The sequence below is a fragment of the Vipera ursinii genome (assembly GCF_947247035.1).
Source record: "Vipera ursinii genome assembly, chromosome: Z".
NCBI lineage: Eukaryota > Metazoa > Chordata > Lepidosauria > Squamata > Viperidae > Vipera > Vipera ursinii.
This window is the reverse complement of record NC_139517.1, coordinates 69011891-69083979: the sequence shown is the minus strand read 5'-3', so window position 1 is coordinate 69083979 and position 72089 is coordinate 69011891. Positions and strand designations below refer to the sequence as shown.

General features: G+C 39.3%; 3 protein-coding genes and 1 long non-coding RNA gene across 5 annotated transcripts in view; 2 read left to right on the top strand and 2 right to left on the bottom strand.

Moving 5' to 3' along the window:
• NME8 (NME/NM23 family member 8) overlaps positions 1-1931 on the top strand; it is a 36616-nt gene extending 34685 nt beyond the window's left edge. The window contains exon 13 of the mRNA XM_083377581.1: positions 1655-1931. Within this exon, the coding sequence (XP_083233707.1) occupies positions 1655-1904 (250 nt within the window). The 3' untranslated portion in view covers positions 1905-1931. The remainder of the gene's footprint in view (positions 1-1654) is intronic.
• Positions 1932-12200: 10269 nt separating this feature from the next.
• SFRP4 (secreted frizzled related protein 4) lies at positions 12201-22897 on the bottom strand (the record flags this gene model as incomplete). The annotated part of the gene is made up of 6 exons (XM_083379004.1): positions 12201-12389; positions 13822-13885; positions 18214-18412; positions 21340-21405; positions 21541-21618; positions 22444-22897. The coding sequence occupies 6 exons, from the start codon at positions 22895-22897 to the stop codon at positions 12201-12203; spliced, it is 1050 nt and encodes a 349-aa protein (XP_083235130.1).
• A 5102-nt stretch (positions 22898-27999) lies between these two features.
• Positions 28000-44518, top strand: EPDR1 (ependymin related 1). 2 transcript variants are annotated; one of them, XM_083377948.1, is made up of 4 exons: positions 28249-28909; positions 36144-36352; positions 37337-37556; positions 42580-44518. In XM_083377948.1, exons 1-3 carry the CDS (start codon positions 28659-28661, stop codon positions 37525-37527), a joined length of 651 nt encoding a protein of 216 aa, XP_083234074.1. In that variant the 5' UTR covers positions 28249-28658; the 3' UTR covers positions 37528-37556; positions 42580-44518. The 2 variants fall into 2 exon arrangements, with proteins under 2 accessions (XP_083234073.1, XP_083234074.1); XM_083377947.1 differs by having other exon boundaries at positions 28000-28909; positions 37337-44518.
• Positions 31295-50834, bottom strand: LOC310649488. The gene is made up of 3 exons (XR_014494243.1): positions 50740-50834; positions 34378-34484; positions 31295-32591 (listed from the first exon to the last, which is right to left on the bottom strand). It is a non-coding gene; the product is annotated as an uncharacterized lncRNA (long non-coding RNA).
• Between the last annotated feature and the right edge of the window lie 21255 nt (positions 50835-72089).

The following is a 72089-nucleotide window of genomic DNA, read 5'->3' as shown; positions in this document are numbered from 1 at the left end:
AAGAAAGGCCGAGGGCCAAAGAATTGAGGCCTTTGAGCTATGGTGCTGGAGAAGACTCCTGCAAGTCCCTTGGACTGCAAGGCGATCAAACCAGTCAGTCCTAGAGGAAATCAACCCTGACTGCTTTTTAGAAGGCCAGATCCTGAAGTTGAAACTCAAATACTTTGGCCACCTAATGAGAATGAAGGACTCACTGGAGAAGAGCCTAATGGTGGGAAAGATTGAGGGCAAGAGAAGAAAGGGACGACAGAGAATGAGGTGGCTGGATGGAGTCACTGAAGCAGTAGGTGTGAGCTTAAATGGACTCCAGAAGATGGTAGAGGACAGGAAGGCCTGGAGGAACATTGTCCATTGGGTCACGATGGGTCAGACATGACTGCAGCTAACAACAAATAAATGATAAAATTTTATGGAACTTGGGAAAGGGGTCATTTCTCCCTCAATGAAAACTCTTGTTTTATTCTGCCTCTCAGGGCCTGAGTTTCAATTGCCAATGAGAATTCAGGCTTGACACTATTGCATCACCTACTTAATTGCCCAGCAAAAGTAAACAAGCATGAAATTGTTGACATTTTCAGTAGGGGAAGGAGCCATATACAAACCATCAGGTGTCTGATTCTTTTTCTCTTTCTTGGGGAGGAGATATTTGTTTTTACAGAACTTGTGGCAGCTGGGTGGGACAATGTTTTTCATGCGTTATTCTCAGTACTGTTCAGTAAGTAACAATTATAGACAATATAGAAATGTCTGATTTCAGCCCTATCCAGAAATTCACTTTTTAATTTTGTAGCTACTTCTTTCCTGGAATCATGAAAACCAGAATCTGGTTGATAAGTCTTAGGTGCTTCTGCCCTGTAGGATATTCTTCTATTTTATAGCAAATACCAAGTTCCAGTACCATGAAAGTTTTGTAAGATGATTAAAAATTCTGGATATTATTCTCTGATTGATTTCTGTCATGTCTCTGGCATCTCTGTAGATCCCACTTCCAACATTTTGTCAGCTGTAGCAGTCCACATTACCTGCTTGCCTTCAAATAGTTTTGGTGCAGAGATTTCGAAACCCAATTGCCCAATTGCAATTTTTGTTGTTTGACAAAAGAACATTACTGAAGATAAATTGTATTAACTGAATTTAATTGTGTGATGTAATATGATGTGGTGATGTGCTGTGATGTGAGCAATTTTGTTTTTGCTCTGGCAACAATAACTTTTTGAAGAATGCTATCTAACATTCTCTTTTGAAGAACAGAAAAAGAGAACTTCTTTTACCTATGGAGCATCTTCATATAATTGAATGTTCGGAGGGAAGGAAAGTCAGCAAAAATGGGACTTCTATTTCTTGCACATGATATGACGTGATATCATAGTTTTTTATATACATGCAGTACAGGCAGACTGACATACAGCAAAGCACAAATGCAAGCAGAGATGGACTATTAAAGAAGTCATATACTGTTACATAATGTATGTTTCATAAGCCTTGGCTTCTGTAACATAAACCTCTGACACTGTGAAATAATCAGATAGACAATGTACCCCAAATGGACTAGATTTGTTTATATCATGCAGCATTAGTTATGTCAACTTAATGTTTTCATTGCAAAATCAGATTGTGAGCATCTCATACATTGTTGGTTGTATTGCTTTTCTAGAGGCCCATCAATGGTTATGGTTCTAACTAAAGAAAATGCTGTGGAGGAATGGCGACAATTAATGGGACCAACAGATCCAATGAAAGCAAAAGAAACACATCCTAATTCAATACGTGCTAAATTTGCAACTGATATTATGCAGAATGCTGTTCATGGGTCCTCAAATGAGGAACATGCTAAAAAAAGCATTAACTTTATCTTTGGAGATATTGATTTAGAGAGCCTAAAGTACAAATACATTTATATGTAAATTTCAGAGATGACCTGTTATCAACAATAAATGATCTGTACAAATTAATAAATTTACATATATCTTTATTAAATATCATGTTACTAATTAGAAATTCATAAGATCCCTTCAAATTAAGAGTACTTCCTCCATTAAGAGTACAATTTTAACATATCATCAATTTCATACAGAATATAAATTGGTGGCAGCATATTAATACCTGTAATAATATTGTTAATAATTGGCACTAAATCCCAATACAAGGAAGGCAATCACAAATATTCAAACTTCTCTTGAAGAACTGGGAAATAGAAGAGGTGATGATGTGAAAGAGCCTCAAATCAGGATACGGAATCAATGGATCCTAGTCACTTGGCCTATTGGTTAGAACAGAGAGGGTCAGATGAGAAAAAAGAATGTGAGGTGGAGTTTTATAGACCATTTAGCCCTTATTGACTATTTCATCCTTACAAAAGTGCAAGTAGGTTTTTTCATTATTTACTTATTTATTTATTTGACTTGTGTGCTGACCATCTTTCCTAGAAGTGACAGGATGACCTACAAAAGCCAGTAAAACATTAGAAAATAATGAAGAAGCTAAAGTTCCCTGGGGTTTTAGAATTCAGACAGACAGGCATCTGCCACATAACACCCCAAACTTAATAATTGTTGATAAGAAAGACAAAAAATTCTTGATAGTGGATATGGCAGTACCTGGAGACAACCTGGAGATAGATAACAAATACAAAGGCCTACAAATAGAAATAGAAAAACTATGACAAAAAACCCAAAGGTGGTAGTAGTAGTAGTAGTAGTAGTAGTAGTAGTAGTAGTAGTAGTAGTAGTAGTAGTAGTAATAGGAGTCTTGGGTATGTTCCAAAAATTATTGGAGCATCACTTGAACACCATTGGCCTTGACAAAATCACCATCACACCAATTGGAAAAGCAACTTTATTCAGAACAGCTTACATTCTGTGTCAATATCTTTAACACAATTAACCATTCACATCTTCCTATCCCAGATCCTTGGAAAGGACTTAATAGATCAATAAAAATGCCAAATCCAGTCTGAATATCTGGCTGACTATGTGATGAAGTATAAATTACAATTAAAATATGGGGAGTAAGGGAGCAAGATGCTTACAGAGGAAGTTGTCTTATTTGGTTAACTACCTCCAGAGTGATGAACCCCTGTTGGTGCTGTAGACCAACTGCCACAGCCAGGTTTTCAGGACATTATGAAAGTCAGAAGGGTGGAAGTAAATCTCACCTTGGGGAAGGTATGATGTTCCAAAAGGCAGGAGCCCCAAAATTCCTTAAGTGATGGGGTCTGCAGCATGTCCATTCTGCTGGCACTAGTGGGGTGGATCAATCCTATTATCTTGGGCCCATGCCACAAAGTAAATCAGCAACCAGTGCAACTCACAGAACAAGTGTGTAATATGAGCCACCCTAGGGTCCCAAGAGCTGCCCATGCAGCCACATACTGTACCAGTTGTAGCTTATAAAGACTCTTCAAAAGTAGCCCCATGTGGAGTGCACCGCAATAATCCAAGTATGAGATAACCATCAGAGACTCCTGATCCAGGAAAGAGCATAACTAGCATACGACATGAAGTTGAAGTTTTCTTAGCCACAACTGCCACCTGCTCTTCAAGCAGTCATGAGTCCAGGAGAAATCCCCCCCAAAGTTGCAGCATCTCTGGGGTAGTGCAACCCTATCCACAGCTAAAGATCTTGAAGCTCCACGCGCTCAAAGCCATTTGGTCTCACTCAAAGTTTGTTGTCTCCCATCCAGACCCCTATAACTTCCAGTCACACAGAAATTTCATATAGATCTTAAAAAGGAGTAGAGAGAGTACTGGGCCCTGTGGTATACCACAAAGCTGTGGACTGGATCTCTCACTCACTGTCAGCACCAATTGGGACTGGCCTTGTAGAAAGAAGCCAAACCAGTGCAAGAATGCGCCACCCAGCTCCAAAATTACAGCTGGCTAAAAGGATATCATGACTGATGGTACTGAAGGCTGCTGGGAGAGCAAAGATGGTTGCATTACCTCCATTCCCCTCTTACCAGATATCATCAACAAGTGTGATCAGTGCCACTTCCATACCATAACAGAGCCTGAATCTTGACTGGAAGAGGTCAACATAATCTGTTTCATCCAGGACCAAGCAGCCACCTTTTCTACCAACTTCCTTCTTGGAGGCTTTTACAGACATGAAGGAGAGGGATCTAATAGGTAGGTGGTTGCATTGACAGCATCAAGGATCCTGTCCACTTCATCAAGTCCAACAGGATCAAACTTTTCCCAGATAACTGGGCAAGACCTTTCCCCAGGCATCTCACCTAGCTTTCACAAAGGCTTTTCTATGTTCTTTTTTATATAAATATTTTATTAATTTTCTAGTTTTACATCAAATACTTAATAAATAATGTGTTTTCAGGGTCCATTAGTAATTCAGTGGTATATATTAACTTCTTCAGTCTAGATCAAATATTACACCATCAAATGTTACCCATCTTCTTCTGGTCGTACCTGTTTTCTCACACTAGGCAAATACAATTCTTATTATTAATAAATATACAATTGAATATCAACATCTTTGTTACATTTTTCTCATAATATCAATAATGTCAGTTTTAGATAACTTTTCTAACAAAACATATCTTAATTGCATTTGCACTTAATATCCATATGTTCAATCAATATCCTGTTTTTACTTTTTAATTTTTTTTTATTTCCCATCAGCGTTCAAAATGTCTCCATTGTTTATGATTTCAAAGTAAGTTATATTTGGGTAACCAAAAGCTTCCTTTATTCAAATTTCTTAGCATTTTCCTATTTCCCTTCTCATACCAAAATCTAATATTCTAATTACAAATCTTATCTTTCTAGTTATGATAATACTTCTATTTCTACCAATTATCTATGCACCATATTCAAAAATCTAGTTAATAATATAATATCCCATCTAATGGATCAAAATCTCTATTTTCAGTCTTACTCTAGCTTTCTTCCTTTTCCAACTAACTTTCCAAGTCAATGCATTTGAATCATCAAATAATTTTTCCTCTGTTTTTGTGTATATTGTTTGGACTAAGAAAGACCATTTAATTGAAGTATTTTGGAAGAATGAAACCATTGATATTCATTGAACAGCCTCCATCCTTCTCCAATTCCCCACAGTTCTCCGAACAGCTCTATCTTCTATTCAATCAGTTCTTCTTCCTTTTCCTCAAATGTGTTCTAAATTCTTGTTTGGTAAAATGTTTTTTCCATTTCTGATATTATCACTCCATTTCTAGTTCTTCAGTTTTCTGAATCTGTCAATTAGTTCCTTCCTTTAGGTCCTCCATCTTTCGATCTGCTTCCTCTAGTTTTCCTTCTATTTTCTGGGTTACTAGTTCCTTCTTTGTAGTCATGTTCTGAGTTTGTAGATTTAGATTAGAAAATTGTTCTTTTATCTCCTTTGTGTTATTGTGTCTCATCACAAGCTAAAGCAAGAGTCTCTTGTATTGATTTCAACATGGAGAGAATTTCTTTCTGATCTTCATATTTTCTTGGTGATATATCAAACTGAAGACTTTGCGGACAGTATTAGAAATACCATTTAAAGCTGAGATTGGACCATCCATTTCATTTTTTGCAGGTGGCCTTTATAATAAAAATTGTTCATCAATCAAAGATTTGTAATCCAAAATATTCCATCATCTCAAGCAATGATGTATGTTTCTCCTGCAGGGAAATAGCTCCACAATACAGCTCTGAAAGTCAGTTAATATTTATATTCATAAATATAAATATTTGGAACCGTTTACCGGTTGAGCTCTGGATGGGTCCTGACCTTTGCTCCTTCCGCCGTGACCTAAAAACTTACTTATTTGAACAAGCCGGCCTGCTCTGATGGGTTTTGGGGTGTTTTAATATTAATTTTATTATTTTTATTGTAATTGGGCTACAATGTTTAATTCTTTCTTAACTTTTGTACATTGTATTTCTATTGTATTTATTGCCCTGTACACCGCCCTGAGTCCTTCGGGAGAAGGGCAGTATAGAAATTAAATTATTATTATTATTATTATTATTATTATTATTATTATTATTATTATTATTATTATTATTATTATTATTATTATTATTATAGTTCAGGCAGGCCAGTTTCAAAATAGTTCATTGTCTCTGCCACACCAATAAGCAGCCCAAAAGGCATAACAAATTGTAGTGCCATAATTCACCACTAGATGTCATTAGTACCGTTTTCCAGCTTTTAAAATCCAAACTTATAAGCTTTTCAAATCTCTCTTTTTTTTAAAGAAAAATCTCAAAAGCACTTTTAGGCCCCAAATTTCGAAGTCATATGAGTGTATTAATTCCAAATTAATCTTGTAATTTTCTCTGTTTCCCCCAAGTAATTAGTTCACCGCTTTTCTTTTCCTGAGGGAATAGGGTGGAAATTCCCCTTCCTCTCTCATCAGGGAGGGTGCTTTGGGCATTTTTTTTCTAGGAAGAAGTCTTAGAGTCATAAAGGGAGGATAGGGTCTCACCCAGTTTCATCCATGTTGCTGAAAAATTGCTTGTTGGTGCTTATTTTCTTCCATTGTCAGCAGCTTCTGACTGGCTCCACAGAAGGGCCGCCACACTCCCACAATCAACAAGGGTTCCCTTCTTGCTTGTCACCTCTACAGGGTGACTTTCGACCCTTTCCAGGGTCCCTAGTGGGGCAAAATTAAATGTTAAAGATGGAGCAACGTCTTCCTGCACCGATCTTGCTGCAACATCAAACCATGCTTTTCTATGTTCTTAAAGATAATTTATATCAACAACCTAAGATATGCAGGTGATACCACTCTAATGGCACAAAGTGAAGAGGAACTAAAGAGCTTCTTGTTGCGGGTGAAGAAGGAGAGTGCAAATGTTGGGTTGAAACTTTCTTAACAGTAAGAAAACCAAGATCATGGCATCTGGCCCTCTTAATTCCTGGTAAATAGATGGGGAAGAAATGGAGGTAGTGACAGATTTTATTTTTCTAGGCTCCAAGATCACCGCAGACAGGGACTGCAGCCAAGAAATTAAAAGACGCTTGCTCCTGGGGAGGAAAGCCATGACAAATCTAGACAGCACACTAAAAAGCAGAGACATTACCCTGCCAACAAAAGTCCATATAGTTAAAGCTATGGTCATCCCAGTTGCAATGTATGGCTGTGAAAGTTGGACCATAAGAAAGGCTGAGTGCCAAAGAATTGAGGCCTTTGAACTATAGTGCTGGAGAAGACTCCCTCAAGTCCCTTGGACTGCAAGGTGATCAAACCGGTCAGTCCTGGAGGAGATCAACCCTGACTGTTCTTTAGAAGGCCAGATCCTGAAGCTAAAACTCAAATACTTTGGCCACCTAATGAGAAGGAAGGACTTACTGGAGAAGAGCCTAATGCTGGGAAAGATTGAGGGCAAGAGAAGAAGGGGACGACAAAGAATGAGGTTGCTGGATGGAGTCACTGAAGGAGTAGCTGTGAGCCTAAATGGACTCCAGAAGATGGTAGAGGACAGGAAGGCCTCGAGGAACATTGTCCATGGGGTCACGATGGGTTGGACATGACTTTGCAACTAACAACAACAACAAAGATAATGTTTGTAGCAGTAGTTTTATTCATCTTCTGTTAAAAATGTCTGGATATTTGATATGATTTTTTTTCAAGGCCTGCAGTGGTGGAGAAAAACAGACCACATAAAACTGATGTTAATCTGTTTGAATGGAGATTTTCTGTTCAGCCAAGAAGTTGTCTTGGATAAGTCTACTTTCCCTCAAGATTAAACTAATTTCCAAGAGATGATGTGATGAGCTAATTCCAGACTAGTTCCCTGGAATATATTAATATATAAAAGTAGGGTGCTTTGTCTGACATGATTTATGATGAATATTTTCTCTCTTACCAGTCAGGATCAGAATCTTAAAAAGATAAAATATATGCATGGATCTGTCTTGGCTGATGTCAGTCAGCTAAGTTTATGAAAATCAATAGAGAACCTTTAGTTTTCATTAACCTAGGAGCTAGAACAGAGAATGCCTGGCGTAAAAGTAATTATTATTGGAGGAGCTGTATTTCCAGAGCTTCATGCAGAGCAGTTAAAGTCAACTGAAGCTCATGAAGTCAAGATGTATCTTATCCAGAAAGATAACATATTTTAGAACTTGAGGCAGAATGAATGAATGAACCTTTGGCTAAGCCTCCCTTCATGCCCCACCACCACAACTCACAATAACAAACTCACCATCTTGTTACACCATGTGAGCTAATTGCACAATGTGCCAGCCCCACAAGTCTATCATACATAGAGTTATTTCCCATTCAGGAGCCTGACAGCCCATGGATAGAAGCTGTTCTTCAGCCTGTTGGTGTGGCTGGCTATACTTCTATATCTCCTACCCAATGGTAGGAGAGAAGGTGTGAGTCATCCCTGAGAATTTTCCTCACTATTCCAAGGCACCAGGCCCTGACAATGTCATTCAGTGGTATCAGGGTACAGCCCACGATGTTTTGTGCTGTGCTCACCACCCTCTGTAGTATCATCTATATGCAGCTGTCAAGCCAGCGTACCAAACCACAATACAGTGTGAGAGGACGCTTTCTTTAGTAGACCGGTAAAAGAAGGTCATCAGTCATTGGTCTACCCTGTGCTTCCACAAGACCCTGAGGAAGTGGAGTCTCTGTTGGGCCTTTCTGGCCACCTGAGTTGTATTGATTTTCCAGGTAAGATCTTCGCAGAGGTAGACTCCCAGGAATTTAAAGGAGGAAAATCTCTCCACACACACCCCCCAGGGCAGGTTCCTCTCTTTTCTTCCAGAAGTCTAGCACCATCTTCATTGTCTTGCCGATGTTCAGGTGCGAGTTGTTCTCTAGACACCATGAAGATAGTTTTTGTACCTCCCCCGTATGCTGTTTCATCTCCATCTGTAATAAGACCCACTGTGATGGTATTATCTGAGAACTTAATGATCGCAGTGGATGGGTCAGATGATACACAATCATATGTGTACAGTGAATGCCATGAGAGGTTCTTCTAAGCCCTACCAGTAGAAAATCAGTGCTGCTTTTTTTGGGTGGTGGTGGTACTATACCAAATCTGATACATGAAATAACCTCACTGCCCAACAGAAGTACTAATCAATGCTTTTCTGAGATATTTTGGAAGACTTCTTCTAAGATAAATATGTTGAATACATGATCTGTGCTGGTCTTATATCATAAATATATAGAGCCTTGGTGGAGCAGTGGGCTGATGCCTCCTTAAGTAACACCAGCTGCCTGCAATTAGTGCAGGTTCGCATCCCACCAGGCTCAAGGTTGACTCAGCCTTCCATCCTTCCGAGGTAGGTAAAATGAGGACCCAGATTGTTGGGGGCAATTAAGCTGACTTTGTAATAATGCCGCTTGGGGGGTGTATGAAAGCCCTAATAAGCAGGCATATACATAGAATGAAGGCTACTGCTAAGCTTGTAAGCCACCCTGAGTCTTCGGAGAAGGGCGGGATATAAATGGAATTAAAATAAAAAATAAAAATAATAATAATAAATTGGACATATCTTGCAATGTGTATAAGGTTTACTTGTATGGTGTTTGAAAAAAAGACTTACACATCAAAAATGACTAAAAATGACATTTCTACACAAATGTATATTTCAGTGTGCTGTATTCTCTTTAAGAGTGTATTTCTGTATATATAATAGTGATAATTTGTGTGTGAATATGAATACATACACACAAAACACAGAGAGAGAGAGAGAGAGAGAAAGAACTATAAAAAAGTTTCATTTTCCCTCAAGCTAAATTTTTTTAATTTGCTATGTGAACATTTAAAATCTGAAAATAAATAAAAATATGATTATAAAATTGAGTATGTAGTGACATGTCAGTCATGGTTGCTTATGTGTGAAACAATAGTCTGAATTCTATGATGGCAATCATGTGGTTTCCTCTAATTTTAAACACATGATTTCATTTTAGAAATAAACTATCAGAAATAGTGGTGCTCTAATCATTGGAGCACTTCAGACAAACCATTAACTTATTAGAAAGAAATACAGTATAGTAACATTTATTAAAACAGAAATAAACTGTTCAGATGATTATCTTACTTTTCCCCAACTAGATTCAACAGACTTTCAACAAAGTATATTACAATGCTTAAGAAACATATGTCATTGCATGAACTCAGGTCTTATCTCAGATATTTAGCAAGGAAGAAAAAGGTTTGGACATTTGGAGCAGAGCAAGGAGGCATAATACTTGCTGCTTTAATTACTATTAACATTATTTGCTTCCTTTCCCCAAAGCAGTTTAAACATTAATTTTTCTTTAAAGCAGAAAGATGATGCCATATTCTCATTTCTTTCTTTTTGAGGCAACAGAAAATGCTAACTAAAAGAAGTCAACACTTATCAGCTCGTGTAGTGCATTCCCCACTTCCAGCCAATTAATATCACACACAACATAAAGAATTGTCAAATCAACAAAGATGAAAGCTAGGTTTATCTTATCAGTAAAAAAGACACATTGTGGCAGTTGCTTATAGTCTTTATACATTATTTATAGATAAATGTGTTCAATAACAGACAACAAACAAAATACCTGCCCTAGATGTATTCTACCATTGCAAAGATTGAAGGTTATTTTGACAAAGACACTCTAAACCTAATTCTTCAAAATTCCAATGCATATTTATGCACAGCTAAACAATTTATTCAAATTTATTGTCCAGGATTTTCAATAAAGGAAAGTCCATTTCTTAACTTGCCAGCACTCCAGTTATGTATTCCTAATTGTCATTCTTCTATGAAGCACATGTATTACAATCTCAACAAAAACTCAGATGTATGCAAGTGAGTCACTTTGAATTTCACCCTTACTGTGGTACCAAAAAATATACTAAATATGTGGCTATATTTTAGAAAACTATTTATACAGCAGAAGGCATGGGAAGCAAAGGTCCTTCACGTATGCCATTCTTCAATTAATATTAAGACTCTGATTGTGTGATTCTTAGCAATTAAATCATAATTCTTCAATAGGCAGAGTTGCATTCAAATACTATTACCACAGATAAGTTTGAAGGTAATTAGTATCAGCTTCAGGTATACTACAATGGGTATTCAAAAACATCCTATATTGTAGATATTACTGCATGCTTTTTTACACTGCAGTCAATTGGCTTAATCCAGTTTAATTTAGGAGATGGAAATTTGGGAGATGAAAATATTTCCTCCATTTTTAAAGTTTCATCTTGTTCACCTGAAAAATCCATTCCATATACAAGACAGAACATGGTTGCTAAAAAAAAGTGCTTCCCAGTAAAATGAATGGGATATCCCAAACATGGAAAAGAATCCATACCTACATTTTATTGTGAGACCTGTAAAAGAGGGTAAATTAAGATAAATTTAATATAATTCACTTCTGCTAAATTCATTTCCCATTTTTATAAAAAATATTGAGACATACAGTAGTTGTGAATTTGCCTCTATGTTTTTAGTTAGCAAAGTGTTTGTTTTAATACTCATTTCTAATAAATCTACATGTGACAAGTAAGTTCAAGTTTTCAGTTTGGTAATAGTAGATTTTTGAACCAATGGCTTTTTATAAATGTGAAAGTATAACAATGTACAGTATAACATTGAATACTTATAAACAAAAACAGTTGAAGTAAAAAAAATAGAGCATGCTTTATAAAAACAAGCTCCCTTACACTAGTATGCCTTATTCCTTTGTAAGTGTATTTTGGTTAGCAGCCTTATATACTTTTGCCCCAGAAATCTGCATACAATACAATGACCTAGTGATATTGTTTATGCATGTTTGACAATAAAGCCACTATATTGTATTTTTCTTGTGCAAAGAAGATAGGATGAAGCACAAGAGCAGTACATGGCATCTCATTCCTACACTCAGCAAATTTCTTCAAGATACTAGGCAAAGACTCTTTTTTTGCTAGCATTATGCTAAAATACTAGATAAATGCCAAAACAACATACTGCTCTTCTGCTATGGGAGCTATGTAACACTATTCTTAGAACTGGAAGCACATTGGCATACTAAATTCAAAGAGCTACTAACTCAGAGCCTTGTTGATCAACTATGACTTGCAATGCTAAATGTAGGCTGTAACATCAACTCTCTCAGTTATGTGCTTTTATTTATTTTACAAATAAACTACTGCAAATAATTTGCAGCATGAAATGTTTAGGTTATGGAGTTCAGCAATTCATGTGCTTTTCAGGCCAGCTTGTTGGCTTTGCTCCAAGAAAAAAAAAGGTGGAACTCATATTTTCTTAGAATTAATTTCTTTCTGGTGATTTCTGAGCTTATTGGTCTTCTTGGAACTGGTGAGCACAGGACCACTTTTCTTTAAGTTTTGTTTTGGTGTCCCAACATGACCAGCAGTTCTGGAATTCAGGTTTCTATTAGAGGTTGCTTGTAGTTTCTGTTCTTGAAGTCTCTGTTCCCATCGCTAGGAAACATAATGTAAAATAATGTTAGCATTCAGAAAACTTTGGTAGTACTGGAAGCCATTCTTTCTTCTAATCATGGATATTCACTATCAATGAAGCACTGAGAATAGCCCTATTACTTATTAGAAAAAAAGTAAATGAATTTAATTTCAAACTATAAAACAAAATAATTTGCACTTTCCTATCCTTACAGAAATGCCTAACTTAGCAGCATTTGGCAGCACTGATCCTTTGTAAAATCATGCATCCATAAGAATAGATGGTCTCCTTGTGCATTTCTGAGACCCAGTTCTTGTAGTTGGTTGGACAAAAGGGAAAGCAGAGAGCCAATCCTATCAGACAGGAATGAGCAACTTTTTCCTCTTGGCTGAAGGCAGGACAATGGCACGTAGGTGAAGGATGATTTACAAGGCATCTTGATGCATTTCTTTCCCTATAGCATGGGTGTCAAACTCGCCATGTCATGTGTCATGTTGTGATGTATCATGACTTTTTTTTACATTGCTGGGGCTGGGGTGGGCACGGCCTCTGTATGATGAGCCAGCAGTTTGGGCCAGCAGTTTGACACCTCTGTGCTACAGAGATACATCAGGCTCTGAGTCGGAGGACAATTTGCTCTATATTCAAGTGTTCTAACCTGTGTTATAAAAACCCTGCCACACAAATCTATTCTAGTGCACTATGTGTTATTCTTTCACTTATCCAATTTTTCTTTTAAAATAATATTTTATATCAGTGATCAAATCTAGCTAACACTTCTATATATGTATTTTAAATACTCCATTTGTTCTTTCAATTCATGAAAATCTTAGTATATGGGCTGGAGTAGGGGTGACATTATGACTTAGGGCTAAAACACTGTTAAATAGTTCTTTCCAAAAATATGTTCCTCAGTGGGGGTAAAAATGGCTTTTAAAACTTTTATTTTTCTGCTAATATATATGCAAAGTGGTTTTGGAGAAAAATTCCAGAAATATAAATAATTAAATACAAAAGGGAAAAAAATTCCCTAGAACACTTGGAAAAAGAATTGGATCAGCGTGCTAAGGAAGTGGTCATTACAATACCTCACCCTGAAATCCTGTGGTGCAGAACGATAAACTTCAGTATTCTGTTCATAACAATAATAGCTGATTTGTATACTAACAGGACTTATGCAAATATGCTCCTAATATGGTTTTTGTAGACATGCGCTTAATTAACTAAGCATAACAATAACAGTATCCAGTGTTGAAAATGCTGATTCATCATTCCAGAATTCTATCTATATTTCTAATTATGTAACATCACATACGAATGATTTTTTTAAAAATGCCATGAGAATTTGTATTTCTTTATTCTTGCTTACTTTGATCCTGGGATATAGGTTAGCATAATTCTTGCTGTTATGCATCCCATCCGTTCTATATGCTTACAAGAATATGTTCTTACCTGAAACCTTTTGCTTAATGGAACCTTCCACTTTTCCACTGAGCACTCATCAAGAAGCATCAATCTAAAACAATTGCATAACTAAGAAGATCAGAATAGAAATGCATATAATCTTCATCCCATTTTAGTCATGAGATTTATTACCAACAGTTTAGATAGCTTTAAAATGTACAGGTACTCCTCAAATTAAGATCACAATTAAGCCCAAAATTTATGCTGCTAAGCAAGACATTTGTTAAATGAGTTTTGCCCCATTTTACAACCTTTCTTGCCACAGATGTTAAGTGAAATCACTGCTTGTTAAGTTAGTAACATAGTTATTTAATGAATCTGGCTTCCCCATTGACTTCCTTGTCAAAAGGTCACAAAAGGTGATCATATGACCCCAGGACACTGCAACCATCATAAATATGGGTCAGTTGCCACAAGTCCGAATTTTGAACACATGATCACAGGGATGCTACAATGGTTGTGTGAAAAACGGTCATTAGCACTTTTTTCAGTGTTGTTGTAACTTTGAATAATCACTAAATAAACTGTTGAAAGTTAAGAACTACCTGTACTGGCCAACTTCATAAGGGGTCAGTTACCATTGGCTGGCTGCTTATGAATGAATGAATGAATGAACCTTTATTGTCAAAGTACAACCATGTATACATTGAGATTGGCTGGGCCTCCCTTTGTGCCCCCACCCCCAACTTACAGTGACACAAACCCTCCATCTTATAACACCATGTGAGCTAATTGCACAACGCACTGGCCTCGCAAGTCGATTATGCATAAAGTTTATAAAATTATTTTCCATTCAAAAGCCTAACAGCCCATGGATAAAAGTTGCTCTTCAGCCTGTTGGTGTGGCTGGCTATACTCCTATATCTCCTACCCGATGGTAGGAGAGTAAAGAGATACCATCCAGGGTGTGAGTCATCCCTGAGAATCTTCCTCACTCTTCCAAGGCAGCGAGCCCTGGTGATGTCATCCAGTGGTGTCAGGGGACAGCCCACAATGTCTTGTGCTGTGCTCACCACCCTCTGTAATACTTTCCTATCTGTGGCTGTCAGACCAGCATACCAAACCACAATACCATACAAGAAGACACTCTCTACAGTAGACCGGTAAAAGAGGGTCATTAGCCGTTGTTCTACCCTGTTCTTCCACAAGACCCTGAGAAAGTGAAGTCTCTGTTGGGCTTTTCTGGCCACCTGGGTTGTATTAACTTTCCAGGTCAGATCTTCGCAGAGGTAGACTCCCGGAAATTTAAAGGAGGAAACTCTCTCCACACAGTCCTCCCTGATGTAAAGTGGGGCAGGTTCCTCCTTTTTCCTCTGGAAGTCTAGCACCATCTCTTTCGTCTTGCCGATGTTCAGGTGCAAGTTGTTGTTACAACCCCATATGGATAGTTTTTGTACCTCTGCCCTGTATGCTGTCTCATCCCCACGAACGTAATTATCACAGTAGATGGGTCGGATGATAACAGAGTCATATGAATACAAAGAGTACAGGTAGGGGCTAAGCACGCAGCCCTGTGGCGAGCCGGTGCAAAGCTTCAGGGGGGTGGACAAAGCAGACCCAACCCTTACTGTTTGTAACCGGTCCCTGAGAAAGTCTTAAATCCAATCGCAGATGGCAGGGGAGAATTTCAAGTCAGTCAACTTCTCAATGAGAGTGCTCAGCAAAATGGTGTTGAAAGCTGAGCTATAATCAACAAAAAGCATCCTGACATAGCTTTCCTTACATATGAATATTATCTTATAGCTTAATGTGTTTAATACCAGTTGTTATGGAACAGAAGAAAGAAAATGTTCCTGCACCAAACTTGTAAGGTTCCTGTATTTCAGGGGTTCCCAATCTCTGGACTATAGCCTACTACCAAACTATGGCCTATTTACAACTGGGCCATGCAAGTGGCTGGGCTGTAACACACACATATAGCTCAATTTGGCCAAGTGGCGAGTTGGCTGTATGCATTTGTGCACAAAGCAAGTTGTGCAAGTTGAGCTGCATGCACATGTGTGTGTACACTGGCCTACTGCTCACCCAAGTTGAGCTGCAACCCGGTTCCCCCTCTCCTTGACTCCCCCCGCCCGGCCAGGCCACCAAGCTGCAAAGATTGGGGACCACCGCTGTATTTGGTTATCACATACATAACCCAGAAAACTGGGCTAAATGGTTTTTTAACCTGATTTATCAGGACTCTTCATCTATTACTTTGTATGACCTTTGATTTCAATGCCAAAGGAGTGAATGGCAGGCATGGTGGTTTATAGCTAGAAGAATTAAAGAACTGTCCCTTTTTTAATGCTTTAACACTAATGTTAATAGCGGAAAGCATTAATCATGCCACCTATTGAGTAATGTGGTTTCTGTCCTTATAATGGGAAATGAGAGCGCTTTAGAACCTGAAGATCCAAGGTCTCAATTGATATGAGCGTGGTCTATGTATGTTTTGCTTTTAATGCCAGGTAATCAGCAGTGCGTTAAAAAAAATGGTAAGAGTTTTCACCAATGCAACAATAAAAGACCTTCAGAGCATCACTTTCACCACCCTTGGGCTACTTTCTCTACAATGAAGAGAAGTGAGAAATCTATATTTTTTTTAAGGTTTGGTTATTGTCACTGGGACTTACCCTTTTAATTTCTCTTTAGCAGTTTTCATTAGTAAATTGAGCTTGGTGAAATAAAAAGAATATTTATATACTGCATTGTGGAAAGATATTAGCCTTTCTCCCAAAACAATTTACAAAAAGTACTTCTGGGATGATGAAAGCAATTATCAATAAAAATCATCAGTTATATGCAGTTTTATATTGTATTAAATTTTTTAATAATATAGAATATATATAGTATAGACCAATGATATATAGAATTATTTAAAATGCATTAGTTTGCTTCATAGATGGATACCTTTCTACTGGAAATTGATTCCAGAAATCATTTAGAGTGAATTGGTTAGTTTATCAGGTACCTATTGGGATCCAAAACATTGAGGCTGGATTAGATTCTAGTTCAAAGTTATAAAATAGTATAACATAATATTATTTGGGGATTGGTTCCTTTGATCCAATAGATATTTGGAATCAGGTTTGATACAAATCTCCCCAAAGCAGTGAAAGCTCAAGGCTTGTATAACATATTTCATCATCACTGTTTTGCCTTGAGCAAATTCTTTTTTTTAATTCTAAGTTGCTGGGGTGTTACACAATCCTAAAAGAGTTGCTGCAGCCTTGTTTATTTAACAAAGTGAAACACAGGCCAGAAACTATCAAGGAATGTTTTTCATCTTTCTCAACCTATTGTACCCAGTTCCTAGTTAGGGAACATAGTTGGAGAATGCCATCTTGGGAAAGACCAATGGGCTTGCATATATCCTATTCAGTTGACTCACGATTGGATAACTCAACCTGAATCTATATGTGCATCTGGGTAATATGCTGATTTGCTTGTGCAGTTATTGAAAACATTTTTAAAAAGTTTCTATCTTACAACACAAGCAACAGGCAACCCAAATCCTGCTCCAATGGCTCTAGTTCAACTTAAGGTTTCCACATCCTTTAATCCCAGACCAAGACCCACAATGTAATCACAAAAGGAGAAATTGTGATAGAAACAAGAATGTGGTATTTTCTTCAGCACTTTTCCAAGTAAGTGACCGTTACTTCTGACATTTTTAAAAGCCACTGTAACTCAACCTCTGTTTATATATGGCTGAGTTCAATGGGAAACTCAGTGTTTTGTTTTTACTGTTTTTTTTTTCCAAATCTTTTGACAAAACACATAAAATTAAAACCTCAAAGACCTTTGGAAACATCACTGGCAAGTTTGTTTCATGTAATGTAGAACTCTTTCTAATCCATTTCCATTCCTGACCTTAATTTTGAAAACATTCACCCTTTTGTATTGATATTCTAAAATGTCTCAAGATTAACCAATATTGTGCTTATTACTTTACAATCCCTCACCCATTTTCCCTCCCACTTCTTTCAGAATCTAAACTCAGAAGTTTAACCTTTTCTTAATTTTTCAAAATACATCTTTTTTATTGTTTCTTACCTTCATCTTTTTTAAAGCACTAATGCACTCACACCTATGGATGTGGTATTTGCATCATAATTCCTCATGCTAGAGACTGCTGCTCAGGGCTTATGATAAGGCATTGTTACCAAAATGATCTGCTGAACATTATAGTTGAAAAAAGTTTTGAATCTAGGTCTCAAGTCCAGCTTTGTAGTTTCTACAGTATGTAGGTTTTCTGGTACATATACGTATTGTCTCCAAAGTTATGTGCATTCATTTTGCTAAAAGTAACGAGTACAGTTTGCTGTGCACCATCAGTATAAAATAGTGGTGCTATAAATCTTAATATGGCTTCCTTGTTGTTTTATCACCACTTACCTGGTGTGCCATTCATAGCACATAATGAGTACAACTTGATTTGGCAGAAGAGGTGGACACTGGCAAGAAGAATTAGTATATAGAGGAATTAGAGCACGAGGAACTGGAGTCAAAGATTTCAAAACATTTTTCACATCAACCATTGTGGTTATTTCATTGCAACTTCTTCTCTCGACACTCTTTATTTTAGCATGAATAACTGCAAGAAGCAAAATAATGGAAAATAAGTACAGAGAAACATACTGAAACCTGCATCCGAGAAACACATACAAAGGTTCTCTACCCAATACATTTACCGGAGTGATTGTTCTGCTGAACTCTGGTGCTTTTGTGAGCCGATCAGGATGCCCTCTTTTTTCTTTTTTCTACTATGTTCAAGCAGGCAGGCAAGCCATTAAAATACTGTACATCTCCTCTGTACTAAACAAAACTAATCTTTATGTATAATGTGAAACTGTTGCTCAGTTCAACAAAGGATAAGCATTTTTGAAAACAAATGAGATTTCCAGAAGCCACATGTAGGAGCTGTTTTTCTAGTCATAAAAAAGTATAACATGTAATATGTTTGGGCAAAGGCTCCAACTGAAAGTTGTTATAAATAGCATAAACATTTCCTTAGACTACTAATATTTAAAAGATAAGCATATGAATTTATTTCTTTGCTAACACTTCCCTATAAGCCAAACTATTAACCAGACAGTTGTTTGTACTAGCAAAAATTGGAAATTTTTAAAGCAGTTTGAGGACCAAATGCAAGACAATGGTGATCAGCTTTAAAAGTACTTCGACATTTTTAGTCTGGAATATGTGTCCCAACTGATGTTGTGGCAACTGTTGATGCCACTGCTTAAGACATAGGAAAGTGATCATTTGCAAAACAGGGCTTTCTCAGAAATGACTACAGCTTGTGGAATGACCTCAGTTGGAAAATGCATCAAGCCTACACTTTTGGCTCTTTGAGAAGAGCAACTGACAAGAAATTAACTATCTGCTTGGTAAATCAGGTATCTTTCTTCATGGAGAGGGGAGAGTGATTGAAATTGACATATAGAATGAATCTGGGAAATAAGCAACAACTCCAGTTCAGCCTCCTCACCTTGTTTCCTTGACATAAAGGTAAAGGTAAAGTTTCCCCCGCACATGCGTGCTAGTCGTTTTCGACTCTAGGGGCCGGTGCTCATCTCCGTTTCAAAGCCGAAGAGCCAGCGCTTGTCCGAGGACATCTCCATGGTCATGTGGCCGGCATGACTAGACGCCAAAGGCGCACAGAACGCTGTTACCTTCCCACCGTAGTGGCCCCTATTTTTCTACTTGCATTTTTACGTGCTTTCGAACTGCTAGGTTGGCAGAAGCTGGGACGAGTAACAGGCGCTCACTCTGTTACGCGGCACTCGGGATTCGACCCGCCAAACTGCCGACCTTCCGATCGACAAGCTCAGCGTCCTAACCCACTGAGCCACCGCGTCCCTTTCCTTGACATAGTGATAAGGAAAACTAGAGGCTTTACATCAGACATGTCAAACACAAGGCCCGGGGCCAGATCCGGCCCACGAAGTGGTTTCATGTGGCCCGCGAAGCCATCTTGGAAACAGTGAGGGAACGGCCCCCAGTGCCTTGGCCCTGGCCCAGAGACCCTCCTTCTGCCAGAGACCCTCAGATCTGTCCCACTCCTGCCCAGGCCCCCATAGGCACCCTTGATGCGAACGATGTAGAGCTGGCCACACCCACCCAGTAGGCCATACGCACTTTAGCCATGCCCACCCAGTAGGCCACGCCCACCCAGGCCATACCCACCCGGCTCCCTGAGGGCAACCGTAATGCTGATGCGGCCCTCAATGAAATTGAGTTTGACACCCCTGCTTTACATTAAAGATAACTAGATAACCTGTGACTTGTTGGGTCACTTTTCCCCCCAGAGACTTACCAAAACAGATCAACAGAATTATCATGGGAGTGCAAAAAATGCAGCGGGAATGGGAATGATTGCTGACTTCCTATCAGCTTTCCCACTGACTCTCCTTGTAGGAATCATTCAGGGAGCATTGGAAATGATAATCACATGACCATGGCTGAACTGAAACAGCTACAACTTTGCAAAATTTTAGCTGCGTGGCAGCTTATGAATCCCAGATTTTGGACACATTCTGTATGTTGGTCCATTTAGTGCACACCAATTTAAAAATAGCTCTCCTGATGATGATGATGATGATGATGATGATGATGCAGTTTCACCCAACTGAAGATTATAAGCAATCAGATAGACATGTTTTGGAAGGATATAGAAATATTTCATAGAATAGTATAAAAGCACAGAGGGTCAACACCTCATTTTCTTTTTTTAAATAAAGTGGTAGATCTCTGCTTTGATATATCTTATTGTAAGCTTATTGCTATCAAGCAGGGGGGGGGCGGGAAAGGTGACAGGCATGTAAAGAACCCAAGATACACGTTGGAGAGAAATGGTTGCAAAGTGGGCTGGTTAGTGATCAGGAGAAAAGAAATTTATCTCTTTTCTATCTTCCCAGAATGCACTTCTGGGCACAGGAGCAGCAGATCAACTGACCTTAGCTCTGAAATAATGTGTAACAAGACATTGCAGATGTTACATACCTGGAAGCAGCAAGGGAAAATGTCAGCTTTAAAGGGAGAAAATGCTACTATAACTGATGGTTCCTCTCACAGAAGTGTGAAATCCTTCCTTCCTTCTGTCCCTCCCTCGCTTGTGGTATGAAATTCAGATGATGGTATATTTTTCCTCATTTCCAACCACATTGTTATATTTTTCCATCTAAAAAATGAATTATTTAAAAACTTGTCTTCCCTCCCAAAAACACGTTACTCAAAGATGGACTATCTTAAATATATAAAAGATAAAAGAAATTCCAAATTTAAGGAAAATCAAAACAAAATAAAAAAGGCGGCACAATTTTATTTTTTTGTGTGTGGTTTTTGTTTTTTTTAACTTTCAGATTTTTCTGGATGATTAACGGGTCCGATTTTAACGAGCTGAAAATCCCAGCACTTCCCTCTTAGGAAGGGGAGGAAGTGAGGAAATCGCGCTCATTTTGCCTGTCTGCAATCACCACCACCACCAGCAGCAGCAGCAGCCGTTGCGGTTTTACTTACTATAGGTGTAGTTTTTGTTCAGGTAAATCGCCAGCGTGGGTTTCACCTTCTTGCATTTGCAGCGATCTAGACGTGTTTTTTTGTTTTTTTTTAGAAACAGAGAGAGTGAGAGAGAAAAGAAAGAGATAAATTCTCATCGCCGCCAACTCCCCGGCAGAAGTGAGCCCCATCCAAAGTAAGAAGACAAGAAAGGGCACTTACTAGGCATTTTGCACTCTGGGAGCAGCGGCTTCTCGTGGAGCATCACATCCTCCGAAAAATCAATCCACTTCACCTTCTCTTAACGAGAAAACAAGTCACCCCAAAGGGGCAATGAAAGGTTGGAAGGCGAAGAAGACACAGAACAGGGAGAGTTTCCTCTCATCTCTCGAGAGGCTTTACAGCATCCGCGCATCTCCAAAGCCCATCCTCTTGCGTTCACACATACACAGACTTACCTACGCCCTCCTCCCCACACAAGGTGCACTGACCTGCAAGAAAGCTAGCAAGCTGGCCAGCCCCGCTCTTGCCACTTTCGGAACAGGCTGGCTCCGAAGAGAGTCGTTTTTTCTCTTCCAGCGGACCGGATGAAAGAGAACCTGAAATTCGACCTGGCCTGCGACGACCATCTAGGAAAGTCAGCCGACCGGCAGTGGGGAAGGGATTGGGGGAGGGGAGGGGAGGGGAGGGGGAGTTCCCTCTCGGCTTGGTCGAAGTTTCCTCCGACTAAAGAGACCTGGACCCAGGGCGAAATCGTGAGGTGGATCCCGAAGCTGTCTGAAAAGGCTAGAGCCCACAATTAGCGGCAGAGGACCAGTTGGGTTTCCCTTGAATATCTCAAGGGCTGGCTTACCCCGGGGCCCGGCCACTCCTTCGGAACGAGCACTTCTGAAAGCTGGTCGAAATGGCGTGGGTACAAATCCCTTGAGGCACCTCTCTCAAGTCCCCCCCCCGAATCCCGAAACTCTCCCTTCCTTCTCCTGACCAGCCCCTATCCTACCCGCCGCAGCGCCATCCCCTTGCTTTATCCTCCCAAGCCAACCAGCCAAGAGAACTGCTCTTGGGAAGCTGAATTATAGGGTTGGCCTGGGACCGCTTGGACTTTAACTTGCCCCTTCGCCTCACCTGCGGGGAGATCCGTAACGATGGCCTCTGGGGCTATGCATACGCCCCGATCATAGACAGGCAACTCCTCGCAGGACAAGCCCTCGGGCCAGCTGTGGTTGTATCTCTTCATGAGCGGCTCGCAGCCATCGCGGGCTCGCTGGCACAGAGACTTGCAGGGTTTGATGGGGTCGTGGAGAAACTCCACGGTGCAAATGGGGGCGAACATAGCGCATAGGAAGAAGCTAAGCACCGGGCTGCAGCCGAAGTCTACCAGCTCCTGGTACTGCTCGATGGCGAGGACTGCGTTCTCCTGGGTGCTGTGGTGCAAGTGATTCGGCATCCGCGTCATGTTCCAGGGCATATGCCGGCACATCTGGATGCGCACCGGCTCACAGGGAGACCCAGGCAGCAGAGCCGTAACCGCTCGGCAAAGCCAGGGCGAGAGCCAGGCCAGGAGGACTAGCAGGACCATCCTCCGGACGGAACGGACGCCGCCTCACCGCTTGCTTGCACCTTCGTGCTAGACAGCGGACACCCCGTCGGGAGGGAGAGCCGCCAGGGAAGTGCCTGATCTCCTTCAGAGGGTGTGAAGCTGGGTCGTCGAGGCTCAGTCAAGAGGCAACCATAGACAGATAAGGGGTTGGGGACCCTATTTATAACCGATTGTGCCAATGACGTGCGAATTGGCTTCTGTTTTCCGGCCCGGTCATTACAAGAAGGGAGGGGGGGATCTTTTGTGCGGACTGAGCTTCTTCCGAGGCAAGCCCCAACTGTAACTCACGTCCACCGAAGTGCCATCCTCGACGCTCTCTAGCTCTCAGGTTTTTGGTTTTTTAACCCAGCAAGGGATTTGATCCAGGCAATGAATTATCCAAGTCCATTGAGAAGAAGCAGTGGGATTGTGTAGAAGTGGGGGAGGGGTGGGGTGAGCTGGAGGCCCGAGTTTTATCAAACGATACACGTGCAGAATACTGTAGTTTTTTTGGATAGGAAAAGCCAGGAGCATTTGACAAGCCTTCCCTTATCCAAAGAAGAAAGATCATTTTCAACACAAATGAGTAAATTCCTCATCTGGGATTAGAGAAGGAAATAGACAACTTTAACAAATGTTTGTTCCACTTTTGAAACTAAGCCTTCTTCATTAGTTAAACCCATTAAAATAAAAGCCTCAAGAGTAGTTTAAAAATCCAGCATAGAAACAACTCCCTTTTCCACTCCAATACTTTAGCAAATTCTTGATTGTATTAATATTAATAAATAAGATACTCAGAAAATGTGGAGCCTTCTTTAAAGCATTATCAGTTATATGCCCTCCCTTGTTATATTATTCCACTTATTTGTAAAACAAGTTTGTTGTAGTACTAACTCTTAGCACTTGCATAAGTTCTAATAACAATTTTACATTTTCTGCTCTTCAATCTAATAATCTACTGTCTTTAATTCAGAATCTTTAACACTTAAACATAATAGTATCACTGGCCAGAGGTAGCATAATTAATTTGTGGCATTACACTTTTCCTGTAATTCTGGATGACTTTGTGTTTCATATAAAGATAAAATAATATCTTTCAAGTTGTGTATCCTGGTGACTTTGCATGGATATTTGGAGTTCTTGTTTGGTCTCCCTAAATTCCCTGATGGTCTTCTATCCAAAGATTAAACACACCTGATTGTCTTATTTATTTTCCAAGTTAAACAAAGTTGATCAAATCCAAAAAAGTCCAAGTATATGTTCTATTATCACAATTGTGATGCTGATACAGTAGTGTGTATCCCTATCTCTTCTAGGTATTTATTGAACAGAAGCCATGCTAACAAATTCTTCTTTATTAACTAAGAAACTTAACTGTCTTATAGCAGACCAAGATTAAAGGAGCTGGGGATTGATTGACTGACTGATGGTTATATTTTGTCAATGATATACTTTTGGAAAGTTTGCCAACAGTACCATCCCATTTTATTTGATACCAACATCAGGCAATTAGAAATAGTTCAACAGGATAGTATCCATTCAGCTACCATGATTAATGAGCATAGATAGATCTGTAGGGATAGGTTCTTTGGCAAGCCATTAAAATCAATAAATAATCATTGCATCTAACGGTAGTGAATGCCTTAGGCCAATGGCAGAATTACATGAAGTCCATATTAATACAGCTCTTTGGGAAAGTGCAACACTTATATATGTTTTGTTCTTTTATAACTATTTGGGGAAGGAAGAAACAAATTTCAACAACATAACAATATAACAATAATTAACTGAATGGGGGTTCAGTTATTAATTGACCCTTAATTGATAATGCCCATGATGACCTCAAAGAACAAATCAAAACTTCAGAAATTTTTAATTAGGAATCTTATAAATTTCATGTAACATTCACATCATTCTTTAAAATAATTAAGAGATACACTGTATCTTATCAAAAACCTACCGCTTCTTTTTATGAGTAAATACTTATTTCTGAATAATCATTTTTAATATTGGCTTCTCATAGCATACTACAGCATAGACACTTGTTCTTCTCAAACAATGTATCCTACTGTTTTCCAACTAGGTGCTGGGCTATAATTCCCACTATCTTCAGTCAGAAGCTCATTGCCATGCTTGTCTCTTCAAGTTGGCATTTATTTGCCCATGTCCTAGTCTAAATTATTGGGCACAAATTGTCTTCTGAAAACCATCATTATGTACTTTCTACCTCCATTCTGAGCAAATTTGCAGTGAAGTTTATAATAAAATGCATGTGCCTATTTGAGCTAACTACTGTTTCCAAAATGACACTGTTCTAAACTGGCTTCTCTAAGATTAAAGTTGAGATTCATTAGACACTTTCATGCAGTTCTAAGTGAAAGGGAACATTTATTTATTTTATTACATTTATATACCGCCCTTTCCCGAAGGACTCAGGGCGGTTTACAGGGTGATTAAAAAAACCAAGATACAAAAGTTAAAAACAAATATAAAAAAATTATATTTGTCCCTGCATAAAGAAAACCCCATTAAAATAAGATTAATCCTCAGCCTGGGCCAGAGAGCTCGAAGAGCCAGGTCTTCAGGTCCCGGCGGAATGAACGGAGGTCGGGGGCAGTCCTCAGCTCCACTGGTAGCTGGTTCCAAAGGGCAGGCGCCCCCACTGAGAAGGCCCTATCCCTGGGTGTCGTCCGCCGGCAATCTCTTACCGGTGGCACCCTGAGAAGACCCTCCCTGTGGGAGCGCACTGGACAAAGGGAACTTGATGCCGGTAGCAGGTGTTCCCTCAGATATCCCGGACCCAAGCCATTTAGGGCTTTATAGGTTATCACCAGCACCTTGAATCTCACCCGGAGGGCAACCGGAAGCCAATGCAGCTCGCGGAGTAGAGGTGTTACATGGGAGTATCGGGAAACCCCCATCACAACTCGCGTGGCCGCATTCTGCACCAGCTGAAGCCTCCGAGTGGTCCTCAAGGGCAGCCCCATGTAGAGTGTTGCAGTAGTCTAAACGGGAGGTCACGAGTGAATGAGTGACTGTGCGTAGGGCATCTCGGTCCAGATAGGGTCGCAACTGGCGCACCAGGCGAACCTGGGCAAAAGCCCCCCTGGTCACGGCTCCTATATGGTCTTCAAAATTGAGTCGTGAATCCAGGAGGACGCCCAAGTTGCGAGCCCTATCAACGGGGGGTAACACCTCACCCCCCATCGTTAGAGATGGAATAGTCTGGTTGACGCGAGATGCCGATTATGCACAGCCACTCAGTCTTGGCGGGATTGAGACGAAGCCTGTTTCTCCCCATCCAGACCTGGACCGCCTCCAGGCAACGGGACATCACGGCGAGGGCATCGCTGGGTTGGTTCGGGGTGGAAAGAAAAAGTTGGGTATCATCAGCGTACTGATGATACCCCACCCCGAAACCACGAATGACCTCACCCAGCGGCTTCATATAGATGTTGAACAGCAGGGGCGAGAGAACCGACCCCTGAGGAACTCCACAAATGAGAGGCCTCGAGGCGGATCTCTGCCCTCCCGTCAACACTGACTGCGAATGGCCCAGGAGATAGGAGAACCACCGTAAAACGGTACCTCCCACTCCCAACCCCCTGAGACGCCGCAGTAGGATACCATGGTTGATGGTATCAAAAGCCGCTGAGAGATCTAATAGGACCAGGACAGAGGAGCAACCCCTGTCCCGAGCCCTCCAGAGATCATTCACCAGCGCGACCAATGCCGTCTCCGTGCTGTATCCGGGCCTGAAACCCGATTGGTACGGGTCCAAATAATCAGTTTCCTCCAGGAACAGAGGAAGCTAATGCGCCACCACACTCTCAACAACCTTCGCCAAAAAGCGAAGGTTGGAGACTGGACGATAGTTATTTAAAACAGCCGGGTCCAGGGCAGGCTTCTTGAGGAGGGGTCTCACCACTGCCTCCTTCAAGGCGGCAGGGAAGACACCCTCCTTTCAAAGAACATGAACCTCTTAAAGCAGGGGTGTCAAACTCAATTTCATTGAGGGCCGCATCAGCATTGCGGTTGCCCTCAGGGGGCCGGGTGGGTATGGCCAGGGTGGGCGTGGCCTACTGGGTGGGCGTGGCTAGAGTGCGTGTGGCCTACTGGGTGGGCGTGGCCAGCTCTACATCGTTCGCATCAAGGGTGCCTGTGGGGGCCCGGGCAGGAGTGGGACAGATCTGAGGGTCTCTGGCAGAAGGAGGGTCTCTGGGCCAGGGCCAAGGCAGTGGGGGCTGTTCCCTCACTGTTTCCAGGATGGCTTCGCAGGCCACATGAAACCACTTCGCGGGCCGGATCCGGCCCCCGGGCCTTGTGTTTGACATGTCTGTCTTAAAGGAAAGTGGTGCTTTGAAAAACTATTTAGGTGATCACTGATATTGGTATTATACTTATTGTTAATCCAGGAATAGAAAAGTGGGATTGAAAGAGATATTTAAAACACAGTTCACAATAGAAATGTATGTGTACATGTAAACCACATTATATACAATATAATATATATCTACATTATACTTTCATGTGCTGACTCATTCATTGTTTTCTCTCCATTTTGGTTCTTTTCCTTACCAGAAAGCAACCAAGATGATTATTGAGGAAAAATAAGAACAATTCCACAATAATCTTTGATTTGCAGTTCCAAGAAGCTTCCTCAAGAAGTTATCTAAGTTCCAGTAAGTCAAGTTGGGGCAAAGTCAGTGAAGAGATAATTGTTTTATTTCCATGAAAATGTGAAAAGGACCTTATAATTAATCACATTGTTAGCAAATGGACAATCACCAGAATACATATGCACTTCCAATGTTTGTGAAACATGATCACACTATGGAATGGGTTCAAATGGATTTTTTTTCTGTTCAATTGTGTCATATTCTTAGAAACTGTCCAGACAAGTCCCTGCAGTTTTCTTGGCAGTTTTTCAGAAGTGGTTTGTCATTGCCTCCTTCCAAGGCTGAGTGAAAATGATTTCTTAAAGATGACACAGCTGGTTTTATGTCTAAGACAAAACTAGAACTCACTGTCTCCTTGTTTTCACTCTGATACCTTAAACCACTGACTACACCAAACTGATTCTAATCGCATGTAGAGGCACTGAAATAAAAACTCCCAATAAATAGATCAAGAAAATAAATCAATGTTAGGATCCAATTCTACATACTGCATTGCTTACAATGAGTTAGAATTGAATGACTGCTGTAATTTCTAGCAAAAAAAAAGTTCTGCCACTTAGTAGCCCTCCATATTTTTGTAACGAGATGCCTCCAAGAACATCCAAAGGAAACCAAACTCGGCAGACAGAGGACTTCAGCCTGCTTAGTAATGCTACCTGCGATTGTAATCGTGAGGATATAACCCCAGTTGACGACATCGACTATATTTCCTGTTTAGGACATCGGCAACGTTGCCGTTAAGCCTGCAAGAAAGAGCACCATGCCGGCGATCTGCAGCCATTATGATCCAGCTGGGAAAACCAAGACCCTCGTTCTTCTCCCCGTGCAGAAGCGCAGAGCTCTTTGGGTAAAGATCGAGATTCTTTTGGCAGAGCGGTGGCGGTAGCTCCCTCTGCAGTTCCTGTCCAATCGCGGCGTGGCGAGCAGCCGCAGACATTTCCCTTCGCAGCCTTCCAGATCTGACACTGCTGCAATTGACTATCGGGGACACGCCGCAGGAGGGAAGAGAGCCGCCCACGAACGGATTCTGGCCGAATCTACAGCGTTAAGCGAGCGGGGCAGAAGAGAACGTGGGCGAAGGCATGACCCTTAAAACCATCGCTTTGAGCCGCGGCTTTTCCGCGTTGCTGATCAGCAACATCTTATTAAGCTTGATCTGGGCAGCAAGGGCCCAACCGGCCGTCCCCTGCAAGGCCCCGCTCCAATGGGAGGGCCGCACGGTGGAGTACGACCACAGCAGCGGCAGGAATATCCGCGCCGTGGTGTCTTATGACAATCCAAACCAGCGTCTCCGTATTCTGGAAGAAAAAAAGAGATTCATCCCTTGCAAGAAGTAAGTTTCCCCTTGCTATCTTTCAGGTGGAGTTTAAGAAATCACTGCGACAGCCACATCCAGCACGCACACATTAAAGACTGGGGTTTTTTTTTCAGCCTCGCCTTTCACGAGGCGGGGAATAAATCCTCTACCCAATCCCCTACGCTGCTTTGTCGCACCGGATCGGGGAAGCCTGCAAAACTTGCACACGCGCATATTGAATCATCCGCTAATAGAGGAGGGAGTTTTGTGCAGGCTGGTAACAAATCCCGCTTGCTTTTCAGTGGCGGGTGTGGTTTGTTGCAGCTCCGAAGAAGCCCAACCCTAAAATGTTGGTTTATGTGTTCGCATAGGGTGTTGGCTCCAGGTGAGACTTTGAGAAAGCAGAATGAATACCCAATAGGTGGGTCCCAGCGGTGCAATTCAATAGAGCTCCACGCAGTAGTAGTGCCCTAAAGAATGTTTTGTAGTTGCGGGGGGAGGGGCGAAGCGCAAGAAGCAGCGGACGAAACCTGGGACAAAAAAAGATATTGACCACCTCACCACGCCCCAATTTAGTTCCATGTTTGGTTAATATAATTACACAGTAAAAATAATCGATTGGCACTTTTAATTGGATCATGATTATGCTGTGTAGAATTCCAGCCTCTTTAAAGATACTTAATTTTCTTCCCGTGGTCTTTATTGGAGCCCTTATTGCCCCACCAAGTATTTGGCTATATTCAGAATAGTCTGTTCCGTTTTCTTTTAGGCTTATTTTTTTCTATTTCTTTTAATTTCCCAGCATTTCGTGTCAACTTGTGACTATTCTCGAGCTGTTTCACCTTTCTTAGGCTTTTCATAAATTTATGCAAATGTATTTCTCCCACCTCCAACTATGGTATTAGTTTGCTTGTGCATGGTGTAATTTTGGCTCCATAACATTCCATTCCAAGCTTTCAGAAAATTAGAATTTAAAGAGGACAGGTATCAAGGAAGCAGGTTGCCTACTTATCATAGATATGGAGAAGAGCATATTACAGCAGACAAAGCTTTTGTGGTGAGTTGAATTCTTTCTTCTGCAGAATTCACACCCTACTTTTTGTATCTGGTTGCAAAACAGGAGACTTGAACTTTTAGCTGAGGAATTTAAGGAAGTAAAAACTAGCATTAAAAACGGGAATCTTCTGTAAAGTAGATGTTATGCACTTTTTCTTTAAAGAGAAAGTCTTGAACTTACAAGGTAGCTTCTCTGCTTGCAGATGAGTGCATTAGAAGAAATGGAATGATTTACATTATACAATGTGGTCTATTGGCAAATAGAGATGAATCAAAATTAAAATGCATGGTGAAGAACTGGCATAACTATGGTATACACACAGATACATATTCATCCTCATCATCACCACAATTTTTTTTGTTTAATGATCAGAACAGTAAAAGAGTTGGACAATAAAATTGCATGATCATATAGCATAATTAAAAACTGATTTAAAACTATTATTCAGTTACAATTCTAACAACATAAGTAGCTCTGGGCATAGTATTTATTCTTTGTTACAAGAATAGCATTCTTGTAATTTGCATCTTTCACTGCTGTGTCACAAAATTCAGCTACATTATATGTAATGTTAGACTTGTGTCTGAAAAGAGAAAATCAAGATAAAATTTAACGAATCATCCTGGCATAAGTTCCAGCATGGCAGAGATGAGAAACTGATGGCTAACGTTATAATAGAAGTAATGCAATAAAACATGCTTGTGGTTTCTATTGAATTTTAATTGTAGGGAAAGAGAGAAGCTTTTCTAGAAAAAGGAATTAACATCATGGTTAAATATACACCTTAGATCTCATCTAGATATTCTGAATGCTTCTTGATACAATGTGCAATTAAACACAGTTCATTCAAAGTAATCTGGTTTTAACAATTGGAAAGGCTTGGTTTTATTCTAAGGACAAGAGCTGGTTGAAGAGGCAAGTTTTTTTGAGTTTTAATAGATACCAGAACCCTGAAATTGTTCTGTCAAAATCAGAGATGTCAATCCTGCTGAGGAGAAATGAATTTGGTACAAGTGTAGATACACACAAAAAAATTGGTTGTAGGAACCTATTGTGGATGTTTTATAGAAGTTTGGGCAGATGTAAGAATTAATTTTAGTTAATTTGGAGACTACCTGCTCATAAATTAGAAATTAATTAACTGAAACAATGCCAGTTTACAATGGAGAATTATCAGCTCAAAAAGCATTCAAGTTTATAAAAAATAGGGAATAATTAACTGTGACAATCCTTAATGTTCAATTTTTTTCATATGTATTTTATTCACGCAAATAAACATTTAAATCATGGAAAAGTAATAATTCACATACAGAAGAAAAAAAAGTTTAGTTAATATACCCTTTAATTATATCTAACACATTAATACAACTATTGTGTTAGAATTTTTAGCAGTTTTCAGATAATGACATTCAGGTCCAAGTTTAATTATATTTCTATAGCATTTTCGTCTCATAATTGCTGTCCACAGAATTAAATAAAAGTTATGTATAAAATGGTGAACTTTTAATAATATATGTGTACCTGTGTGTCATTCCTTGCATGTGAGAATTGCAATGTGTTGGTAGACAGGAAGAGCCCATGGTGATTACAGAGGCCTTTCTTTTTCTTTCTCCACATGGGGAAAATGGCATTCTTGCATTTTTTCCTTTTGAACTGATAAGAAGCAACACTATGTTTAAAGTACCGTAGTTAAGCTTTTTAAAAGAAATAATATGTGAAAAAGGTATCATTTTTCTTCAGCTATTTGTTTGAGGCTAAGTTACAAGAAATTCTTTTCCATAAAATGAAAACAAACAAAAATATAGCACATAGAAAAATAATCTCTGTTAATTGATTACAGTCTTGGCCAAAGGACTAACTATATGTTATTTACCATATCTGTACCAACTATACATTCTTTGAGCAATTTCCATCTTGGGGCTGACTCTGAATTACAAATCCCATTAATATATGTGGGAAAGACATACAGGCAATTAATTACAGTTATTTTATTATTATTATTCATAAGATTTGCTTTTACTAATTTATTTTGAATGGTTTCATACTCAGATCGTGTTTACTATAGGAGCATTGTTTCCCCCCCACTCCAACTATGTCCAGTAATTAATGAATGGCATCTGCCTGGGGAGTCGTTACAGTAGGGAGAAGAGTTGTCATATTCTGTTTGCAGAAGTTCAGTTGTATAACATTGATGTAGTCCATAGTAGGATACACTTTGATAATATACAGTGACTCAGCTCTGAAGTATGATTACATCTGGCACTACTTATAATTCTTTCTGTTTGAAAAGGCTATTTTGATTGTTCTCTTCTGGTTCCTTAACATCATTTGACCTTCTGTTGATTCAGAGAGGACAAGATCTCGTCCAGCCAAGATTCACAGGATGTTGTCTCAGGATAGCTCTCCAAAGAAAGCAGCATCTATTTTCATTTAAGGACATTTGCAACGAATTTCAACTATTAACCTTTACCAAATGGCTTCATTTATTGATTTAGTCACCGTCTTTCCTTGTATCAGTGTGACCATCATCCCTCACTTCTTTCCAGAGATAATGTGATATGTCTTCTGTCTGTTCAATTTCAACCATCCAAGGATGAAGAGTCATCATCTTGCTGTGGGCTTTTTTGATTTTTTCAGTTTGGATGAGCCACAAGTTCATTGCTGGGGTAGAATATTAATACTATGTTTTAGTACATTTATATTGGACTTAGAAAGGGTTATAATCAAAGGAAATATAATGAAATTAATAAAACATAACAAAAAGCAAAATCAAGAATAATAAGGTAACTTATTTTTCCTGCACCTCTGTAGAAAATGGCTAAAAGTTTGTTGTTTTATTAAATTAATTCCACTTTGGGGGAAATATACACAAAGTACTACTTAGCGGTGACTTTTTAATATATATGGGAATATATATCAGTGTGGAGCAATTATGTAGCTCAATATTGAAATGTTTGTCTAACTTTCTATATAGTTTGGTAGAAAAAGGATGTATCAGTATGTGGGACTAGTTTCAGTATATCATTTGGCATATAACTAAATAATTACATAAAACAAGCAAGAATTGACTTGTGAAGATTTTAAAAGCATAAATTGTGGAATGCTAGCATCCTTACCGGCAAGAAGTTAAGAAAACAGTGTTTGGCCACTGATAAAAACATTTTGAGTTCTAAAAGAAAATATATATAATGAACAGAATCATGATAAAGATGATTCATGCTACTGGGACAGAAAGGTTTGTGCTATTGATATTAAACAAATCAAACAAAAATATAGCACATAGAAAAATAATTTGTGTTAACTGATAATTGTAGTCTTGGAAAAGCAAGATGGATCAATGTCTCATGGATAAATAATGAGAGTAAAATAGTTATAATTAATTGCCTATAGGTAGTCCTTATTTATCTTTATTAATGGGATTTCCCATTCAGAATAAGTCACAAGATAGAAATTACTCAAAGAATGTATAGTTGGTATATATATGGTTAGTAACATTCAGGTCATCCTCAAATTATGATTGTAATGGAATCCGCCAATTACAGTCATAAGTAATAACAACCGTAAAGTGGGTCTTTGCATGTCTGCTCCATTTTACAACCTTTTTTTATGGTGGTGGGGGCTAAATGAATGTGGCAGTTGTTGAGCAAATGTTGCTGTTATTAAACAATTGTGTATCTTATTAAGCTAGTGTGTTACTCTTTAAGTCAGGGGTGTCAAACTCAATTTCATTGAGGGCCGTATCAGCATTGCAGTTGCCCTCAGGGGGCCGGGTGGGTATGGCCTGGGTGGGCGTGGCCTACTGGGTGGGCATGGCTAGAATGCCTAAGGCCTACTGGGTGGGCGTGGCTAGAATGCCTAAGGCCTACTGGGTGGGCGTAGCCAGCTCTACATCGTTCGCATCAAGGGTGCCTATGGGCGCCTGGGCAGGAGTGGGACAGGTCTGAGGGTCTCTGGGCCAGGGCCAAGGCAGTGGGGGCCATTCCCTCAATGTTTCCAGGATGGCTTCGCGGGTCGCATGAAACCACTTCGCGGGCCGGATCTGGCCCCCGGGCCTTGTGTTTTACATGTCTGCTTTAAGTGAACCCATTATTCACTCTTGGGGTGTTTTGCCAAAAGCCTGGAAGTAAAGAGTTTTTGATAAAATTTTAAATAGCAGTCACATGCTGTTGGTTGACAGTCAACCAGGATATCATTCCGCACTTGTGTGTGTGTGTGCACAGCAGAGCCGTCTTCCCTTTTCCACTGCAGAATGTATTGAAGAAGACAGAATTTTGCAAATAATTTTAACTCCAACTTCCACAAAATAATTACACGTCTCATATAGAGTTCCTAGAAGTACACTAAATAATACAAGTAGTCCTTGACTTACAACAGTTCATTTAGTGACTGTTGGAAGTTACAGTGGGATTGAAAAAAGTAATTTATGACAGTTTTTCACACTTTTTACCATTGCAGTATCCTCGTGGCGATGTGATCAAAATTCCAATGCTTGGCAGGTGATTCAGATTTATGACAGTTGCAGTATACCGGGGTCATGTGATCATCTTTTGCGACCTAACAAGCGAAGTCAATGGGAAGTTAGATTCTCTTATCAACCGTGTTACTAACTTAAAAACTTCAGTGATTCACAACAACTGTAGGAAGAAAAGTCGTTAAAATGGGGCAAAACTCAGTTAACAATGTTTCATTTAGCAACAGAAATGTTGGGCTCAATTGTGGTCATAAGTCGATGACCACTTGTTTTTTTAAAAATAATGGATATGTTTTCTTACTCTACCTTGATCATGGCACAAAATAGCTAAAGATGAAAGTAACTGCAATAGTAGTGAATGTCTGTATAGCTTGTGACAAGATCCTCACTTGACACACCCACACCTGAAACAAAAGAACACTGACACCCCCTAAATTGTGCTGAAGATGTTTCATAACCTTGTAACAAAATGTTCGGAAACCATCTAACAAGCTCGGAGAACAAATCTCATGAGAGTAATTCCAAATTTTACATGTTGAATCATTTTATGTTCAGTTTTTCATCTGATTTTACAGTGGAATGCAGGGCCAGAATGCAAAATATAATTGGATATTTTCAGTTGTAATGAAACCATCTTTGATTCAGTGCCACAAGATATACAAAATATAATAAACTGAGATAATAGAATTCCAGACAGTTCTACTTTAATCTGCAGATGGATTAGCATGCTTAAATTGAAATTTAAAAATTGTAATGTTTTTAATCTTATATAGATTAAAGATATATATGGTCAACAATGTTAACAATTTAATATCTCCAACTCATTTTTGGTCAATGCAGAATAAGTGCTGAGAAAATATTTAATCTCTCTTGCATCTTTCGTAACTGACAAATTTCCTTGGCATTTTTTTCATTAGCAGGCTACATTTTGGGACCTGGTTTATTTCTCAAGTGAAATTATAAATAGGCTCATGGAAAACTAATGGGTATAAAATTAAAAATTCCTTTTCCAATTCTCTTTATCCTCAATATTACATTATACTACAAGGGAAAGTGGCATTCTGCTTGATTATACTCAGTATTCTGCACATGAGACTGTGTAAGGGAATTGTTTTTTAATCTATGGACTGTTTTGAAGTATAATACTATATATACACAAATAATCAAAGCTTAAATTCAGCTTTCTTCAGGTTATCATTGTATAATTACCAGACTGATTATGTTCATGCCTAGATCTTGATTTTTAAATGTCTGCCTATATATTATGACATCGTTCTCAAGTAAGTATTGAAAAATATGTGCTTGCATTACAGACTACAGTTTGCAATTTTCTGACCACAATATCAAATTTACCCAGTTGGAGATGGAAAAAACTGAGGTGAAGAGGAGTGGCAGTTGTCTATAATTTAGGCAAAAAGTGGGTTTTAAACCTACAGTTATTGGTATCGAGACACTAACATATAAACTATGCAAAAATATACATTATTTTTATGTTAAGAAAATAGGAATTCACTTGGGTATTCTAAGACTTGCAGTTTTATGATAAAGTTAATAATTTCTCTTTGAAATCTCTAACCCACCTTACAAATCCACAGATCTATCTGTTACCTTTTAATCAATAACTAATATTTAGTTATTGATTAAAAGGTAGTGGACAGATGTAACTGATGCAATGAAATATATCTTCTAAGTTATGTTACATTTGAACAAGAACCTTACCCCACTTTTTCTTTCTTTTTCAGGTTTTTTGAATACATATATCTTTATAAAGATGCAGTGATGTATCAGATTGAACAAGAGACAAAGCTGTGTTCCAAGATTTCTTTGAGTGAGCCATGGGACCCTTATGACATTCCTGACAACTCAACCTATGAAGATCAGTACTACATCGGAGGACCAGATGATCAAATTATGGTCCAGGAATGGTCTGACAGGAAGCCAGCTAGGAAATGTAAGCATTATATTATTATTTTCTAATCCTAAATGAGACAATTTGTCCCCATGTGAACAGCATCATAATTATATTGTTATCATTTTTAGGTGATTATCAGCAAATATACAAAAATATGCTAAATATATTTTATGTTCTCATTTTATATAAGCATTGACTAATTCAAATATGGATTTAAAATATTTTGTAGTCTTAATTTTGAATATATACCTAGATTTCAGTTTTAAAAACATTATAACATTGTTTCTCCTAGACTTGCAAAATGTTTGGAGTTTAGTTAACTTAATTCATAGGACGGGAAACATGGCTTGCCAGATGCTGTTGCCTATTTTACAATACACAGGCCAAAATACAATTATTCTTAAAAATTCACAGTTCTCCAAATTTGTTAATATACTTAATTATACTCTTATATATGTTTATTCAGAGTACTAAAGTATTAACCTGTAGATTTTGAACAGACCTGGATATTTAAAACACTCAAGTTTGTAAGGGAAGTCAGTTTGGTATAATATTTAAGACATCAGGCTAGGAACTAGGAGATGATGTCTTCTAGTCCCATTTTAGGCTTAAAATTAACTGGGTGATCTTGGGCCAGTCATTCCCTCAGCCCTAGCAAGGAGGCAAAGGCAAATCACATACAAAAATTTTCCAGGCACTACAGTAATCAACACTGACTTGAAAGCATTAAAAAATTGTTTACAAGAGGCAACTATTTGGTGCTTTTTTTTCATCTAGTGGTGCTCTTACCAACTTCCCATTCGTGTTAGAATATCATTTAACTCTGAAGTCACTCACTGCAGAGTGATTGCATCAAAACCAATGAAATTAATTCCTAGAGTTAGCAAGCAGGCTTAAGATTTATTGTATTTGTGGTCAGGAAAATTGAAATTATTATTTTTAATTATATTATTGTCTTATTATAATTGAAAAAATCATGCTTTTCTCTAGAAGCAGTAAGAATTTGTGTTTTTTTCATTACAGTCGAAAATTGGGTGGGAGTTTACACAGTCAAGGATTGTTATCCAGTTCAGGAAACCTACACCAAGAACTACAGCGTGACAACCTCCACTCGTTTTTTTGATCTCAAGCTTGGGATAAGTGACCCATCTGTTTTCATCCCTCCCAGCACTTGCCAGACAGCTCAGTCAGAAAAGATGACTTATGTATGCTGATGGTAGATCTTGGCTTCTACAGTGCATATGTAAGCTTAATATGTATTATTAATAACTAGCTGCTAATGTCTAATGTGACTGTTGCACTTTGCAGAATGCAGGTTCTAACAGACTAGAAAAGGGATAAACTCATATTTTTTGAGGCATGTTATTCTAAATGTGTTCTCCTACAACTGTAAGCAAATGATCATTTATATTTATTTGTTTTAGCTGCTAACATCCTCTGGCAGAAGCTTTTCTGTTTTTTCAAGGGGTATAATATATTTCTAAAACCACATTAAAATATGAATGTGTTAATTTAGAGAGCTGGGAAAACTACACGAAGTAGATAAGTCTTACCATAAAATGGCACCCAAAGGTGCTTTTTAACAAGGCAACTGGACTTTCTTGTTTTTCTTTAAAGACATTTTGCTTCTCATCCAAGATGCTTCTTCAGCTCTGACTGGATGTTGGAAATGGAAGGATTTATATTTCTTGCAGATAGCTGGTCATTTCCATTCTTTTAGATAATTGTTCAGGCCATTTGCAGGGCTCAAAGAGAAAAAACACCTTTGGGACAACCATGACCTGGATGACTGAGAATCCCCCATACCCATAAGATGGCACATTGTAGCAAAATGATTTTCTCAAAGCTGCTATAGTGAATAAATGATCCTCTTGTTATTTATTTATTAAATAGATTTCTATGGCAACCCAACTCACACATAATGACTCCAAGTATCAAACATCATTTAAAAACCAACAATATAAAAACACCAGGAGACACATTCCCAATGGTGGGAACAAATGCAATTGTATAGAGCCACTGACAGGGCCTGAATCAGTCTGGGGTCCCCAGGCCTGCTGATTAGAGCTATATCTTGAGGGATTTCTGGAAAAGTAGCAAGGAGGGGGTTAACCTTGCTTCCAAGGAAATGATGTTTCAGAGGAAGGAAGCTACAGTAGAGAAGGCCCTTCTTCTAGGTCCTGTTTGGTGAACCTTCTTAACAGATGGGACCCACAGTATATCCTGCCTTCCCACTTTGGTCAGCCAGATAGATGAAAAAGGTTTCTGTCAAGAGTCATTTAAAGCAGGGGTCCCCAACTTATGGGCCATGGCCCACTACCGGGCTGTGGCCTCTTGAATGAGCTGCATGAATGGCTCCCCCCACTGAGGGTCATGCAGGCACTAGGCCTGCCCCAAGCATCGCCTGGAGGCTAGCCCCGCCCCGAGCATCGCCCAAGTGCTAGGCCCGTTTCTAGTGTCATGGGGCTAGCCCTATACCTAGCACCGTGCGGGCACTAGCCCCGCCCACACTTGCATCGCATGCATGCAGCCCCATGCCTCCCCCTACCTTTCCCTCTGGGCCACCAACCTAGAAAGGTTGGGGACCTCTGATTTAAAGTTTAGGTCAGGGGTGTCAAACTGCTGGCCCATTGGCCGGTTGCATTGTACAGAGGCCATGCCTACCCCAGCTCTGGCAATGCAAAAAAACCCTTGCAATACGTCATGACACATCATGTGATGCGGCGAGTTCGACACTTGTGGCTTACGTGAATTGCTGTGATATAGAGAATGAGAAACTATATATAAATCTTTTTTTCTATCTGAATAGTTGTATCTGATGCTATTCTTGTGTTTATAATCACTATTAAAGCATGCACAATGTCTTGTCAGAAAACTTGGCAACATATAAAACAATGTATAGTTATTATGCAATGTATAGTTATTATTCTGATAGTCCAGAAGAGAAGTAAATATAGTGAAGATTATTGTTATGTCAGCAAGATTAAGAGTAGTCACCAGAGTCAGCACTATTAATTTTGGAAATGGAAACATTTAAGAAGAAAAAAGTTTTAATGGATGATACAAAGATCTGCTCTTTATATAATCAAAATTAAATTACAGATACTCTTGAGTTGTAACAGTTCACTCAGCAATGGTTCAAAGTTACAACACCCTCACCAAAAGTACTTATGACTTGGTCCCTAAGTTAGATATGTTGCAGCACCACAGCGGTCGTTCATCCTTACAATCAACCACATAGGCGCTGGAATATGTTTCCTGCCTATTTTCCCCAAATCATGCCCTACCGAGTCTCCGCAGGCAGTGGGCCAGCTTTGGTAACCCACTGTATTCCATATGCTCTTCCTCACCCGTCACTCACCACTCAGTTGCGTTTGGAAGATTTCCAAAGCTCAAGATGTTGATATGAAACAGTTTTCCTTATATCTAGTGTTCTTACATATGCTTCCATCCTCTTTGGAAAAGTGTTTTTGCAGGGAAGACAAGCATATGCAAGAACATGAGATTTATTATGTTCCTGCAGGCTTTATTTTGGCCCAGCCTGGATGGTTCCATTTGCTCCCTCTGCATATTTTCAGCAACAGTTCCTAAACTGCTAAATCAGCACCACAGTTGCCGGGGACACCTGAATGCTTGCAGTAGGCCAGCTTGATGAAGATCTGGCTGTCCCCACTCGGGAGTGTTCCTTTGCCTGGGGTGACCCTTGCAGTCCGCAGGCACCTTCCTGCCTGCCAGATCTCCATCAGAGTGTGCCCGGCAAGCAAGGGGCGCAGGGCAGCCAGCACACCAAGCTTTCCAGGTCCACAGCAGCACAACTGGTAAGCACTGGCCCAGCCTTTCCCATTAGCCACCGAGGCCCAGCCTCTCTCAAATGGGCATGGCCCTGCCCTGCCACTTGCTAGAGTGCCAAACCTGCCTGGATCTTGCTAATTGCACCGCTACACAAAGGGAAGCTTTGGGTGGCTGGAAGCAGTGGCTTTGTCTATGCACTAGGCCTCCCATGGTCTTCCCCACTCCTGAGGTACCCAGTGTGCTCTTAATAACCTGTGTATTTGATTTGTAAATACATTGGGAAGAGGGAGGAATGGACTCATTAACATGATCCAGTTAACAAATCCTTAGGTTACACATGTAATTGGCAGGCTCCATTACATTTGTAATTCAAGAATTACCTGTAAAAATAACTGACATATATAAAATCTGTATAAATACTCTGATTATAGTCTTTTCACCCCAGAAAAATATATATTGTAACCCTAGCTGTTTTTATGGTGATTCAATCACTGCCAGTGGTGTTCAAGTGAAGCCCCTGATATTTTGAATTTGCAGCCAAGGCACCTATTACGGTACTTTTGGTATTGTTTTTGCTTTCTTTTGCTGCTGTTGTTCTATAGGTATTTGATTTTCTCCAGTTCTTCCTTTTTTGTTCTGTTGTCTCCAGTGCTCTTTTTCTAAAAAAAAAAGGTGCCGGAACTCAGAGGTGCTGTCACTGGGAGCGATGCTGGTGTCTTGCTATGGCGTCACCGCCTGTCCTTTGCACCCCTGCCCCTGCAGCTTGGAGCCACAGGCCACGGGGATTCCCCTCCCCACAGTTGCCACGCCGCGGCCTGTGCTGAGCCCCCACCCATATTGTTATGTATATACTAGGTTAATTATTTAAAGACTGAAGTGCAACATAACTAGATTCTAAATAATCTATTTTTCAAAACACACAACAGTCCAAACAATAAAAGTAAAAGTCCAAATTAAGAATATTTCATTCTTAAGAATTGTTTAAAGTGGTTTAGTTGTAATAGAATGTACAAAAGATACTATTTTTTTCTAGCATCAGCTAAATTAGACATATTACATTGAGAAAAATGTTTCTCATTCCTGTTACCTTTATTGATTTCATTGCAGAGATGTTAATGTAGGAAATAGATTATTTTGTTATCTGATTTTACCTTCCAAAAGACAGAAGCAGATGTTTAGTTCCTAAAGAAGTAACCTTGTAAATAATTTTAATGTCCTCCTCTAGTGCAGGGTATGCAACCTTGACTCTTTTATGACTCAAGGACTTCAACTCCCAGAATTCCTGAGCCAGTATGGCTCAGCTTGAAAACCTCTCTCTTTCCCCTCAGCGTGGCTGGCTCAGGATTTCTGGGAGTTGAAGTCCACGAGTCATAAAAAAGAGCCAAGATTGCCTACTCCTAAAGCCAATAGAGGGAGCTTTTTTTTTTTTTTTGGCAAAAAAAAACAGGTGCCGGAACGCCATTCTGAGCATTCTATGAGAAAAAAAGCCCTGGTTGTCTCCATTATTAGTGTCCACTATCCAGCCCTTTTTATCTTATCAACAGTTGTTAAGTCTGGAATGTTACGTACTTGTCCTTTTGAACTCTGAAGTCCCGGAACACTTTAGTGTCTTCACTTATTATTATTATCCCCCCCCCCCAGTTTTTGTTTATAGGCTGTATCTCTTTTCTAGTTTGGTCTCTTTATACTGAGTAAGCTATTCTTTAATTAGAATACAACAGTGATAATAACTTTGATATCAGCACAACCTTGAAGAGGTTTCCCAACTATTTTTCTTCCATGTTAGATGACTTGTGAACCAGGGATTCTCAGTATGCAACTTGAAAAAGTAGTTCTTAAAATTCTTATGTTTTAACTTTAGTTATTTTTACTTATGTTGTAAGAGAGTATAATGTAATGATTCCTTCTGAAAATTTATGAAGTGGTAAACCTAGAAAATCTGCTTATTAATTCGGAAATGTCAGGAATGAGACATTTTTATGTATAATTCGCTAAGGTCATTTTAAGATACATTTATTCCCATATTGAAAGATGAAAGCACCCCTATTGTTATTCTCCTGTATTAACAAAGAATAATGCAGTCCAAGGATGATTTGAAATTTAATTTTAATTTCTCCATAACTATTTCTTCAATAATTGGTCAGGTATCCCAGTTGTTCTTTCTACTCTGATGTACTTCTACTTATTAATTCATTGTTGGAACAACTAATTTTATTGTGAGACTTCTGTTTACATGCCATTTTTATTTTTATTATAAATATTAGGTATATATGGGGAAATCTTGTAATCACAGAAAAACTTGAAGAAATTAAAAAGGGGCTATACATATAAATGTCTTTACAAATATTTGGAACTCTGTACGGAATTTGTAATTATGGAGAAAAGCCTTTGGTTTTCACTCAACTTGTACAATATGGAGACAAGGTGATTAGGTGCTCATATTCATTGCAATTACGTGAATTTGTCATTCACAGGTGGAATGTATGGAAAGGGAAGATTTCCATCTTACTTCTCCTAAGGTCAAAGACATAAAGGGCTTGTCACTTTATTTACATCTGGAGCAGTTAGAAAAATATGTATTTAATACAGGGGAGCCAATATTTTATATTAGAACTGCATGAATTCACAAGTATTGCTTTGTGCCTTGCTTAATCACTACAACACTGCTATTAATTAAACAACTACTTCTGTTGTTCTGTTTTAAGAGTTTCTTGAATTACTCAACTTCTGAAAACAGTGGCATTATTTTTAGGCCTTTGTGAAAGATGGAAGAAAAACAGGACTACTTTAATTAGTAGGGGAAAGGTGTTGTGCTCATGCGTTGGGTGAAGCTTAAACCCCTACTTCAAAATGACTTGAAGCAAGCACAGCCCTATTACTACTGTTGTTTTCCCCAAAATAGACCCAGATTATTATTATTTTTTTGCCTCCAAAAAAAATTGGAAGAAGCAACAAGTAGAGAATACAGAAAGGAGTTACCATGGAACGTGAAAAGAAATATATATTTCTGTGAGCAAAATAGGCCATGATGTGGTCTCAGAAGGTTAGATATTATTTAAACTGAAAAAAACTATAAAAGCATACTTAAGTTTCTTAAGTGGTACGGTCAAAATGTACAGGATGCTCTAAATAAAATTGTGATGCTAATTTTATGACAATTTTTTAATCATCCTTGTTTAAGCGAGTCATCTGGGCCATTAAGTGAACTAAAATCAAGCTTGCTGTTTGCTTCTGCTCATTAAGGACCTCTACGATCATTAAGTAAATCAAGAGGCTCGAGAATTTGCAGAGCTCCCTGGCATGCAGCTCCCAGAGGGAACCGCTGCTGCTGTTCATTAGTTGGCACCCAGCTAGGCACCTAGACCAGCAGTGGGATGGTAGTGAATTTGCAGGGCTCCCAGGTATGCAGCCCCACAGGGCACTGCTGCTGCTGTTTATTAGCTGGTTGACAAGGCAAGGCAGCTCTCCGCCTCCAAACTGCAGCACTTCCAGGCAGGTGTCCGGCACTCACTCCAGCTCCAAAGTGAAAGAACCGCCTTGCACAGGCACCCTACGTGGCATGGCACATCAGCTTCCTGGACCACAAGGCAAGATCGGCCACTGCCTTGCCTTGCACTGCCGGTGGCCTAAGCTCTTCCACCAGCTGACTCAGTGTGCAAACTGCTCCAGATCCTCACTCTGTTTTGCGGGTTTTTGAGAATTCATGATCAAACTTCATATCAAGATGTTTCAGAGGCTCAATTGGTAGAAATCCATTGGAGATCGATGCTTCTATTCTGCCACATATAAATTTGTGCTCCAGCACTGAAACTGTTTATAAATATGGTTATCTTTCTCTATAATGGAAAACTATTTGTCATTCTGAGGTGGCTATTGAGAAAATGATGGCGGGAAAATAAGACTTCCTTGATTTGTTTAACTTGTTTTTTATTTTTATTGGACTGCTTATTTTGGACTACATTGTTTTTGTTCACTTTCATTATAATTATATTGTTCTTTGAATAAATTTGCTTTTCATTTGTAAAGACCTTTTGGAAGCGAGATTCCCATTCTGCTTTATCTTACAATATCCTATTTTATTTCTTTCCTGATGCTTATTTTTTTCTTGTGTATCTTAAAGTAGCTTAATAAATTTACGCAAATACAATAAAATGTATTTAGGCATTTATTTTTTAAATGGATTTGATACTATTATGGAACAACCCATGAAAACATTAACACACAAAGACTTCAAGGTCTTTGAGACAGGTCTATTCTGAATTCCTCTTTCAGTGAGAATTATTTCCAATTCTATAGTTTGGACTTGAATTCTCTGAACACTGTCATGGAGGCTGGGCTTAATGGTAATTGACAACTGAATCAAATGGAAACTCCTCGGTCACCTACTTGGTTTACTTAGATCTGCCTGCTAGTTAGTCCTTGGGGTACAACACTGATGGAGCCTGCCCATTAGGGTTCGAAGTAAAAAATATTGTCGAATCAGACTCAATTTTATGACATTTTTAAATCAAATTCGTGAATTGAATCAAATGGGTCCTTAATTGAATGAAGATCTGACTTACTTTCCCCAATGTTGCCAGCCACCCATCAGCTATTTCCAGTGCAACCTTCTGCTCAAGAACTAAATTTCCTCCAAGCAAGCTCCCAGAGCAATCCTTGCAGTTGCTTTAAAAACATTTTTTTAAAAAAAATGCTAGTCATCTCAAGCTAATCAGGCAGGAGGCCAAAGTGGGGTGGGGTGGGGAATTTACACAGCTCTGGGCTTGAGCCTCTTTAAAAAAACAACTTGCCATTAATCAGCTCCAGTATTTCCAGGCAGGCACCCAGAGGGGGGTGGGGGAGGAATTTATAGAGCCCTCAGCTTACAACAGTAATAGAGTTGGGACCTTGGAGGTCACCTAGTCCAATCTCTGCTTTTGCAGGACACCTATACTATTTCTGATAAATGTCTATCCAGTCTCTCCAGTGATAGGGCATCCATAACTTCTGGAGGCAATTTAAATTTAAAACCTCTTAAAATCACTGCCCCTGATCAGCTCAGGCCTCTCCAGGCAAGCATCCAAAGTGGGATGGGAGTGGTAATTTCCTTCCAGCAAGGGGTCAGCAGACTCTGGTGGGTCTGCGGAGGCAGCAGCAGCTACATGAAATCCATCCTTTGCATAGATTGATCAATTAATTCCATGGCTTTCCTCTCCCACCCTCCCCACATGAGCTGAAGATTAGCCCCTGATTTTTGTTCCTCACCCACAAAACATCCCTGAGAACTAGGGCAGATTGACAGAGGGCTGGTAAAAATTGTAATTTTCTAGGCATGAACCATATCAATTTGCAGATGGCACAAAGCTGGTGGGAATAGCCAACTTTACAGAAGATAGGTTCAAGATCCAGAAAGATTTCAGCAGACTTGGACCCCGGGCCCTATCTAAATAAAATGAAATTCAGTGGTTACGCTTAAGCAAGGAAAACCTTCTCCCTTTAGACCAAATTCCCTGTGCCTTACACACTCCTCCCCTCATTTTCTGTTTCTGTTCAAGGAAATTATCATTATTAACATTACTGTATGAAACTTTTAAATAATAATTACATAAATACTGTCCAATAGCTTAAAAATAAAGTGCAAAAAATTGAAATACAACATAAGTGAAAACATAAGTGAAGTGCAGTGAAAAATCTAAATTAGTCCTCTTTGCTGAGGTCTGAAAGGGTGGAACAGCTGGCTGATGGCTGAGGCTCATCCAGGGCTGTTGAGGAAGATGAAGATGGGAATACTGTAGTTTTCTGAAGGAATCCTGCAAGAGTTGTTTGCACTGTGTTTTTTGTTTGCTTAACTTCATATATTTCTTGATATTTCAAAATGTTATTGATTTCTCTTTAGATTCTACCCACAGTTCTTTGTTGGGGTCATTGTCACTCAAAAAAAGATAACACAGGTTTCACTTTGGAGAAAAAAATGCCAATTTTTTTACTGTTAACTTTTTAGGTACACAAACTCCTCATCCATCTTCTTATTCTTCTTCGTCATCTGCTCCTACCTCCATGACCCCTTGTCCTTCCAATTGTTTTTGTAGTTGTATTAATTCTTCATTAGAAAGCCCCTCACTATATGCAATCAAATCTTCCATATTGTAATGACCCACTTCAGCTGTCCTCCCAAGAATTTGAACTCTTGAGGCAATCACTACTTCAAACAGGATTCTTTTATTTTGGGATCAGTAACAGTGAGGGATCAAGGCGAGGTCTGAGGTAAAAGCTCGCTAACATCGTATAGTCATCCAAACCGTAAACCCCTCCCACCAAAGCTGCATGGGGATTTGAATTGTATCCAATCAGCTGGCATCTAGGGGCTATCAGCCATTGCTTTTGGCGTGCAACTTCCTGGCTTTGCTGACATCCGGCTTGTCACGATCGTCTTTGGAGAGCTACCATACCCCTCCCCATGGCAATCAGGAAAAGGAAACAGAACTGGCAATCAAATACAAACATGCAAGTAACGCTGGACCCCCTCTTCTTGCAACAGAATGGCAGGGTAAGTGGAAGGTAAGTAAAATAGGGAACCATTCGGGATCTGACATCTGTCCCCCCTTCAAAAAGGAGGGAGATCCACTTAGAGAAGGGAAAAGTGGGGGGGGGAAGGGGACAACAACAATGTTATTTAGGTTTATCAGGAAACAGTGTATGAAAATGTTTAAGCAATCTAGGAGCTCTCGGAACCAGGGAGGTCTTTCCAAGACACGTACTGAGTTTTCCCATGGTGGGTTCTAGAGTCTAAGATGTCATGGACCTCAAAATGTTGTTCTCCCTCAATCAAGATAGGGGTAGGAGAAGGGGGAGCAGATGGCCTGAGGCTGGAGGTAATTTCTGGTTTCAGCAAACTGCAATGGAAAACTGGGTGGATTTTCCGTAGATCCTTTGGTAGGCCTAATTCAACAGTTACAGGTTTATAATTCGTTTAATTGGGAAAGGACCCACAAATTTTGGGCCCAATTTCTCTGAGGGTTGTAGCAATTGCAAATATTTAATGGAAAGAAATACACATTCCCCAATATTGAACGTTTTTTGTTCATTTCTTCTCTTATCAGCCTGGATTATGTAAGCTTCCCTAGCCTCATCTACAGCCTTCCTGACTACTGGCCAAGTATTCTGTAGTTGCTTAATCCATTCCTGTAACAAAGGGACTTCAGGCTCTTTAAGAGGAAATTCCAGCATGGCTGCAAAGGTCTGCCCATTGGCAGCCTGAAATGGGATAAATCCAGTGCTAGAATGTACAGCATTATTATAAGCCACTTCAGCAAATGGTAACAAGTCTGACCAGTCATTCTGCTGGTAGTTAATAAAACATCTCAGTTACTGTTCCAGGACAGAGTTTAATTGTTCCATCCCCCCGTTCGTTTGAGGGTGATGAGAAGATGAGAGGCCTTGGCTAGAGTCCATTAAATTCAGAAATGCTGTCCAGAATTTAGAAGTAAACTGGACCCCTCTATCAGAAATTATCCTTTGGGGGCGCAATGGAACCGATAGATATTTTATACAAAAAGTTTTGCCAGTTTTTGCCTTGGGAATTTTTAAGCACAGGATGAAATGTGTCTGGGAAACAGATCTGAAACCACCCAAATAATCGTATTACCAGCACTTTTGGGTACTTTCACAATGAAGTCCATGGAAATCTCTCCATGGTGCTGAAGGCTTGCTACTGGCTGAAGTAGTCCTGGTCTCTTTCCTTGGCACTGTTCCGCTGTTGCACATGTTGGGCAGCTGGCTATGTAACTCTCAATATCATTTTTGAGTGCTGGCCACCAAAATTGTCTCTTAATCAAGTGTAATGTTTTCACGAACCTGAAGTGGCCGGCGATTTTTGAATCATGTCCAGCCTGTATCACCTTAATTTTCATTTCAGCTGGGACATAGATTTTCTCCCCCACTCATGCTATTCCATCGTTTATATTGCATACATTTTTATGGTTGTGGTGCCACTTGTCAGTTTCTAATGCTGACTTGAATTCATGTGAAAGTTTCATTCACCAGAACTTTCAACTTTGATTGGGCCCTGGTGGTAACAGGAGCCACTAAGTGGTGAGTGTATAAGAAGGGTTTAGCGACCTCAACTTTCTTGCTGTTATATTGAGATAACCTAGAAAGAGTGTCAGTTAAAAAATTCTTCCCTCCAGGAAGGTAATGGATAGTGAAATTAAAACAGTGAAAATATTGAGACCATCTTGCCTGCTTGGGTGACAGTTTCCTAGGAGTTTTCATTGCTTCTAGGTTCTTATGATCTGTCCATACTTGGAACAGTATTTTATTCCCATCAAGAAAACGTCTCCAAGTTAGCAACCCCCACCGTACTGCATAGGCCTCCTTCTCTCAGGATGCCCACCTTTGCTCCATCTCTGAAAGTTTTCTGGAGGTGTAAGCACACAGTTGTAACTGCCCCCCTTTGTTCCTCTGTAGTAATACAGCACCCACAGCCACGTCACTAGCACCTGCTTGTATTATAAAAAGTTGCTTTGGGTCCAGATGCCTCAACACCGGTTCCATAGAGAAAAGGGTTTTTAATTTTTCAAATGCCGCTTGGCACTCCCCCGTCCAATTGATAGGCTTCCTAGGCTTTGGTTTATCCCCCTCTTTAGTTTTTAATAAATTTGTAATAGAAAGAGTGATTTGTGTGAAAAAGGGGATAAACTGCCTGTAGAATTCGCAAACCCCAGAAAACTTTGAATTTGTTTTTGAGTTTTAGGAGGATCCCAGTCTAATATGGCTCTTACCCTTTTTGGGTCCATCTCTATTTCCTGGTGTGCAATAACCCAAATAGTCAATGCGAATTTTTTGAAATTTGCACTTTGATAATTTAGCATACAGTTTAGTGGAGTGCAGTTTCTCTAATACAGCCCTGACTAGTTTAGTGTGTTCATCCTGGGATTCTGTATATATGAGGATATCAGCTAGATAAACTAGGACTCCCTTATAGAGGTGTTCATGTAAGACCTCATTAATTAGCTACATAGAAACTGCAGGTGCACCTTGTAACTTGAATGGGAGGACCCTAAACTGGAAGCATCCCAGGGGGCAGTTAAATGCAGTCCTCCACTTGTCTCCTTCCCTAATTCTTATGCGGTAGTATGCCTCCCTTAAATCAAGCTTTGAGAAAATTCTGCCCTTCAGCAGGTGTACTAGCATGTCCTTCATCAACGGTAACGGATATACATTTTCCACGCAGACTGCACTGAGGCTCCTATAGTCTATGCAGAGACAAAGAGAACCATCTTTTTTTCTCTCGGAATAACACAGGGCTGCCACTCAAGGTTTGGTAGGCTCAATGAACCCCCACTCTAAATTCTTATTTATAGTTTTTTAGTTCATCCAGTTCCCTAGGGGTCACAGAGTACATTTTTCGCTTTGGGAACTTCGCCCCCAGGATGATTTCAGTCACACAATCTGTGGGTTGATGAGGGGGAAGTTCATCTACCCTCCGCTCACTAAAAGCCTCAGCCAAATCTCTGTTCTCCATTGGTAGGCTTTGCCTATGGCTCAGTAAGGGTGGCGGTAAACTCCCGTTTCAGTTCACACATACCCCTTGTCAAGATTGTTACAGGTGTTTAGAGTCTTTTTTTTCTGGAATCTGAGTTTCCCCTCCCTCCAGTCCACCAAGGGGTTCCAATTTTTTTTTACCCCAAGACTAGAGCCATTCCATTCCAGGGACCACAATAAAAGCTAGAGTTTCTGTGTGGCTTCCTAGGTCGATGTGTAAGGGACTAGTGGCAAAGCTGGCAGGCATCCCCCCTGTGACTGAACCATCCAATTGGTGAAATGTGATCGAAGTCTTTAGTTTTATAAGGGACACTGGAAGAAGGAAAAAATGTGTGTGGGGGGAGTTCAAATTCTTTCTTCAGTATCTTGTCCTGTAGATAGATAGACTGGTTCAGAACTGTTTACAGGAAAATGAGGAGGTAGTAGTTCAAGAATGTGTTTTTCTTCTCTATCAAAAATTTCTTTCCCTTGAGAAAAGTTTAGGAATGGTCAGTGCTAGTAGCAACATACTGTACAGCATTTGAAAGTCTTTTATTTACAGTAGTGTATTAAACATTGGTCAATAGATCAACAACAGCTGCCAAGATTAAGACAGTACATACAGCAAATAAAATCTTATTTTACAGATATACAGTACTGTAGTGCAGTAGTAGAAACAGCAGTTTGTGTAATGCAGCATACTTTTTTTAAAAAAACCTGTGTTCCTTCCCTTCTTTTTCATTGTAACTGTCTTTTGCTAATTTCAGGTCATTCTGCAGATTTTTATCTGCAGTTCTTTATAATTTGAAAATAGGAAATAAATTGAGCAAGGCCATGTTTCCAAAGAAATATAGTATTTTTTACAAACTATCTACAATAATATACACTATATTTCAAAATAAAACCAAGAAAATACAATGCCTGTAGAATGCTTTGTACAGATGCTGGCTAGCATTTTTTCAAGCAGTTTCAAGGCATATGTAAACAAACTTTATCTTTGGAATGTACTATACTTACAAACACAATAGTTTGCAAAGTACAGTACTTAAGAAGCAGAGCAATTTGCAAAGTGCTTATAAACAAATAGTACAGTATTATAGAGTAACGGAAAAAGAATATTTTAAAATACTTACAGAAGCAATTATAGCATTCCAGTCCTCAAGCCAGCAAAAACGATCCTCCAGGCAGCAACAGATGGTCCAGGCAGCACCAAAGAAACAAAAACACAGTCGGCGCTGGCTGCAAAATCACCAGATCTTGTTTGGCCATGTGACCAGGATAAAAAAATTTCCAGCCTCTGGAAATTGCATGTCATAACCCAGAATGACAAAGGGAAGTTGGAGGGTTGAAAATGGTTGCTGCTGCAGCAATGACTGAATCCAAGTCACACGGTTGCAGAGACCTCTTCTTGGTCACAATTTAAAATTTCTACCATAAGTACGCTTTTGGGATAACTTGTGAACATTCGCTAAATGAACGATCGTATCTGGGGGAGTATCTGTACTTAACTGTGATGACCACATTTGATGTAATACAGTATAGTTTACTTTTGATCAGATATGTATAAGCTTGCCTGAAAATCAAACAATGGTTGAGCACTTTATTAAAACTTGTTAATTTCAACAAAATCACCAGGATATTGATGATAAACTGCTGAAATCCAATCCAAACAATTGTAAATAACTGTGTCTCATAGTTGAATATAAAGTTTGCAAAGAAAAAAAAGCAAAGACATGTTAATCTTGATGATAAAACTTTATCACAAGGCAAGCTTAATTTCTATGTGGGAGGCTTGGACTCCGCCTGGCAGAATCTCAAGGCTCCTCCCACAAAGGGGAAAGGTGGGGGTCAGCAGCAGCACAGTTCCACTGTGCCAGGGGAAGGGAGGAGGCAGTGGGCATCTATTCTTTGTATTGATTTATTGAATAATTGATTCTGTGACTCTCCCTGCCCCTGCAAACTTAAGGCTGATTCTTGTAGCTTATTCCTCACCCCAAAAACAATCCTGTGAGGAAGGGCAGGTTGTCAGAGGGTCTGGTGCAAAGTCTCCTATGTTTTCAGGGGTGAATCGGTTCAACATGTCCTCTTTCAAAACCCATTATCTCTGCTTTGATTTTGGCACCAATCTTCTCTGGAAGTGCTTGGGGGATTTGCAATCCAGGCGGAGGACATCTGGGGATTACTCCTAATGAATTGCATTAGTCTGGGTTACATTTCATATTATATTGCTTACTGTATTTAAAACTATTAAGGTCTCTCTTCTCACTGTAATCTTTGTTCTACTGTACAATAGATTTCTTACTTTAGGCCAACTTATCTGCCCCTTACATATTTCTCTCCTCAATTTCTTGTTCTCTTCAAAGAAATGAACACTGTTAACATTAATGTATAAAACCTGCGTTGTCTGAGAGACATTTCTGCCATCATGTGGCCAGCATGAAAATATGGAATGCAATAACCTTTCAGGCCAAAGTGGTACCTGTTTATCTACTCACATTTGCATGCTTTTGAACTAATATTTTGGCAGGAGCCGGGACTAGTAACAGAAATTTACCCCATTGCATGGCACTTAGGTCTCGAGCCTGGGCTGTTGGCTTTCTAGCTGACAAGTTCAAGCATCTCAACCATTGAGCCATCACACCAATCCTCTAGTTTTTCATAACTTCAAAAATAAAGTGCAAAATATTGAAGTACAGTAAAAAGTGAAAAGTACGGTTAAATATATATATATATATCAAAATTAGTCCCTTTTGCTGAGGTCTGAAAGGAAAGAAAATTTGGTTGATATCAGGCTCATCCAGGACTACTGTTGAGATGGATGGGGATGGAAATACTGGTAACTTTTTTTGAAGAGCCCTGCAAGAACTGTTTACATTGTTTTTGTTTGTTTTACATTTCTTGATAACATGTCAAAGGTTATTTATTTCTCTTTGGGTCCTACTTACCCATTCTTTGTGGGATCAGTGTCACTCAAAAAGGATAATGTATGGCTCATTTTGGAGAAAAACTCCAGCAATTCTTTTACTGTTCACTTTTTGGGTATACAAATTTCTCCTTCTCTATCTTCCTGTTTATTTTTGTCTTCTTCATCTCTCCTAACCCCAATTCTCCCTTCCAGTTGATTTTGTAGCTGAATTAATTCTTCATTAGAAAGCTCCTCTTCATTGTAGGTAATCAAATCCTCCACAACCTGAGCATCAGTGCCTAAATCAAGGGAATTAAAATGTCCTGACCACTGTGGTCAAAGCCTTCCCAGGTTTTTTTTGTTGTTTTTTTTTACAAATTCAGCAAAATGTTTTTAAAAGCTTCTCCAAATTCTTTGCATGCTGCGGTGGATATTCTACTGCAATGTTTTTAATACAGTAGAGGATATTGAAGACTTTCTAAAAATCACACCGTGTTACTCCCTCTTGCTCCATTGCATCTATCATCATCATCATCGTTAGTTCCTGTGCAGAGCACATTAGCAAGTATTTTTCTATGGTTTTGATCATTCGCAGCATCTTTGGCATTATCACAAAGGATATTAATAATCTTAAGATCTTCCTTAGGTTTTTGGCAGGGAGTTTTCCAAGGCCAGTCTTGTTTCCTCATTCCTCCAGGAGGTATATAACACAGTGCTTCTGGAATTCTAAACTGTTTTGAAATTTCTTCAGGTCAATATCTGGTTGTTACAAGAACATCCTTTCCCGAATCCTACTTGTTCTTCCCACAGATATGCATCCAGTTTATGATGCAATCTCCTGCTGCTGCCTTGGCCTCCCTCTGCCTGCGCCATCCCTCCGACCTGCCTCGGCCTCCCTCCACCCGTGCCCTTCCTCCACCCTGCACCAGCATCTGGCTCGGTGACGGCAAGCATTGTTGTGCATTGAGGCTGGTGCTTTGGGAGCCGCGGGCCCCGCTCTACATGGCGGGGTTGTGCGGGGTGGGAGGAAGCAGTGCTGGTGGGGCAGCTTCTGGTGCTGGGCTCGAAGGTGGCGAACATGTGTGGCGGGCAGCTGAAGTTACACAGGCACCATGGAGCACCTGGCCCTCAATGCCTGCTGCTGCCTTGGCCTTCCTGCTGCCCTGCAGCAGCATCTGGCTTGGCAACAGAAAGCATCATCGTGCATTGGCGGCTTTGGGAGCCGTGGGCCCCGTTCTACATGTGGCTGTAGAGGTGGGAGGAGGCAGCGCTGGTGGGGCGGCTGCAGGCACTGGGCTCAGAGGTGGTATGCATGGGGTGCGGCGGGCGGCTCACCTTCCATGGGCCAGGCCAGCTGGTGACCTACCTGGTGCTTAACCTGTGCCGCCACCACCTCGGCCTACCCACCGCCCGCGCCTTCACACCGCCCTGTAGCATCGTCTGGCTCAGCGGTGACTACATTGCAGCTGGTGCTGTGGGAGCCACGGGGCCCACTCTGTGTGGGGTGGGTGTCATCACTGGTGGGGCATTGCAGCTGGTGCTGTGGGAGCTGTGGGGCCCACCCTACACGGCAGGGCTTCACGGGGTAGGTGGACGCGGCGCTGGCGGGGCAGCTGTGGGCGCTGGGCTCAGAGGTGGGACGCGGCAGGTGGCTGACCTTCCATGGACTGGACCAGTTGGTGGCCTACCCAGTGCTGGACCTGTACCTCTGCCTCATCCTGTCTGCCATTCATGCCCTCCCACCGCCCTGCACTGGCGTCTGGCTTTGTGGTGACTACAAACTCTGCGCCATTGATGCACATTGCAGCTGGTGCTGCGGGAGCTGCAGGGCCCGCTCTGCATGGGGTGGGCATGGGGGCACAGGGGGTGGCGGCAGTGGGCCGCCTCCTGAGGCTGGAGTCAGCACCGGAGCGACTGGTGCTGTGGGAGCTGGGGGCCCGCTGTACATGGCAGGCTGTGTGGGGTGGGTGGCGCTGGTAGGGTGGCTGTGGGTGCTGGGCATGGAGGTGGCACACATGGGGTGCAACGAGCAGCTGATCTTCCATGGGCCAGGCCAGCTGGTGGCCTACCCGGTGCTGGACCTGTGCCACCTCCACCTCACCCTGTGCACCTACGTGGCCACCCTGGAGCATCTGGCCCACAATGCCGGCCACCGCCTCCACCACCCACCCCACGCAGCCCCACTGTGTAGAGCAGGCCCCACGGCTCCCAAAGGACCAGCCGCACCAGCTCTGGCCCGGGGGCAGCCCGCTGCCGACACCCCTCACACCCATGACTGCAGCAGTGTCATTGCCCCTGCCTCCTGCGCCCGCCAAGATGACAGTTCCGGCACTTTTTTTTTTTTAAGAAAAAAAGCACTGAGCTTAATAAATACTTAAACACATTTTAATTCTATCTCACGGATACTTTCTATTTCAGGTCCTAATAAGTCACCAATTACTAACAAAATGATCTACGATAATTCTCTAGGAATTCATTTTTTAAATCTAACTCTAGGTTTCTTTTTTTGCCAGTCAGATTTCCAGATCCAGGGCTTTAAATTGCCAAGTAGGTCTTCATTTACTTGCATGCATATTATTTGCACCAGTGGAGGCCATCCAACCATCAGCAATATACAAAGGTTGAACCATTTATAGTCATTATATTGTTCCCATGTTAATTCCACTTTCTTTATTTGCTCTGATATCTCTGTCTGCAGTTCAATCTGGATTCCTCTTCCATCTGGGTTGATCTGTTTTGAGTAGAAAATCTTATCCAGTTTTATAGTTAGTAATTGACTGTCCAAGCTTTCCACAGTTTGTCTTTGTTGGTCTTCGGCGTCCTCTATGTTGGCATCACTATCTTGCATGTAGTTTACTTCTGAAATTGTAGGCTCCTTAGAGAGGGGCAGAAGTTGAGTATTAAGTTTTTCCTTAGTTTTTTGTTAGTCTTTAAGATTGTCTGTCATAGTAGTAGTTCCTTGTACTTTAAAAATTGTAGGTTCTCTGAATAAAGTCAGGTTTTGGATATTAGTTTTTTCAGTATTTTGTTGTTGTTGCTTGTATTCCTCTGTCTCAATAGTAGTATCTTCCAATTTTATTATATTCTGAAGTGTAAGTTCTTTAGTTGCAGTCTGGGTTTCAATTTGTGACTTAAGGTTGGCATGTAAATTATTAAATCTGGAGATAGACATCTCAGTGACCCTATAGATTGTTTCAAGTATAAGGTTATAGTCAAGCAAGGTTTGTGGCTCATCCTTCACCATTTTGTAGTATTTATAAATAGTCCTTAGTGGAGGCTATTTTTCCAAACAAAAATCAGTCAGTGTCCACCTCCACAAGTCTAAGCCAGATTCATCTCCAGCTGTTTCAGGTTTTTATCCCAAAGCCAAGGTTAGTCCAAAATGTAAACACTTGCTGTAACAGGCTTAGCCACTAGATTTCCCCAGAGTACTTTAAATCCTTTTCAGACAGAGTCTTTTTGTGTATTTCTTTTTTTATTTCTTTTCTTTTTTAGACTAATAGGTAGAATAGTCTATTCCTGTGAATATAGGAACTTTGGACCAAAAGTAAAAAGGCAGTAAGTCCAATTAATCAGTATCATTTAGTACAGGGCTTTTTCTTTTCTCTCCCAATGTAGACAAAGGAGGGTGGGGGAAAAAACCAGAAATCCCTTCCCTCTCTCCTTGCAAGGGAAAGCAAATTCAGAAAGCTTTTGACAGGCAAAGTAGATGATTAGGAAAAGAAGGCAATTCTCACCCAGTTTTCAAGTGCTTTCAAGTGCTTTGTTGTGCTTTTGGCTTCGGCAGGAAATGGCTAAACGATGGGCCATGGGAGTGACTGATCCTTTCTTCTCCAAGCTGATGGGAGGGCAACTTTTGACCCCTTTACAGGCGTCCCCCAATGAAGAAATCCAGGTGATGCAAGGAGCGATTCCCTCGCGCATCTGGCTGCACCGAAATCTGGAACCGGAAGCCCCTACTTTTTCCTTCACGTTGCACACATTTTTCTGAATCAGATAAAGGTTAATGGGAATGCATTTTTGAATATGATACTCAATTCAGAACACAAGCAGCTTTTCTGTTTTGGAAGTAAGGCCTATTCTGTTTCTGTTTATTATGGAAACTGTTCCTGGTGTTGCTTTAATTGCCTTTTATATTTTCTTTATCCTTAAAAATAGAGCAGATGACAGAATGGCCCAGTTTTGTACTATATTGATAAAAGTTTCCCCTGTTAATTCAGGTCAGATTTTAGGGGGCGCTGCTCATCTCCATTTCTTAACTGAGGGAGCCGACATTGACAAAGATAATTTATGATCGTGCAGCCAAGCATGACTATGTATCGAGGGGCACAGAATGTGGTTACCTCCCCACCGAAGTGTTACCTATTTATCTGCTCACATTTGCATGTTTTTGAACTGCTATAGTCTTTACTTTCTTCCCCTTATCTTGTGCTATGATTATTTTCATTTTTAAGTCCAGACTGTTGGTTTTTCTTTGTTTCTTACAGTATGTCCATGTTGGACTGAAGTTGTGCTCATCTCTTTCCTTTGGAATATATCTCTAGCTAAATAAAGAGTTTATGACAAAATATATTGTGCTGTAGATCAGTGGTCCCCAACCTTTTTGGCACCAGGACTGGTTTCATGGAAAACAATTTTTCCACAGATGGGGGTGGAGGGTGGGAGATGATTTTGGGATAATTCAAGCACATTATATTTATTGTCCACTTTATTTCTATTATTATTACATTGTAATATATAACTTGAGCTTGTTTTCCTGCAATTAGATGGTTCTAATTGCAAGAAATTAGATGGGAGACAGTGACACACATAAGTGTGTTGCTTATGTTCAGCTTACTCCTTAATCTCATTTTGGTGCTGTCACTGCAGAAAACCTGCTTCACAAAGATAGGGTATTGGAAATGGAAGCAGGCTTTTCAGTGCTTTTATGGCAATCTCAGGATATTCTGCCTTGATTCTGCCTTCTCCTATTATTTTCTGCATTGTTAGTTCTTTGGTTGTAGTCAAGATCTGGGTTTGTATATTTAAGCTGGCATCTTGTTCCTTTATGTTGCATCTTATTTTGTCATAAGTTGAAAGAATGGTTTTGTGTATTGATTTCAACATGGAAAGGATTTTTTCCTGATCTTCATCCATATTCTCTTAGTAGTATGTTACATTGAAGACTTTAAAATCAAACATTAAAAATAGTTTTTTTGTTTTTTATACCTAGATATGGGACATCTATTTCACATGTTATAGATGGTCTTTATAGTAGAAATTGTTTGTGAAGTAAGAGTTTATAATCCAAGGTATTCCATCATCTTGTATAATAACATATGCTTCTCATGTAAAGAAATAGGAAAGACAGTAAAGGTTTACAGATATACTGTCCAGAAGTTCCTTCTTTGCAGTGGAGTTTTTCACAGGGGGTAGCTGTCAAGGTCAAAGTGGTTTTTTCTGGAGTCTGGGCTTCAAGCCAAGTCTCTTTTAGGCAATAACAAGTTGTAATTCCATACTTCACCACAATATGTAACCGATGACATTTAAAAGCTTTTTAAGTCCAAAGTTTTGATGATGATGATGATGATGATGATGATGATGATGATAATGATAATAATAATAATAATAATAATAATAATAATAATAATAATAATAATAGTAGTAGTAGTAGTAGTAGTAGTAGTAGTAGTAGTAGTAATAATGTTGGAAGGAACCTTGGAGGTCATTTAGTCCGACCCCCTGCTCAGGCAGGAAACCCTATACCATTTCAGGCAAATGGCTGTCCAGTCTCCTCTTAAAAACTTCCAGTGTTGGAGCTTTCACCACTTCTGGAGGCAGGTTGTTCCACTGGTTAGTTGTTCTAACTGTCAGGAAGTTTCTCCTTAGTTCTAGGTTGCTTCTCTCCTTAACTAGTTTCCATCCATTGCTTCTTGTTCTGCTTTCAGGTGCTTTGGAGAATAGCTTGACTCCCTCTTCTTTGTGGCAGCCCCTGAGATATTGGAACACTGCTATCATGTCACCCCTCACATCTTCTCTTCATTAAACTACACATACCCAATTCCAGAAACCGTTCCCTATATGTTTTAGCCTCCAGTCCCCCAATCATCTTTGTTGCTCTTCTCTGTACTCTTTTCTAGAATCTCAACATCTTTTTTACTTTGTGGTGACCAAAACTGGATGCAGTATTCCAGGTGTGGCCTTACCAAGGTATTGTAAAGTGGTATTAGTACTTCACGTGATCTTGATTCTTTTTCAAGTCTTATTTCTTTTTTTTAGATAAAAATAAACATCTCTAGTAAAAATAGGAACACTTTTAGTCTCCAAGTTTCAAAAGCAATTAGATTAAAATTGTTCTTATAGTTGCTGTGTTTCCCCTAGTTAATTAGGCACTGCTTTTCTTAGAGGGAGGGGTAGAAATTCCATTCCCTCTCTCCTCACAGGGGAAAAAACACTTTGGGCAGCTTTTACAGGAAAAAAATACTTAAAGTTTTAAAGAGAAGATCAGATTTCACCCAGTTTCATCTGTGTTGCTTTAAAGGTATTTGGTAGCGATTTTGGCTTTGGCTGTCAGCAGCTTAGTGATGAGCCTTATTGCTACAGCCGGTCTTTCCCCCACTGGTTTGGGGTCCCCTACTTGCTTATTGCCTGTACAGGGCAACTTTTGACGCTTTCCAGGGTCCCCTAGCGGGACAAAATCGGATGCAAAAATGGAGCTCATCTTCCAGCGTCCGCATCGCCACAATAGCAAACTGGAAGTCCCAGAATCTCAGAATTCTTTTATTAGAACAGAGCTAAGGTAAGGCTAAACTAAAATCCTTAACCTTTTGCTGATTTTTAGCTAATTAAAAAGTGTTATTATACCTCCCCACAGAATTATTCAAAGCTTCTTCAAAGCAGATAAAACTAAACAGCAGAACTCATTTCCTTCCTCGCTGCTGCTGTCAGGGGCCTATTTCAGGCCTGGGAGAAATATTCCACCACCTTTTAACAGTTTTTTTTATGCAATAATGACAAACTTTAGCATTATTTTCATCCAGTTCTAAGTTGAAAAATGAAAAAAGCTCTCCCTTTTGAGCAATAACCAAACTGGGGGGAAAGGAGCAGTTGAAGAAAAGTTTTTTCCAACTATTTTGATGATCTATCCATACCCTATCTACTTTAGTAGTAGATCTTCCAGGTAACATTCTTAATGGTGATGCTGCCATGCTTGCTCTATAGTTTGTATATGTTTAATAACTGTAAAGAGACAGTTGGAAGAATTATTATAATTGTTGGGTTCCCTGTTTGATGTACATCTGAAACTTTTGGAGATGATTGAGAATTTTTCAATTTTTATGTTAGTAGTCCTACTGGGTTGCAGGAAATGCCTTTACCTAAATTGTAATCATACCAAAATCCCCACAGGAGAAAAATATAGCACTGTCTAATGATTCGTGAGAATGCTAAATGCTGAGTGATTGGAAAAGTGAAAGAGCAGGATGGAAGAGGAAGAAAAAGCAGTGGCTGGATTGGAGCAAGTGGATTCTGCAATATTTTATTATAGGTTGCACATAATTTTATATTTTACTTTCCATCTTAATAGTACCTCTGTAGATCTAAAGCTAAAATCAACAACAATTATGTCTAGTTATGTCTATGGAACAACTAACATCTTGAAAAAATATGTGTGTACATAATATGTACAAACATAGGTTTTAAGGAGAAGGTAAAGAAACAAAACCACAAGGAGTAGCTAAGATATAGTTCTAGGATGGAGGAAGACTTGGATTCAAATGTTTCCTCCACATGAATTGATTAGATGTCTTTAAATCAATTACTAATTCTCAGCCTACTGTACCTCACAATACAGTTACTGTAGGTAACTGGAAAAATACAATGCATGGTGCCTTAAATATCTATGCAAAAATTTTACAATTTCTGAAAAGGCAGAAAAGTCAAACATAAAAAATAAGTAATATCCTTGTCCAGGATATTCTCAAAATGAATAAAAAATCATATTTTAGCAGAAGATAGAAATGTAAATTGTCAATTGAAGTAAATGAGAAGGCAGCAATTTTACTGGATTTGGGTATTGGCATATGCATTCTGTCCGTCTCCAAACCAGAAAAAACATCAGCAAGGAAACTAATTTCTGCTCTTTCAACACAGTCCATATTTAAAGTAAAAATTTTAAAATGCAGATTTCAAAATAAATGGGGATTATTTTTTATAATAAAGTATGGATTCAATGTCATTTAGAAAGGAGCTTATGTCCATTCTGCTCATGCAGTCATGCTGAATACTGCAGAACAGATTATGTGTGTTGCCTAAAGTGTGCCCAACAATCCTAACTTCTTGCTGGGGTTTGGAGTAGAACTGCAATATTTTTAGGGTAGCTTTTATCCTCCTATCACAGATTGAGTGGCTAGATTACCATACAAAACCCATGCAGTAGAAGCGAAAGTAGATAGGAAATGAGGAAAGAACTAAATGGAATGGGTGCTACATATTTGGAAGGTCTGAAGGTCTGTCTACCCAAGCCCAACCTATCTGAACAGTTAGTATAAGAGTGTTTCAGACACTGGAAAAACAATGTTTCACACTGGGATGGAACCTTTGTCATTCTTCCTGTGATCACTATGGCAAATGGTTAAGGAAGTCACCCTCTCAAAATTAGTGGGATGGAAGAACTTCCCAAAACCTTGCCAGTGTTTCTGGTAACTCTGCTTCTCATAACACCAGTGCTAACCAGAATAAATGTGTACAGTCTAATAATACTTGGGGATTCTATTCAAGGATGCTGGGAAACACATTATTCTCCATTTTCTTTCTTACCATTGCAAAGGAAAGAGATTGTGGGCAGAGTTAATAATTGCAAAAAGTGGTTGCAAAGACAGGGAATATAGGCTGAATCTCTTTTAAGTTGTATCCTATTACCAGACATCAAATAACAGAAAAGGTTGACCCACCCTTTAGTGACTAATCAGGCAATGTCTGAAATGGCTCTCTTTTTTGTAGCCTTCAATTAAAGAAACCACATTGTCCAGAAACTGCAGCAGCATCTCTTTTTTTAAGTTACATACCTTTTTCAAAAATGTAAACAACACTTTGCTTCCCACTAAAATATTTAGCAATATAAACCAAGAGTGAATCAGTGTGAGTCATCTAACTCCAGGCTATTTGATAACTGCAACACAGTTAATATGATCCAGTCTAGTTGTGATCCTGAACCATGCAACTTTGAAACATTAGGGTTGTTGCTTTAAAAAGTGTAACCATTGAAATTACATTTCAATTGGAAGTTAAGAGGAAGAAAAGAAAAAATGTTTAATATTTTTCCTTTAATATTTTCTTCCTAATATTTCCCCTTAAATTTTTCCTTCACTTTTTCTTGATTGTCCCATTAAAGATTTTGTGAAAAGGAGGCAATAACATGGTTGTTATTTACTGTGCAGATAGTGTGGAGATAATTTAATTTAATTAATTTAATTTAATATTTGCATTTGTATACCGCCCTTTCCCTGAGGACTCAGGGCGGTTTACAGGGAATTAAAATCGAAACATACAAAAGTTAAAACCAATTAAAAAAGCATTAAATTCACCCTGTAGATTAAAACCCCAGTTAAAATTTTCTCCTCAGCCTGGGCCCGAGAGCTCAAAGAGCCAGGTCTTCAGGCCCCGGCGGAATGATCGGAGGTCGGGAGCAGTCCTCAGCTCTACCGGCAGCTGGTTCCAGAGGGCAGGCGCTCCCACTGAGAAGGCCCTATCCCTGGGTGTCACCCGCCGGCAATCTCTCACCGGCGGAACCCTGAGCAGACCCTCCCTGTGGGAGCGCACTGGGCGAAGGGCGTTTGATGCCGGCAGCAGGTGTTCCCTCAAATAACCCGGACCCAGGCCATGTAGGGCTTTATAGGTGATAACCAGCACCTTGAATTGTGCCAATACCAGTCACACTGGTATTACAGTTCAGTTGATTTCATCCTATGCATACCAATTTATTTTGTCACGCTCTCCTCCCAAAATGGAACATTTGCAACTGCTCAGTTTCTCAGTGTTGTTATTTACAACATGTCAGGATAATTATTTAAAGGCTAAACAGCTTATGGAATGATGTAATGTAATGTAAGGTGGATGATGCAATCAAAGGAATGACTCAGCAGGTGTGTGTGTATCCCTTTAAGAGCCTGAATATAAAAGGGAAGGCTTTTTGCTGCTGTGTTCTCTCTTTTCCATTTCCTGCTGTAATTGCTGTTTATTGTAGTTTACTGAACTATCACCACATGCATTTTGTTCTTTGTGTATATTTGTAAGTATTGTAATATACAGCACCATTTAATACAAACCATTGTTTACTGTATTTACTCCTGGATTACCTCAGTGCAATAAGACTGTGCATGCTCTTGACAGGTTATGGGCCCAGAGAGAGGAGAAACCCCATGAGAGTTTGACTCAGAGCCAGAGGAGTTGAGGCTTGTGATTTGTTGTGGTTTTTGGTGGTTTGAAGAAGCAGACAACATGGCTTCCATCAGTGCAATAGGAGGAGGTTTCATAGTATCTTGGCTGAATGAGACAAACTACCACTCCTGAAGTCTGAAAATGGAGATGTACCTGCAAAGGGAGGAGTTGTGGATGATAGTTACTGATCCTCCTGCAGCCCTGTCATTGGCCAGCATAATCCTGAGTTTAGAGGATACATGTGAGGGTTCTCCAGTCTGCTAAGGAGTGCTGGGAAGCTTTGCACAGTGTGTACATGAGAGAGACTGTGGGCAGCAAAGTAATACTGACAAGAAAGCTATATAAAGCATAGCTGAAGCTGGGAGAGAGCATGTCTCGTCGCGATCTAAAGACATTCTTATTCAAACAAGCCGGCCTGGCCTGATGGGGGATTGGTGGGGTTTTTATTGTTATTTTAATATTTGTATTTACTGTTTTTAGTGGGCATATATTTAATTCTTTTTTAACTTTTGTAACTGTGTATTTTTATTCTTGCCCTGTTCATCACCCTGAGTCCTTCGGGAGAAGGGTGGTATATAAATATTATTAAATAAATAAATAAATAAATAAATGTCTACATATTTGCTGTCCATGAGAAAAACATTCCTAGAATTAGATGAAAGACAGATAACTTTCACTAAGCCACATAAGGTGTATGTGGTGCTCAGTTCATTGGACAGTTCATGGGATGTCCTAGTGACCAGTGTAGAGTCCATGCAGGAGAAGGACTTAACAATGAGTTATTTGACTGGCTGGTTGCTGGAGGAAGAACAGAAACATCTGGAAAGGCAGCAGAGAGTGGGTGACGACAACGCACAGCCCAAGCCTAGAGCTGCTACATCTCAGGGTGCCAGCACAGCAGCTGAGGAAGGTTGTATGTGAAACGCTGCTACATGCATGGTTCTACAGAGCATCTCCAGAGATGCTGCCCTGAGAGGAGAAACAGAGGAGCAGAGAGACAAGATTGTAGAACTACACAACCGACATTTTCCCTGGCAGTGACATTAACTGAGAAAAACACTTGGTTGTTGGACAATGGAGGTAGTCAGCACATTGCAAATGACCCCTCAAATGTTTTCCAGTTTGAGACCAGCTATGCAAGCATTTGTTAGCTTGTCTAATGGACAACAGTTTGCTGTAAAAGGGAAAGGTAAAATTTATGTAACTGGTATAGGAGAAATGGATAGTGTACTATATGTACCAGACCATAATTTACTCAGTATTTTGAGCTTGGACAGTATGGGGTATGAAGTAATGTTTGCAAAGGGTCAATATACCATAAGGAAAAGTGGGAGGATTTGTGCACAAGGTGTTAAACAGGATAATTTGTATGTACTAAAAAAAGCAGCAGGAAGGTTGTGCACAAACACTCACAAGCACTCCAAAGCATGATAACTGTGTACATTTATTACACAGAAGGTTAAGAATGCAAGTTTTAAAGTGTTGCAGAGAATACCAGACCTAGCTGAAGGATTACAAATTTAAAAATGCAACACATATTTAGATTGTGCTATTTGTAAGGAGTCAAAGTCTAGGTTGTATCCTGTAAATAAGAAAAGCACAAGGCAAACTAACAGTGTTTTGCAGTTAGTGCACACTGGTTTAACTGGTCCTATGGCGCCCTCTCTAGGATGAGCTAGGTACATACTAGTCTTAGTAGATGACTACTTAGTAGATGACTACTAAGGTATGGGTTCTGCTATTTATTAAAGAACAAAACTGAAGTTCTACAACAGTTTAAGCAGTGGCTGAACTTTGTATAGAGAAGGTATGCCCATAAGGTATGCCACTGCAAACATGTCTGATAATTTCCAAAGGTGGCTGAGAAATGTGGGCATAAAGCATAGAAGTACAAACCCTTAAATACCAGCAGAAAATGGAGTGGCTGAAAGGAGAAATAGTATATTGCAGACCATGAAGGACTCACTGCTGGCAGATACAGGAATGAGTAACACATACTGGGGAGAAGCCATAAAAACAGTCAACTATTTATTGAACAGAGTATGGAGTGTAGCTATCAATGAAACTCCATATTACATGTTGTGTGGAAGGAAACCTTCATTAGCTCATCTAAGGACATTTGGCAGTTATGCCTAGGTGCATATTCCCAAAGGCACCAGAAGGAAAGGACAGAAAAAGACCAGGAAATTTAGGTTTGTGGGATAGGAGCTAGGTTCCAAGGAATATAGATTTTCAGATGGAACTAGGAAGGTTGTGATATCAAGGTCTGCTAGGTTTCACAGAGCAAAATAATTGGAACAGGGTGCACACTAACAGTGAAGTGTTCATGTCAACAAGTAGCATTAATTTTCAGGAAGGAAAGGCTACACAAAACCCAATGAAGGAAGAACAGGATAGCAGGGCATAAATAGCAGGGATAGATGAGAATAGACCTGAGATAAAAAGAGAAGTCATAGAAACACCTTCCAAGGAGGTCTGAACATAGCAATAAAGGCATACCTCCTGATTGATTCACAGCAAGTGGAGTTAGAACATACAATGTAAGGGATGAACCCCGTGATTATGGAGAAAGGTTATTATTACCTCAAGTAGAAAAGGGTAAATGGAAGGACACAATAATGAACTGCAGTAAAAGGCAGGAATGTATATAGAGACAAATTGTTCAATTGTTCAAGCCGATATGTTGACTAAGTGTTTAAATGCAAGCAGGCAACAATGTAAAAATTATCTTTATGCTTGCATTTTATGCATGCCCATTTCCTGATAGTTAGAAATGTTGAAATAGCTTGTGATGAAAATGTTTCTGTTACCCATTTCCTGACCTCTGCATTACCTGCAAATTTCTTTAGTGAAAAATAAAATTCCATCTCTTGTTTTTGTGCCTATTTGCTCTTCAGATTCTTATTCAGGTTAGTCATTTTCAAAAACATTTGTGTAGTCATTTTTTGGTTTTGAAGGTATTTTTAAAAATTGTTATAGTATGCTTTTTAAAAACATACTTTCAGAAAAATGAATTTATAATGGATTTTAATGTGTAATACATTTTTAATGTGTCAAATATTTCTCAATTGAAAAGAAAATCTAGAGAATTACAAAATAAAAATTCAAAACAATCACAAGATTAAAAGTTAAGCAAATTAATTTTTATGCAGCTATACTGCCTTTTTTAATAAGCATTTTGTGTAGAATTAAAAAGATGAGACAGTGGACAAATTCAGATGGTTACATATGGAAGAAAACAATAACTATATTCTTTGTTCCTTTATGTAAATGTAATGGAAGATGATAATATAATACAGGCTTTATTTGTAGGAATTATGACTAAAATGCATAAATAACTGTATGATAAATCCTTTCCTTGGAAGCAAGTGTGTCTGCAAATACACAGAGTTGTGGTAACGCAGTGGTAAGAATGCAGTACTGACAGCTAACTCACTGCTCACTCCAGGAGCTCGATTCTGAGTGGCTCAAGGTTGACTCAGCCTTCCGTCCTTCTGAGGTCGGTTAAATGAGGACCCAGACTGTTGGTGGCAATATGCTGACTCTGTAAAACTGCTTAGAGAGGGCAGTAAAGCACTGTGAAGTGGTATATAAATCTAAGTGCTATTGCTATTACTAGTAATAAGCTTCATCCCTCAATAAAAATTTAGTAACAACAATGGTATAGATTCTCCTTTGCAATGAATAGATATAATTTTCATCAGGTAGCTAACCTAAGAAGAGAGGATTAAAACCTTCCCTGCAGAGACCATGTTCCTAATTCTCATTAGTTACTTCTTGGAAAATAAAATACATATGCACTTCCACTGAAGATTTGGCCAGTACCTGACTTTCCTGAGAATCTCCTTCTCTGGACTGTCATTTTTTCCAACTTAACAACAGAAGGAACAGGCTTCCTTTTGTTTATTTGACTCTCCTGGGTTAGGGAGAGTCCCAGAATCATCCCTCAAGAATCTCCGATAACAACAACAATCTGCAAGCAGTTTTAGAAGCAGTGCTGGGCTGAAATCATTTCGTTGTTGGATAAAACAGCCATTTTGGAATTTATTTTTCAAACAGAGAATAAGCTGTGTCCTTCATTTCTTAATCAATTTATGAGACTATTACGTCTATTAGTTAAAAGAGGCACTCTTTAGTTACAGCTTATCACTCCTTTTTGAAGCAATACACCATCTTTGAGACTCCTTTATTATTAAATGACAAGGAAGAGGAAGTGTGTAATATTTTTTCCTTTGAAATATAAGGATAAAAGTTGTGATCTAAATTTATTGCTTTTAAAATAATCTGCACCCAGTATTGTTGTGGCAGTTGAAATTTTCCGATTTCCATGAACTGTGATTGGCTAGAAAAAGGAGTAAGTAAGTAAGTAAGTAAATAAATAAGTAAATAAATTCTTTGATCACTAGAGGGAGCTATGAAGATGTTTAACTGAGCTGGAGTCTGTCATCAAGGAAATCTTTGAAAGGTCCATACAGAAATTCATTTACATCATAAATCACCTAGGATCCAAAAATACTAATTAAAAAGAGGATATTTTAAAAAGAACATTATCAACCCACTGTAAAAAATTATCAACCCACTGTATCAACTCAACAAATGCTGGACAATGCAAATAATCTAACTGTCCCTCTGGAATATAAATCTGACACCAGTTTTTATTATGATGATGCTTTGAAAACAATCCTCCCGATGCAGTTGAAACAAGAGTGTCAAGTAAACTCAAAACTCTTAAGAGGTCAAGTTTGGGATTTTTCCTCATGGATACCAACAAAGTCAAAAACTCTTTGAGAAAAAAAGATGATAGATATCTTAGAGAAGGAAACTTCATTCTACACGAATTTATTCCAGGTTAATCTATAATGTCTAACAGAACAATCTTGGGGTATTTTTTTCATGGATATAAATAAGGCTGAGAACTACTTAAAGAAAAGGGACTTGATAAACACCCTTGAAAAGAAAAATATTTCATTCTATGAAGACAAGCTGGAGGGAGCGACTTAAATTTAATGATTTAATTAGTTAGGATGGACTTTGATGAGTTTGATATATGTATTGCAAGAAAGCTTTAAAGTAGCTTCGTATGTATAAAATGAGTTTATAAATGCATGTCTTCTGTCTTTTTATGTAATGCTGAAAAAGCTCTAATGTAGTTTTGTGTTCTGGGTTTAAAATGAAGAGGATTTTCCCCCCTTTATACTTGAGTATTATAAAGTTTATAAAATATTCAAACTAGAAAAACTGTTTTCTCCCTTTAGGGTTAAAAAAATTTAAATAATAAAGAGGATTCTCTTAATATGAATTATGATAAAAGATTCATGAGTCAGCAGAAGTATATATTATTCTCCACAGCAAAGAGAAGCAGAGATGGTCAAATTGATTCTTTTATTCAAAGAAGAGAATATATCTAACCTTGTTTCTATTTTGAAATTGCTTCTGGATTTTGTGATTGCAATGAAAAAAATATGAAATTTTGATTTTGTTTTTGCTAACTAGATAGGTTTATTGCTATAGAAATGGCTTGTACATACTGTTGTGTAAAAGTAAAGAGTTGCAATATTATCTTCTACTGCAGACATGTCAAACTTGCGACGACACGTGACATAGCGCAACATATCGAGACGGTTTTGCCAGTGCCGGCAATGGAGTGGGCGCAACTTCCAGATGACGCATCCGGCCCACAGGCCACCAGTTTGATACCCCCGAGAGTTGGAGGTTGGTGCCTTTTTCCTTTTCTTTTCCCTCTTTACACCATTTTTTTCTCTTCTCTCCTCCTAGTTTTATATTACTTTTTTGAATTTCTCTTTGTATTTTTGCAATGTTGCATGGTTGAACGGAGAGACGGACACTTGAGCTGGGTAGTATTTCTTTATTGAGTCAGGAATGAAGCTGGAGCAAAGGGGTTACCTGGCGTCTCTTTATAGCTGCCCAGGTGAATGGTGACCAATAGATTTAAACCTGGGCTTCCCGCCAGTGCAGGTGGCCAATGGATTTAAACCCTGGCATCCTGCCAGAGCTGACCATGCTCTGGGGCTGTCACGACTCGCTCTATTCAGGCTTTCCCGCCAAAACGGTTATAGCCTGGAGCTGTCCAGCCCCCTGCTGTGCTGACATTTCCGTGTATGCTTTAAAGGCATACACTACAATTTTATACTTTGATAAACCAATAAAACTATTATTTTAAAAAAGGAAAATAAAATACATATGATTGCATATCTGTATACCTAATAAAATTCTTAATTCTAACTAACCTGAGAAGCACTGAGAGTGAGGCCGCTATTACAAATTACTATTCAATTGAAACCAGTACTTGCATGAACAAATAATGAGAAGCTGTGATGCTATTATGGTTGAAAGTGATAGATTAGGACTTGGAAAACTTGCATTGTCCATTTTCAGTCATGATGCTCATAGGCTCCTTGTCAGCATTATCTACCTCACAGGATTCTTGTTGGAGATAAAATTGGAGGAGGCTATATTACCTATGCCTATTTGAACTCCTATAGCTCCTTACATTCTGTAGAAAATGGAGGATATAAACTTAATACAATGACACATTTTAAACAAGGATGGTAACATCTGCTGAAGACTATCATTTTATTCTTTATTATGATTGAACATTTAACTATTTTAACCTGTGCAATATCAATTTATTTATTTTTTTTGCCTTTTCCAGTGCAATGAAGTGCTGTCAAGTCAGATTGGCAGGATTAATGAAATTCTCTAAATAAACTGATGTGTTGTTCAGAAGAGCCAAGTCACCATTTGGATGTCTGCAATAACCCTTGTTTCTAGCTCACAAAATATTTAATTTTAGATTAAGGAATAGGAATTTTCTTTGTTGCTGATAATATTAGGCCCTGAAAATTACTCAGCAGGGTTATTCATAACAGACAGTGCCAAATAAAATGAGAAATACTGTTTTTAAAAGCAATTTTGATAAAAACAGGTTTGATTTCCTTGGCTGGGGGTGGGGCTGTCTTGTCATATCTTTCATTTTTATGCTCCAGGTCCATATTATTGTACAAGGGTTGTGAGCAGCTTTGTCCAATTATTCCAGCCCATAATTGTTGGAACACTCATTCTGTTCTCATGGACGCAAGACAGCAAGTTCTTCAAAATTCAATTCAATAATGGTGGAAATATCTTTCCTTGTACAGGGTGATGATATATGTAGAAAGTCTCCATGCTATTACTATCCTAGGGTTTTACATATAAAAATATACAATAAGTAATTTAAATAAAAGAATAGACAAAATTTTATGTTCCTCTGGCAACTTTGTTGCCCAGTGATGGCATACAGATGATACTTATTATACTTATACATATTTTGTATTAGTTTATCAGAATATAAAATACAAAGGAAAATAAAATAATGGGAAACTAGGAAAGGAAAAAAGGGGGGAAAGTATGGGGTAGAATGGGAAAAAGAAAAGAAAAAAAGCATTGACTTCTGATTCTTTTTAGCACAGTAGAATGTAATAACATTACAGCCAAAACATTTTACTTTTATATAGTAGCATATACTTGCCATTTCTATAATAATGAACCTATCTAATCAGCAAAACCAAAACCAAAGTTTCATTTTTTCCATCACAAGCATAAAATATGAAGCAGTTTCCAAACAGAAACAAAATTAAATGTGTTCTTTTCTTTAAGCAATCAATTTAACCATCTCTGCTTTTCTTTCTCCCCCCTTCATATATAATGCTTGAGTAATACATGAAGCTTGTAAAATATTGAAAGAGAATTTTAATGTATGTTAAGAGGAAATTAAAAATAGATATACAGTACTAGAATTTATTCATTTTTAGAATATTTTTAAAGACGAGTTTAGAGTTTTAAAATGGATGTAAAAGATACTTATTCAGACATATATAGACACATTCCAAATGTACAATAGCCTATTTCATGTAGCTATTCCTCAGAATCATGCACCTACCTACTTATAGAGCATAAGCAAGGTCCAAGTGAGGATATATATAAGTAGTTGGTCTTCTCTTCATGACACTTTCAGATCATTGAATTTGGTTTGTCATGAGTAGCCGCAAACAAGCAACGTTTGATTTGTGTTCCAATATTCTCCAGCACCCTGTTGCAAACCAGCAATGTGTTCCAATATTCTCCAGCATCCTGTTAATTAATTGATGGTATATTTTAGGAAGTGGTACTTTGTTGGGCAGGTTGCCTAAAATATATCATTCCATAAAAATCTACTAAATGATTGATTGAAATGGGGCAGAGGGAGGGCAACATCTTATTCTGAACACAACTGTATTAGAGAATATCCTATAGTAAGATTTTTCCTCTTTCAAGAAACTCCTCCTCTATAATATTACAGTTGTCCAGATTTTGGTTCATAGAGATTTTTCTCAGTTCCTTTTCTGCTCCACCTTACTTTCCTACTTTACCATAATTTCTTTCTTACTTCTATAACCTTCATCACCTAGGTCTTTTTGTTCTTCTTCCTTTCTGATATCATCACTGTAGCCATCTCCTCGTTTATCACCTCCTTCACCCCATCATCTGTCTCTCATTTTACTTCCACTACTATTAAATTTTGTATTTTGTAACTTTACAAAATCTGAGGCAGTGAATTGTGACCATACTGACCTTTCACTTGCTTCCTAGTTTTCATTGGCATTCTTTTTTGCAATCTAAAACCAAGCCTTCAGGATGTTATGCTGAAGAACACAGAAACCTTACTAGTTATTCTTTCAGTTCTCTCCACAAGGAAAATACTTTCATGATTTTAAAATACCACATTTTTAAAACATGTTTCAAATTGTACCACAATTATATAGCAGACAGAATGAGAAAGAATAGCATATGGAGTCTTTTGTAGGTCAGCAAGAGCTTAATATATGGAGACAGGAGGTTTTTTTCCTTTCCCATCAGTTGTACAAGCTGATTAAAGGTAGCAGAAAATGTAGAAATCGATTTTTCTTGTCTGTTATGTCTATCACTCAAAAAAACTTGAATGCTTAATATGGCTAAAATGTACAAAAGAGCTGATGATCAGCCAGAGCTGACTCTGATACTCTGAAGATTCTGAGCTGAGATATGGACTGTAAGAGAGTTTCTAGTTCCTTCCACCTCAGTCTTCAAATACGCAAGTGGGCCTCTTTTCATTGAAAAAAGCAGTGGTCCAATATGATGAAAAAA

Bases quoted from the DNA above. Each gene is read 5' to 3' on its own strand.
- EPDR1 (XM_083377947.1), top strand. From the start codon at position 28,659: ATGACCCTTAAAACCATCGCTTTGAGCCGCGGCTTTTCCGCGTTGCTG. The intron at 28,910-36,143 runs GTAAGTTTCCCC...TTTCTTTTTCAG, and splicing joins AGATTCATCCCTTGCAAGAA to GTTTTTTGAATACATATATC. The intron at 36,353-37,336 runs GTAAGCATTATA...TTTTCATTACAG, and splicing joins CAGGAAGCCAGCTAGGAAAT to TCGAAAATTGGGTGGGAGTT.